Source organism: Porites lutea, chromosome 1 (genome assembly GCF_958299795.1).
Source record: "Porites lutea chromosome 1, jaPorLute2.1, whole genome shotgun sequence".
Taxonomy (NCBI): domain Eukaryota; kingdom Metazoa; phylum Cnidaria; class Anthozoa; order Scleractinia; family Poritidae; genus Porites; species Porites lutea.
Genome location: NC_133201.1, coordinates 53,146,377 through 53,207,876, shown reverse-complemented (window position 1 = coordinate 53,207,876; position 61,500 = coordinate 53,146,377). Strand labels below are relative to the sequence as shown.

General features: G+C 38.9%; 1 pseudogene; it reads right to left on the bottom strand.

The window, feature by feature from the left end:
* Window positions 1-7,614: 7,614 nt before the first annotated feature.
* Window positions 7,615-50,681, bottom strand: LOC140921592 (uncharacterized; annotated as a pseudogene).
* Window positions 50,682-61,500: the final 10,819 nt, after the last annotated feature.

Genomic DNA, 61,500 nt, shown 5'->3' with positions numbered 1-61,500 from the left:
TGTTATGTTTTGTTTTGTTCAAAAACACACGCATCCCAGGGATTAGAAGTACTTAAGCATACCTGTGCGCACGAAATTTACTGACGTCAAAGCATCATAAAACCACAAGTACTTTGGCAAATCAAAATTTGTGAAGAACATTAGATTTTTAAAGAAGCTTAATGTGGTTCACTTGCAAAAGAAAGTCACCCCGAACCCTGAAGATTAGACTACAAGTTTTAATTGCTTAAGGTTTACTTACGGTTCCAGATCCACTAAACGTTTGCGGAAATACTACGTTAGTGCAGCGTGGCAGTGTACAATGTTGTGGCGCCTCACATTCGCTGTTGCAATTCCATCCTTGACGTGTCTCTGATGCGTTTAGTTTTCCAACTTGATAGGAAGTACCTGTCAAGAGAGGCGAGGGGCGTGTCTCAGAACGGCTGTGTTTTATTTAAATGGTGAGAAGAGATGTGGAGCTTAATTCCTTGCGTAATATGATGTGAAAATGGAACTGATTGGTTCCTTTTTTTTTTTTTGTGAATTATAAGCCTTTTTTGTCATAAAAATTGCGCGGTAAAACGTAACTTGGCCTAGTTCTATTTAAATACAAAAAAACACAATAAACGAATCTACCGTCGCGTTGCACAGGACCGAAAGATGCGCTAAAAGAACGCTTTTCATTTGTATCATAGGATGTTTGATTGTCTTTATGTGAAGAAAATTGAGGAAGACGAATTTTACGACATACTTCAGATAGTTTACATTTAAATTACCCAAAATGCTCTTAATCATAAAATGGTAATGAATAAGATGGCGAATTGCATATCTGGCCAGCTCGATATAGACTCACGCTGAGACTTTTAGAGACAAAAAATTTTAGGAAAGTAATATCAAATTTAAAAAAAAATGCACACTTAGATACCATCCTAAGGTTGTCTTTGTTTTGCTTTGTTGTTGTCATCAAGCTTCAATGTTTCACTCTTGATTAATTAAGTCAATATCTATTCCGATGTCCAACCTACTGGAAAACTCAAATTGCTTGGCAAATCTCTTTAGAATTGCTTCAAGTCCCATTTCGATTCCTCTAGCTACTTTTTTGTTTATTTTCAGTTATTCCACTTGAAACTGCAAATCTAAATGTCTTCACTCTGGTCACCTTACACGCGCACAAACATTATCAGGTGATCTCGGTTCCTTGCACCTAAAGGGTAAGGGGCAATGACAGTTATCGTTGATTGGATTAAAACAGAACTCTACGAAGTAAGAAATCTGTAGATCGGTACCGAGAAGTACGGGAATCATGGGAATGATTGACTCGGAAAAATAAAAATCAAAAATATAAAACTTGTTTAAGGTTTTATGTTAAATGCGGGTCGCTGAACTGACAGAAATCATTACTATTCCTTCAAAAATTTGAAATATATTAAAACTTCCGCATTGCGTCAGAATGTGGGGGTGGAGTCTTAAGGGCAGGTTTTTCAAAGACCTCACCCCACTGGCAAAATCTTAAGTTTTGAAATCTTAAAACTGCCAAATCATCTGAGGATATGAAACATGGGATAAATATTTATGCCTTTTTTTCGTGTTTCTTCGATCCAAGTGGTAACCAGACTACAGACCTGACTGTTCTGTTTGTAGATATTTTGACAGAGTTGCGGCAAACAAATAAATGGACCGAGAGCTTTGAAATATAGTCATTTTCCTCATAACATTGCTTTTGCATGTAGAGGATTCGCAAATAACGAGATGATAAACACATCGAATCGATTTAACAATTCGTCAGCTCCGAGAGCACTGATTTAGTTACTTAAAAGCGAGATGGAGTGGCGGTTGTGTCCCCCACATTTGTGAACAAATCACTATGATGAATTCAAATGATCTAACATCCAGACCTTCTTGCTTTAGTTGAGATCTAAAACAAGTATATTCCCTAGAAAAATGTCAATGAAATAAAAAGTCTTCGACCGAGTTGAATTGGGTTTAAAGACATTGAAGTTTAAGAATTTAAAAACAATTGCTACTAAAAAAAGTAACATTTTTGTCAGGTATAAGAACCTACACATGTAGATTGCAAAGGCCAACGATGAAAAGAAGAGCTGTGTACCTTCTACAGTTGTAGCGAGAATCCCCAGGTTCAAGAGAAAGGCAAAAACGGTAAATTTCCTGAGGTCCATCCTGCTGCTGAATCTAGAGGTAATGGCCTGTCGACAGGTGGGAGTTTTTTTCTATGAGCTCAGTATTCTCTTCAAATCTTCTTACCAAGTAAAAGCAAGGTGACTGGGTTATAAAAGCGCAACATGACGCATATCACAATTATCACAATTTCATATGACAACAAGTAGGCGTCACGGTGTACTTTATAATATTTTTAGATTATAGCTAGCTTAGCATCGGTTGAATAAACAGGAAGAATAACAAAAGCATGACCAGTGACTTTTTTCACTACATGCAAACTAAATAAATCTACTGAAAATGATACCTTTTGCCTTTGTTTTTGCTTATTTCATAAACAATGTAACTTAAATAGAACAGGAGTCTCGCTTTGTCCTAATGTGCAGTGCGAAATTGACCTGTCTGTGAAAATAGTTCAGATTATCAAAATGTTTTTTAAGCGCAATTCTTTCAAATGAGCAGCTTCTTAGATATTCCACCAGAATTAATGTATTTGTATTGCAACGGCCACCATAGTTTACAGTCTGTTTCCTAAACTTTGTATTCCCTGTGTAGGGGCAGCTAGGCTGGCAAAACCTGGAATGTACCTGAGAGCTGAGTTTTCCTGAGATTTTTGCACGTGCGGTATGCCACTTCGAGCATTTTAAAAAGTGTTATTACTATGCTTTACAGCTTTCTAAAAAAACAACGAGAGACACTGCAAACTGTCACTAGATCGTCAACCATCTGCTGTTTTCTTTTTGGTCTTTCAAAGAAATTATTGCATGTGCATGTTGTTTCGTGATTTGACTTATCAAATAGTTAAGCATGTGTTTTTTTTTGTTGTTGTTGCTGTTGCTGTTTTTGTTTTTTTTCTTCTAGCAAACTGTACCTGTAGCCAAGTAAATGTTGAGGGTTTCTGGTGATAACCCGTACCATCTTGACGCGACAAGTGTGGACCAGAAAGCGGCCCCTAGTTGCATGCATTCTCTTTAATTGGACATTAAGGATTCTTTTTTCTGCGCCAGTTAAAAACTAGTCAGTAAAGGGTAAACTGGATTTCAGAAGAAAGTTCTAAAATGTTCATTAAGAAGTCTTAAATGAGCATTTAACTCACCTTTAAATCTTCCCCTCAATTTTGTTTTTCTTAAAGTGATATGTCGTCACATTTGCTTTGTGTCAGGTGCAAACCAATTTACACAATCCCAACCTTTTTTCAAACCATTTTTAAGTCGAAGGGCTTAATCAGAACTAACCCTCCTAAGAGAAGCCTGCGCGGCAGGCTCTAAAAGAGAAATGGACATTGGGACGCGGGCGAGCGGAAAATAAGGGGAAAAGGAAAAAATTTCCCCTCCTCCTTCCCCTGGCTTTTAACGCCTGCTGTTCAAGCTACCCCCGTAGTGAAACCTTGCTTTCTAATTCTAGTTTGGATTTCCGCAGATCAAATGAATAAACTGCACGCATTCAAGCTTAACATATATAGGTGTTGACGTCTTCTCACTGCTAGAACCTTGCGTACATTGGAAATCCAGTTTCAGACTTTTCAATCCAACAGGTACACGAAAATATAGTAAACAGCACAGGGCGCAGAGGAGTTATTTTTGATGGCAAGCGAAGCGAAAATTTTACAGCCGATCGCACGAGTCGCCTTTGTTTACTGTAGAATCAACCATGAACTTGACCTATCAAACCGTCATGCGATCGTGTTACAACCTGGTAAAATATTACTTAATTCTCGGTGGGAACGAATGTCGCCCGAAGGGCAACGCGTTTGGAAAGCGAAGGTTTCCGAGCGAGGCACGAAGTGCTGAGAAGAAAAAGAGACCAGAGATGAAACTAAATACCACGTGACTCATTCACTGTGGACCGCGGCTTACTGGTCCATGGTCACGGAAACTGACGTCAAGGTTAACTGTCGTGTCAAGCGCAAATGTTATCAGCTATTACTAATTTGAAAATTCAAACACCGGTAGACTGTTCACTGTCCCCTATTTTTTCGTGAGATCGTTGAGATATAGCGCGTCTTACTGTTAATGACGGCCATCTTGATTTTCAAATGCACCGAGGGGGCGCCTGGCGTTAGGGACTATAGCGCACAACTGAGAAAGTTAGGGTTATACTGCAGCATGAAGAGACCAAATTCCGTTACCCTGGTTCCAAAGGTTTTTCTTGAACTCAAAGCAAGACTAGCTGCTTAAAGTTTAGAAGGCTCCATGCACTTTACAATCTAACTGCTAGAGAGAAAAAAAAAGAAAATAACTCTGTTGTTCAAGCAAACTCCAAGGTCACGTGCGCTATAACGAGCTTATGAGTCCTGTTTAATCTCGCCTGTCAACACTTTATTTCCTACTATGTTTCCGTCCCCGTCCCTACTATGTTTCCGTCCCCTACGTGTTTCCGTCCCCGGTATCCTCCAGTCCACATCGTACGAAAGCACGCATCCAACGCTATAAAATCTGCCCCTAGGAAACTAGTTTTAGCAAAGTCGATGTTCAAATTTCAGATCATCCTCGGAGACCCAGGGGCGGTCAGTCGGGACGGGAGAAAAGGCGCGACGAAAGTTTTCAAGCACAGGCGGAAAAGCCCCTGGGTACCGACTCTCGTCGGACCATTTCCAAACGGTCAAGCGAATGCTGGCTCCTGATTGGGCACAAAAAATGCTTTGTGCGCGCCCAATCGGCGAACAGCATCTCTTGAGTTCTTTTGTGAGTTCGTACACGACGGCTATTGACTCGATCACGGCTTGTCTGGCTCATGCACCAAAGAAATGCACGCAGTCAGGAAACTTTCAGTTTGATATAAACTCTCCATTTTAAACTACTGTCTATCGGAAAACTGAAGACGCTTTTCCAAAAATACAAGCTTGAGCTAACAACAGGTATTCACGCCTGCATCGATCACACCTTAGTAAATATTAGGGAGTTTAAGATGCCAGACAGCCGACAGCCACGAATCGAAAACGTCGCATGAAAAGTGAATTCACATTTTTTCAGTCTTTATCGTGATTATTCCAACTCGCTTACTTTGTCAAATGCAAGCGAACTCTTCTGGAGCTGAATTTCTATCAACCATATCCAAGTTCATAAAGGGAAAGAACATTTTGTCATTCCTTGTTTACGTCCTTCACAAAACGTGAAATTAGGCATTTTCACATGGTAGTCGTGCAGTGACGGCAAAGAAATGTCCAAAAAGCGTAATGCACGTGCAAAATTGTTGTTTTGTCTTGTCAAGCTATTGCTTTTTTTTACTTTCTCGTCGCCGCTGCATGTTAAACTTTCTATTATTTACGACACATTGTGATCCGTCAGAAACAGAATTTTCTTACTGCAAATTGAATTGCTCCTGCTGACAGCATCCGAAACGTTTTTCGACTCATCAGTACTTTCTTCGTTTCTGGTTAGGAAAGCTTGGTGAACGAACCGGGCAACTATGGCGAGAAAATAGCCGTCGTGTACGGACTCACGGAAAGATCTCAGGAGAAACTGTTCGCCGATTGGGCACAATAATACAAAGCATTTTTTGTGCCCAATCAGGAACCAGCATTCGCTTGACCGTTTGGAAATGATCCGGTGAGAGTCGGTAACCAGGGGTTTTTCCCCCTGTGCTTGAAAACTTTCGTCGCGCCTCTACTCCCGACCCGACTGACTGCCCCTGGGTCTCCGAGGATGATTTCAGATCAGACTGAAAAAAGAATGTTGTTTGGTATCTGCTGAGGAAAACGGCGCCGATTTATCCACAGACTGACGAATTATGGAGGGCTGAAAATTGGCGCAAATTAGTTTTATCCCTTGTCTCTTTACTACATGTTAGTCGCTGTTATTGGTCCGCAGTCATTACCTTCAGCGGTTTTCCGGAGCATTAGATAATATATTACCAGGTTTATAAGTTGATCGAATGACGGTTTGCTCGATTTTACAGTATAAAAACAAAGATGATGCGTGGTATCAACCGTAAAGTTTAACTCGATCAACAATCAAGGTCACAAATAACTCCTCTGCGCCCTGTGTAAACAGTTAGAAACTCAGAAGATAATCGATCTTTTCATCAACCACTTGACAGTTTTTATTTCCGCTTGTCTTAAACCAGTTTTTGAATAAATAGTAAATAATGCGGCTTTCACAGACTGCTTGCCTTCTAAAACAGTGTGATTCCTTCACTAAAATCCATCAATCATTTTACGGTGCCTGGTGTGCAAAGAAAAATTACGTATTAAATAGTAAGCATTTTCTAGGTTGGACCGAAGGAATCAGGCACGCATCAGGCATCAGGCTTCAGTCAACTTTTTTTAAGAGGAACACCTTGGGACGCACACTGAGTGTTCGTCTAAGACCGATGTCCGTCTTATAAAAAGTCAAATAAAGGGATCATCAGAGAAAAGAAAGGACCGACTGTAGATGTTCTTTTACCAAGATACCCTTCTTATGGAAAATTCCGTTTAGAGAGAGTCGACTGTACCAGAGACAGAAGAAAGGCCACCTAAATTTAGAAAAGCCTTTACATGGTAACAAGAAAATCATCTGTCGTATCATGAGGACTCCACCCGGCGATCAGAGCCTCCTTTTACGGTCTTCTTAATCGAGCAGGAGAAAAGGAGGCTCTGCCTTAAACGCGTCAAGCCTTTGAGGTCGCCGCAGCCCTTTTTTATTTTACTGCCTTACAAGATATCGATAATCTTGAAACTTAACGGTAATACCTGAATAGACGGTTAATCTCGAGAATCTGAAATTTATAAGAAAATCCATCGAGCGGTTTCAAAATTATTCGCTTATTTTTTTTTAAAGAAGACCAAAATGTTTACAAAAGAGAGCGCCTCAGTACATACTAATCAAGTCCTTCTTTCTACTTCGGCCGAAGCTATCCCCATGATCTTTCAGGCACCTTTTTAAAGACAATTTAAATTTCTTTAATTTTAAAAGCGCTTCGTTTTCTACAGGTAAAAGCCGAACATGAACTATAAAACTGTTCATGATACGGCCATGTCATCAGTGTGCTTAATGGGAATATGAAGCACGCTCGCGTTATCGAATTTGATTAGGTGAATATTCTAGCTATGTTATAATTATTATGCCTTGTCAAACCGACTTTAGCTATTCTTTAGTAGGTATCGTCATCAGTCATCAACTGGTCATCAATAATGGGTACAAAGTTCTGTTTTTTTTTATTTCAGGCTGATTTAAATTCAGTGTATAGAGCTTTTCTTTTCTTGGCGTCACGGAGGACATATTGGTGTTCTAAAAAAATGAGATGGCAGCCTTGTTCGTGTACCAAGACAATCCTGTGGAAGTTAAACTTTTTTCTTGTGTAAACGCTTTTTTTGTGCCAATATAAAAGGTTTTACAAAAAAGCCTTGTAAATGGTTGTACAAAATCAAGAGAGGATAAAGGGGACAGAGAAGGCATCCCCCATACACACCCTATTCCATAGGTAATTCGTCTCGAGTTATTTTTAAGACCTCAGATCCCAAGGGGGATTAGGCAACAGCCAATTACATAGCGTGAATGTGTTCCGCGTGGATAATCCACGCTCAGAGCCACTCGTCCTTCACGAATTGAGCAGAACAAAATGGAGTAAGACGCGGAGAGTGATATTGCTATTCGTTTTGTCGACGAAAACGACTAAAGAGAGATTTCTGCTCAAGCTGTGTCAGCGAAACGGAAATTAAAAAAGAATCGCCCTTCCTCTCTTGTATAGAGCTAACCGTACAGCAGGGAATCCTTAACACACTAAATATTCTCTCAGGATCATTCAAAATTTACATCTTCACTGAATCCCCATTCGCTTGACTGATGAAACTACAAAGCCCAAATTATATTTTTAGGTTGTCTCGTAAAACGTTTCTACTTCGTCTGGAGTAAACTGATAAGTGCCTGCCAGAAAATGTCCGGGTGAAGGTGCTTCCATAGCTGTACCCGCTTGGTGCGCTGTAATCATGGCCAAGGTTGGTATAGGAACTGCTACTGGATGATGCGTAGCGGGCAATGTGAATGTCATGTCCACGTCCAAAAGTAGGCCCATAAAGATAAGAATAGCAATCGTATATGGAATTTCCGTGACTATACTTTCCTGTTTGAGGTAATTTCACAGGCGCCCATCCTGGCTTATTCACCAAAGAAAAAAGAAATGCCTCTGCATCATAACGGTAGCTATAACAATAACTGGTACCTGGTAAAAGAAGAAATAGTAAAGCTTAGTAATGTGTTGAATATGATACCTCTTCCAGCTAAGCCAAGTCAAGCGTATCCTCATAGATTTCATTAATGGATCGATTATTTGATAGACTTCGAGTACTCCCCGATTTTTCCTAAGGGATAGCAGAGCGAGCAAAACGCGTGCGCGAGTGAAAATCACCCCACACGAGAAAAAAATACTGCCGCGTCTTGCCTTTAGCGCGTGAGGTGATTTTCACGCGCGCTCGCGTTTCGTTCGCTCTGCCATCCCTGAGGAAAAATGGGGACTACTCGTAGTCCAATTATTTTGAAGTTAGAATGAAGCCATTAGTCGTTGCCGCAACCCGAGTTTCAAATTTAAATCTGCAGTCATGCGTGCGTAATGAGCAGTAATTTTTGGCTACAACTTCTGAGTATTCGGTCACATTTAAAAAATCTTTGAATAAATAGAATGGCTTTGGAGACATTAATAGCGGAGCCCCATACCCATAGATTATGGTCAACCTCTTTTCCTTTGGTTGTCACGTGATTGACCGAGCGTACGTACGTACGTACGTACGCGTCTACGGATTGTACGGGTAGGGTAGGGGAAACTATCAAAAGGAAGGGAGGGGTGTGTCAGGCGTGTCTTGCCAAGTCCACATCTTTTACATTGGACATTCACAATATGGTCAATTGACAGCTGTCAAAACAGGATAGCCACTGACCAGTATCCCATGACCATATCGCGGCCTCATGTGTCAACTCATTGAGGTGACGTGATTTATTTGGAAGCTGTCCGCTGACCAGTTAATTATTTTACTAGATCGCGATCAATGTTCAGTCTCATACTTTCTAGCTAGGATCAGAGCACAGGAAAACTGATACACGTCAATGTTGTGATCCATTGGCAGCTGTCAAAACAAGGTATCCGCTGACCAGTATCACTTGACTGTATCGCGGGCTCAGGTGTCGATCCATCGAGGTCAAGTGTTTTTTTGAAGTTATCCGCTGACAAGGTACTGGTTTTCAAAGGTTCCAGGCTCAATTTTAATTTTTTAAAAATTCATATGAAATATGTTGTGTTTATGTGCCGCACAATTAAAATTTTGATTTCAAACTGACCTCGGACGCGAAAATTCAGCCAGTTGCTACAGGCAGGGAAAACAGTTGCTTTTGACTTTTCTCGCCCTGTTCACGCGTTGGTCACGCTCTACGTCCAATTTTTATGCTCTGATTGGTCAAAATTTGACAGGTGAGTTCATGCGGAAAATTTATGCAGCATCTTGAATCTTGTTTACTTTGACAGCTGAAGCTGACAGAGTTTTGTGTCAACTTGTGATGTTTTTAACTTTCTTTTTTCACTGGATGTACAAAATGAAATTCAGCTGCTATCAGGAGTCTTCTGTTATTCATGGCTAGTTTGTTTATTGGGTTTTTGGTTGAGTCAAAGTCGGAAATCCGATTTCGGATGGCATCGTTTTCGTTTTCATCTTGCTTAATGCGTAAGAGGGTTGCAAATTCTGAAGTGATACTGGCCTTACTTGATACCTTTCAGGAGCTGCATCTCGAGTGGTAAGCCTAAGTAATTATTGTATTTGATGTTTGTTTTTTATTCCTAATTTAATGAAGTCGAGCGTAGTTTATGCGGCTTTTTTGTTTACGCACGTTTGTAAGATTTGAGACAATGATCTGACCGAGTATCAGGTTTGTTATAAGCTTACAGATCTTTAAAAAGCCTTTAGACATTTTCTCACCGCAAATAGAAAGAAAACGTTTCAAAGAATATTTAGTTATAATTCTGACTGTAAAAGAAAGGTTTGAGCGATTTTCTTGCCTCGAGTTCGTCTTTGAAAAAAGCAAACACCGGGAAGCCGGCTTAAAACATAAACTTCAGCTTTAAGCTCGAAGACTCAGGATTTTTAGAACACTTTAATACTTGTCTTCCTGAATGAAAATTGTCGTCTCTGTATAGGTTTCACCGAATTATATTTCTTTTATTGATTGTTAGTACTCTCTCTTGTAATTTTAATCGTTGTGCCGATTGTTTTCAGTCGTTCAGTAAACAACGCTTCCCGGAGTACTCAAAATGCCGCGCGTTAAACCGTTTTAAAATAAAAAATAAACATAATAAATTCTTTATTATGTTGGAGCGTAACTCTGTTAATGTTCATTCAAACACTCGCCACTGCTAGCACTGTAAAAGTCACAACCGGCTGGCCGTATAGATGATTTTGAAAATTTTTTCAACGGTTTACGGCTAAAGCCCACGCGTGCTTCGATCGTCCTGAATAGCAATTTGTATCGCAATATTGTGAAATACTGCGAGGTCTGTATGATAAAAACAGTGCCTCATAGTACTGTTTCACCTCAGATGTGTTGTATAAATGATATAAAAGGTTGGTTTACACGCACCCAGATTTGTTGGCAAGATTTTGTAAAATAAACTTGTTGAACGCAAAAAATTCGGCCGGAATTTTTTTTCCAGGCCTAATTAATCTACGGTGATCAAGAGCCATTATGGCTCTTAATAAATGTGATCGAAGATGATTGCCAGTTTTTGGGTGTACTTATGCACAGGAAAAAATAACGGATTCCCATTTTTGGATATTTTAGGGTATTTAAAGAATACCCACAAAAATCCCAGATTTGGAAGAGTGAGACAAGTCCCAAGCAGGGAACTTGGTTGGGAATTCCCTGGTCGGGACTTGTCTCACTTTGCCAAATTTGGGATTTTTATGGGTATTCTTTAAATACCCTAAAATATCCAAAAATGGGAATCTGATATTTTTTCCTGTGATGAGGCTATCAACTCGATGTGAGATTTGGTTTACTCTTGGGCTGTTTGCAAATTATTTTTTGTAAAATCACTTAGCCTTTCCCTGAAAAGTCACACGAATGTGCTCTAAAGTTAACTGAATTGTGGAATACAAGTTTCTTGTTTGATTTAAATTATAAATTTATTAATGGGAGCCTCGCTTTTAGCCCTGGCTAAATCTATATATTATCTAATTCATGAAAACTAAGGCGGCAGATCAGGGGATCAGAGATGGTGGTCATCGAATAATTGCAGTATTTTCCCAAAGTAAATATTTTAGAAGCGAGAAGCGAACAGGCAGAAAAAATAATTAAATAATTGGAAAATAGTGCCATGCCCCTTTGCTTTTCTCCCACCTCGTATGTACTGTGTTCCTTGGCAGTGAAATTGCAAAACGCAAGCGACAGTCACTGCAACCGTGTAAACTCTTGAACCGATAACAACGCGCGCTGGACTATGACGGCCATCGATCGAGTTCATAGGTCAACATCGTTTTGCAGGGCGAGGACATCTATGCAGAAGATTATAGGAGTTATGATAGTGATAAAAAGTAAATTACTGGAAAAAGTGTCAAATTTATCCGAAGCAAGTCTATTCTAGAGAGCTTCATAAAAATGATCCTACATAACTGAATAAACACTTAACAAAAGTGAACAGATTTCTCTCCGTTTACTACGTTCAGTCAACACCTGGAATTCAAAGTTAAAAGTCACAACGATCGTATCAAGATCCTAATGAACAAATGACAACTATTGGTAAAAGCTCTTTACCTTGAAGCGGCCTTAACTTTCCTTAGGTTTTAAGCCATTTTCTAAACGCTGCAGAGGAAAATCGTTTAAATAAAAAGCAAACCACCAGCTATGTCTGAAAAGCGACGGATAAAATCAATAAATTTGCGAATCACCAAAAATAAATAAATAGTGAGAAACAGTCCCGCCTTCGACCGCCATGTTTTTATTCCTTCCCAAAACCGTTGATCTTTGGTTTTTGGCGTAATGCGCATGACCAGTACACAAATCTGCTGGCAAGACCCTTGATGACCGCTTTGCAAGTTGTAAGAACATCGTTTGGATTTCATTTAAGAGAATGTAAGGGAAATAGCTTCTCTCCCACCCCCTGGGACAGCTATTTCAGAACTACCTCGCGTGTGAATTCACTACTCATTACGAATACAGGAATGCAGAGCTGAATGTAAAAACCTAAAACTACGAACAGAGTCAACCTTCAAATAACAAATTCATTAAAGGAATATTAGGAGGTACGCTTCACCTGCCTTGACTTTACTTAGAGCAAATACTGATTGCACATAAATGCATTCTTTGCAAAATTCTTCTTCAATTGTCTTTCTTTTATTTATTTATTTATTTATTTATTTATTTATTTATTTATGGATCAACCAAACTCGTCATTTAATCCAGAATGTAGGAAATTAAAGAGCACGAGTAACTCCGTGTAATCTCGCTTCCAAACTTCTCAATTTCTGGTTCGATTGGAAACTCTCTACTTCTGAGAATCAGGGTAAAAAGAGATAATCATAATCATAATCATAATAATAATAATAATAATAATAATAATAGCGGAGCTCCCGCGCGCGCGAAGCGCGCGCGCAGCGGAGCACCATGGGTAAGAAAATTTGGTAAACTATCCATCCCAGAAAATTTGGTTATGACGTACCGTACGCCCGTCCGTACACACACTTCATGTAAGCCGATGTCAAATGTCACAATAGATCTTGCACAACTTGACTAGCCTCTTAGTTATGTAAGCCATCCGTATGAGTACGATTAGATTGACAGCTGTCAAAATCAGACATTCGCTGACAATTATCACATGACCGTCTCGCGGGCTCAGATAAAAGACCAGTCGTTTTGCCCCTATATATAAGCTGATATAATATTTCACACTTACCAATTTAACATAAAAACGAAACTACGCCGGGCAAGGCTGTCAGTTGGCTGACAGTCGTTTAAAGTTACATTGGCAGGCCAAATTAAGGTCAATTGACAGCTGTCAAAATGGGACATGTGCAGACCGCTATCAGAAAACTAATAACGAGGGCTCAGGTTCGGTCAGGTACACGATCTGGCATTTTCCACTACATGCCGAACGGAAATGTCCTACTCACACTCGTAGTCTGTTAATTCGAATATTCGCCATTCTAATGAAGGTTAATTGACAGCTGTCAAACTAGAGTATACGCTGGCCATCATCACCTGAGTAGATCGCGGGCTCATTTTTCTATCTATTGAGGTCACGTAGTGTTTAAAGTTTTGCGCTGATATTTTATTTGATCACGGGCTCAATTCGAAGCCCCATAGCTTTATAGAAAATCTATCCATCCTAGAAAATTCGGCAATCACGTGACCGTACACCGACCACCCGACCTTCCGTCCGTCCGCACCACAGGCATACCAATGTTTAATCTCACACTTTCTAGCTAGTTTGGGAGCCTGCAACCTGATATTGTACATCCATGTTTTGATTAATTGACAGCTGTCAAAACAGTATTTCTGCTGACCAGTATCGCCTGACCGTATCGCGGGCTCAGGTATCGACCCTCTGAGTTCCAGTAATATTTTGAAGGTATTCGCTGACAACTTGCTACTTTTCAAATGATCGCAGGCTCAAGTTCAATTTTTTTAAAATGCATATGAAATAAGTCTTGTTTCATGAGCCGCACTTTTAAAATGTTGATTTCGAACTGATCTTTCGAACGGACACGAAAATTCAACCGGCTTTTACATTTACATGCAGGGAAGGCAATCGCTTTTGACTTTTCTCACTGTCACGCGTTGATCACGTTCTAGGTCCAATTTTTTTTGTTCTGATTGGTCAAAATTTGACAGGTGAGTTTACGCGGAAAATTTTTGCAGCGTCTGGAAACTTGCTTACTTTGAGAGAGTTTTGTGTCATCTTTGTGATGTTTTAAACTGTCTTTTTCTACTTGGTGTACAAAATGAAATACAGCTGCTATCAAGATTGTTCTTTAATTCGTGGCTGGTTTGTTTATTGCGCTTTTTGTTGACAAATGCACCGCTTGTCAAAGTCATTGGAAATCCGATTTCGGATGGCATCGTTTTCAAAAATGAGCTTACTCACTTGCCCTTGCTTGAGGCGTAAGAAGGTTGAAAAGTCTCAAGCGATTCTGGAACACTTGATGACCTTCAGAAGTAGCATCTCGACTGGTAAGCTTGAGCCATTATTGTTTTTTATGTTTTTTTTTTTTCGGTTTCCTGAAGTCGAGCGTATGGTTTATGCGGCTTAAGTTAAAACACGAGCAATGATCTAACCTACAATAGTATCAGGTTTAAAAAGCCTTTAGACATTTTTTGACCCGCAAATTCAAAGAAAAGGTTCCGAAGATTATTTAGTTATGATTTTGGCTGTAGACAGAAAGCTCTGAGCGATTTTCTTGCCTCGAGTTCATCTTGAAAAAGAGCGAACACCGGGAAGCCGGCTTAAAACATAAATAAGCTTATGCTTGCCTGACTCATGATTTTCTGAGGCACTTTACTCTCAATACTTCTCTTCGTGAATGAAAATTATTGCCTCTGTACATGTTTCACCGAATTAAACTTATGTTATTGATTGTTAGTAGTCCCTCTCGCAATTTTCATCGCTACACCGGTTGTTTCCAGTCGAACATAAACATCGCATGTAGGAATACTCCAAACGCCGCGCGTAAATATCACTCGCTTTTAAAGATTACACATAACAAAACCATAAACAGTTTTATAAATAAAGGGAAATAAAACCTACACATAACAAATTCTCTATCATGTTGAAGGGTAAATAGTAACTCTATTAATCGCACTGCAAATTTGGTGCCTGTCAAAAGTGAGAACCCGTCCGGCTGGCCGAAAAGTGATTTTGGGAATTTTTTTTATCGTTTTCATTAAAGGCCCATAATTATTACCCTGCATATCACATGGGACCAGATTTTTCTAACAGAAAACGTTTTATAATTCAATGCTATAACTTTTTTTGCAAAGGAAGGGCGTGCTTTGATCGTCGTGGATATTGAATGAGTGCAAATTCTCTTGCAAAATTGTGAAAAACTGCAGAATTATAGGTTTGAATAGGGGAGAAAAGAACAAATTCTGTCCGAGGTCTGTGTACAGTTGACCTGAGACGTGATGAGAAAAAGTATGTTTAAAAGGCTGGTTTACACGCCACCAGATTCGTCGCCAAGATTTACTAGTAAACTAAACTTGTCGAACACAAAAAATCTGGCCTGATTTTTATTTTGGCCTCTCTTTTAGACAGAGGAATGCAACGTGTAAATTGGCTGCTACCAAGGACTATCTTGGCGCATGTGTTTCTTAAAATTATATTTCGGGGTTGTCCAATTATCCATAGTCTCTCTAACGGAGCAATGTTGGAGAGACTGGTGAACACGAATAGGTCTATTTGTTTTCCAGGCCTAACCTACTGTGATCGAACATGATTGCTATTTTTGGGTGTACAAATAAGACTATTTAATAACTCGATGTAAAATTTGTTTCACTCTTGGACTGTCAAATTATTTTTCTCTAAAATCACTCAGCCTTTGCCTCAAAAGTCAAATGAAAGTGCCCTGATCTGTAGATTAAAAGTTTTAATATTGTTTGATTTGAATTATGAATTTATTAACGGGAGCTTCGCTTTTAGCCCTGGCTAAATCTATATATTATAAATAATGAATCACCACAACAACAAAGGTTGATCTTGAAGAATTGAGATGGTATTTGAAAGCTCGGAAAAAGAAGCAAAATTAATCTTCCCCAGGAGAAGATAAGATTACAAATAACTGGAAAAAGAGAATGAAAACATTAATTGCAGCAGAACTGATTGGGCATCTCGACACTCCATCTTGGTTTACGTCGGGGAGAAGTGTTATGGTTCGTGAAAAAGATAATCCTTTAGCCTGATCTGACTACACACCAACTATATCTCTGAACTGACTTTACAAACTGATTAAGTAAGTAATACACGGCTTTTTAGAATCACACGAGGAAAAGATCGCTTGATGTAGATCGATAAAGGAGGGTGTACTGCAGGAAAAAAACACGGGTTGTGTTGACAACTTGTTGATAGAGAAAATGGTACTAGAAGATGCATACCCTCAAAAGAAGAAATATCCTGCTGTTTGGTGGGCGCGAAGAAAGCGTTTGATTCGGTATCCCACCAATGAATATTAATAAGAACACTTGAATCTTATGGGTTGCATAATAGCGTAATACACCTCATTAACATGCCATAAAGGCATGAAAAATCACACTGGAGGTAGATACGAGCGAGGATAAAGGAAAGAATGGTCAAATCAAAGTCCAGAAGAAAGAGATTTTGCAAGGCAATTCCTTTAGAGTAAAATTAGTTACTATTGGACTGAATCCTATCGCATGGTACCTAGATAGGAGGCATAGACGGGCAAAAGTTTATCTCACGCTCCCAACCGAAAAGATTGCGCATCTGTTGTCTGTAGAAGGTCTTAAATTAGTCTGAACAAGAGGTGTGGCTCCAAAAACATAAAAATCAGTGAAAATAAGACCATGCCTGCCTACGATGATGTCAACATGGCTCTCATCGGGTGACAATGACCAGTATACGTTTCTATGTTTTTTTTTTAAACACTCAACGTCTAGAAGATAAGTAAAAATCACCGAGGAAGCCGACTAAAGAAACGAATGTGGTTTATCTGGACATCCCCGTTGTTAATTCCACTCACGGTCAAAGCACCTACTCGCTACCTACCCTACAGTATTATACGTGGACTACGCAACAGATTGGCAATTAAAAAGAAAATTCGACAGGCTAACAAGCCGAAAGATCATCAACAAATCTAGCTGGAAAAATGCTCAAGATACCGTGTTGAAAAACCTTACATAAGCGTCTTTGACAAAGTGAATAACGAATGTTTCATGATAAAAGGAACTATTTGCATGCCGGGTATATACAATACAAGGACAACGTTAAAAGAGGCAAATACAAGGACACAAAGTTAGCAGTACGAGTACAGAAGTTGTGTTGATTTCGTAGCTGTGTACTCTACTGATTTAGAGCAGGAGTTAGCTAAGATTTTTGCAAGATAAGAAAGTCGTAAACATAACGATGGAAAGGTAACAGAAATAGATAGTTTCTGAAAACTTTGAAATTGAAAAGAGGTTCACGTTGCAATGACGGTCGTTAGTTATGCATGAAAGACGAAACTTTAACCATAAAAATAAAGTCTTCCGATAACAATAATAATCCGTTAAGGTAGTCGAGAAACTCTCTAAGTATAAGGACGTAGAGTTTGAAATCGCCAGAATGTCGAAAATGGAAATGGAGACGGTATCAGTTGTTATTGGGGCGCTCGGGGTCATTAAGAAGGGACAGGAAAAATACGTTAACAGAATTCCAGGAACAACCAGTGTCAGCGAGCACCAAAAGAATCTCACTTCTGGGAATAGCCCACATCCTCAGAAAGGTTTTGTCAATCAAGTAATCTCTTTTGTACCTGAGGGCCATGGTTTGGACTCTGTGCTTTAGAGTCTAAACAAGCAAGCCAAGGATTACAATACAGTCGACTCCCGATAACTAGAACCTTCAAGGGAAATCGAAAAAAGTTCGAGTTATCGGGAGTTCGAGTCATCGGGAGCTCGAAGAAAATAGCCTAGACTAAGGTAAAAAACATTTTTTACTGCACAGTGAACATTTTAATCACCTTTAATTGTAGAAAGGTCAGGTGAAAATTAAAAGATACTTCTAGATTATAAACCAGAACGTAACGTAACAAAACATAGCCTAAATGGAGCATGCGTTTTACTGTTTTGAAAAGAAAAGCTGCTTCACGTTAGCCTGTGACAATCAACATCAGCCTCCATTGGCAAACCATACTCCTACAACACGTTAATAGGACATCCAAAATTCAATGTTTCGGAAGCCAGTAGACGGCTTTTTTCCTGACTTTTTGAGGGCTCAAAACATGGTTCGAGTTATCGAGGGTAAAATTATATAGAAAATGACCTGAGGGAAACGAAAATTGGTTCGAGTTAGCGGGAGCTCGAGTTACCGAGGGTAAAATTATAGTGAAAGTATGACAGAAATCCAGGGGAAATCGATTTTGGTTCGAGTTAGCGCGAGCTTCGAGTTAGCGAGGGTTCGAGTTAGCGGGAGTCGACTGTAATTATATAATAATAATAAACTGTGCCAGGTTATTGCTGGTACACTCGAGACTCAGTAAAAGGGAATGGACCAAAATCTAAGCAAGATCCCTTATTATTATTATTATTATCATTATTATTATTATTATTATTATTATTATTATTATGATTATTATCTCTTTTATCACACTCTTTGCTGGTGTTCTTTTTGTGTATCAGTGGGGGGGAAAACCATGCACCTAGAGCGTCAGTCACTCAAGTCAATCACTCTGTTCATACACTGAGCACCTTTCTGAGGATTCGCGCAGATCCCAGCGTGCAGATCTTTTGAATCTTTGTCATAGTAGCTCTCTGATAATTTCTTGATGTTTTCTATCATACCCTTCTTCACTGTACCAAGCGCATCAACAACCAAAAGGATCACTATGGTTTTCATATGCCACATTCTCTGTATTTCTATTTCTAGGTCTTTGTACTTGCTTTTTTTTCAGTTTCCTTCAGTGCGATATTATTATTATTTTTATAATTGTTATTAGTAGTTTTTTAGATAGTCATTTTACGACAATTCTCTTTCGTACACAAGAAGAATGTACATAGGGTATATATTTTAATATTCATATTCTTGAATCTGTAAATAGTCTATTTTTTTGAATCTATGAATAAAGTTATTTTATTATTATTATTATTATTATTATTATTATTATTATTATTATTATTACAAGTGATACCAGAAAAAGTAAATCATAATTATTTTACACTATATAAAGCTTCGAGTTTAAACCTTAAAATAATTTGATCAAAAAAAATGTTTAGCTTTTTCGTCTTTCTGCGGTGCGGCATATTATACGACGAAGTCACGGTTCGGCTCTTTTTGACATAAAAATCATGTCCAGTGACATGCAAATCATGTCAAAGGGATAGTAAAATCAACCATTACAGCTGATTCTTAAGTCGCGGCACAAGCGGATTAAAAAAATGGATTTACAAAGAGAGACACGAATTACTCTTTCTAAAAAGAAAACAACAACTTAATAACAGCCTGCAAACCACTGAGCTTAGATTTATGTCATGTTGGGCCAATTAAAAACGTGGAATTTCTTATGAGTGCCGAACACTTATTTTAGCCGATGAAAGTAATCAAATACGGCAGTTGATTCAGGAGGGTCTCAATGGGGTTAACCGATAGTCGTAAAACGGCCAAAAATTTAGTCGATAGCCGTAAAAATTGAAAAATTTTAACCTTTAGCCGTAAATAGGGTAAGAAATTGTTCCCTAGATTTGTTAGGTTTAAGAAAGGTGCTAAACTCACTTATGATTGCGGTTTTATTTCCCGGCTACTTTGACCGCTACGCACGTTAGGCCAAGCGCCTAGCTTTTAGGTGTTGACCTAGACCTAGGCTCCATTTCCGCCGCCGCTCTCTCGGGGAACTAATTTTTTCCATAGCGAAAATCTGGCTTCTTGCTGGGGATTAATATTTTAGATTTTCCGGAGGTCGTGCCCTTGAAATACTAGCAACACGCAAAGATGTCACTGTTTGTAAAACACGTCGCCGATAAACAACAATTCCATGTAACAATTCCCTGTTTTTCTCTGACGCTACGGCGTCTTCCCCCCGGGTCTTCCCACGCAATCTCGGTCAAGGCATTTCGGAATAATGAGCGCGGAATAATGAGGCCTACAGACAAGACAACGGCAGACAATCGTTCTGTACAGCCCTTCGCTATCATTAAAAACACTGGACACGGGAATTGTTTTACATTGGCCGTTTTCAAATTAGAGCTAGAAATGGATTAGCCTGTGTACAGTTACCCCCTCCCCCACAGACACTCTTTCTCCCCACCTCCTTTTGAGGGGAGGGGGCGGCTGTACACAGGCTATCTGAAATGGATAATCCATCTTCAATTAAATTGTCCGTCAAAATTGACCGAGAAAGCCAGGCCGATTTTTCTGATTCAAAATTAAAACCATTCCATTTTCAAATTAAGACGTATTACCTATCAGTGACGCGAATTATCAAACGGATACCCGTCTCACCCGAATAACCCGTCTCTAGTGTGTAAACGGCCATTTCTGTTATAAATGAACGTGGCGCCCTGGCCTTGAGTTGGGCGTTTGCCTGTCTGCTTTTGCTTTATCACAAAGATTATTTTTAAATTGAGTATTGACATTTGTATCGGTAAAATAATATTAGAAGTGGAACACTTTATAAAAAGTATGATCTGTCAAATGTTAAAATTTTTCAAAAGAATGGTTTATTTCATCCCGAGATGATCCTAAGACCTTTATTTTGCTTTAAAGATACAAAAAAATACAGGTTTATTAACATTTAACTCCTTGAAACAAAATAAATTAATTTTAACTTTGTTGTTAACCGTAACTGGAAAAAATTAACGGATAGCCGTAAAAGAGCCAAAATTTTAGCCGATAACCGTAAAAGCTACCACCCCATTGAGACCCTCATTCAGACGTCCGATATGATGGTGCCAAATTTTATCTCCGTTAGTTGCAAATTTTCCCAGTCTCTAGAAGAACTTTTTATCCAATATGGATAACAGTTTCTATAATTAATGCATTATATTCGGCACATGTGAAATGCGACTTCTAAACTCAATGTTGAACCTAAGTTGTCTTTAATTTGAAACTAGAGACCTTTAGATTCGAGGACGAGAACGACTACGAGTACAACATTTTACTTGAAGTTTCTTCGCGTCTCCTCAAAATATAGACTTCCCAGAAAGCGTCATTTTACTATTTTTCACTACACAAGTTAGCATTGCTATCTTTAGTAAAGGAGGTTACGCGCTCTCCCAATCGCAAAATGATAAAGCTTTTAACGTTTGCTGAGCGGAGCAACATGGATAAGAAAATGAAGTAAACTACCCATCCGAGAAAATTTGGTAATCACGTGACCTCACACCGACCGCCCTCCCGCCCGAGAAACCGTCCGTCGGCACCAAAGGGCAACCAATGTTCAATCTCACACTTTCTAGCTAGTTTGGGAGGAAGACTGATATTACTCACATATCGCACATCAATGTTGTGATCAATTGACAGCTGTCAAAACTATATATCTGCTGACCAGTATCACCTGACCGTATCGCGGGCTTAGGTGTCGACCCATTGAGGTCGAGTATCTTTTTGAAGTTATCCGCTGACAAGTTACTTGTTTTCAAATGATCGCAGGCTCAAGTTTAATTTTTTTAATTCATATGAAATATGTCGTGTTTTATATGTGCCGCAGAATTAAAATTTTGATTTCAAACTGACCTCGGAAGCTAAAATTCAGCCAGTGTTTACAGGCAGGGAAGACATGCCAGTTGCTCTTGACTTTTCTCACCAAGGGCACTCGTTGGTCACGCTCTACCTCCAATTTTTATGCTCTGATTGGTCAAGATTTGACAGGTGAGTTCATGCGAAAAATTTATGCAGCATGCATCTTGAAACTTGTTTACTTTGACAGCTGAAGCTGACAGAGTGTCAACTTGTTATGTTTTTAACTGTCTTTTTCCACTGAGTGTACAAAATATACGTCGCTTGTCAAAGTCGGAAATCCGATTTCGGAATGGCATCGTTTTCGTTTTTCACCTTGCCTGATGCGTAAGAGGGTCGAAAAGTCTGAAGCGATTCTGGCCTTATTTGATAGTTTTCAATGTATCTCAAATGGTAAGCTTGAGTAATTATTGTATTTGATATTCGTTTTTTATATCTAATTTAATGAAGTGGAGCGTAGTTTATGCGGCTATTTAGTTTATGCGCGTTTGTAAGATTTGAGACAATGATCTGACCGAGTATCAGGTTTCATTATAAGCTTATAGAACTTTAAAAAGCCTTTAGACATTTTCTCACCGCAAGTAGAAAGAAAACGTTCCAACGAAAATTAGTTATAATTCTGGCTGTAAAAGAAAGCTTTGAGTGATTTTCTTGCCTCGAGTCCGGGAAGCCGGCTTAAAACATAAACAAGGATTTTCAGAAACACTTCAATACTTGTCTTCCTGAATGAAAATTGTTGTCTCTGTATATGTTTCACCAATTTATTTTATTTTTATTGATTGCTATTAGTCTCTTTTGAAATTTTAATCGCTGTGCCGTTTGTTTTCAGTCGCTCATGAACATCGCTTGCAGGAGTAGTCAAAACGCCGCGCGTTTCAAACATTTTTGAAGATTACACATCGTTATAAAATTATTAAATTAAAAAATAATAATAAATTCTTTATTATGTTGAAGCGTATAACTCTGTTAATCTTAATTTAAACAGTCGACTTTGGCGCTTGTCAAAAGAGAGAACCGGCTAGCCGTATAGGTGATTTTGGACATTTCGAAATTGTGAAATACTGCATTCTGTACGAGGTCTGTATGATAAAAATAGCGCCTCATGGTACTGTTTCACCTCAGATGTGATGTATAAAAAGTATAAAAGGTTGGTTTACACGTCCCCAGACTTGTTGGCCAGATTTTGTAAAGTAAACTTGTCGAACGCCAAAAATTCGGCCTGATTTGTTTTCCAAGAATTTGTTTTCCAGGCCTAATCTACTGTGATCAAGAGCCATTGGCTATGCTATTTTTTGGGTGTGTGTATAAGGCTATCAACTCGATGTAACATTAAGCTCACTCTTAGCTTGGACTGTTTGCAAATTATTTTTCGCTAAAATCACTTAGCATTCAACTCAAAAGTCACATGAATGTGCTCTAAAGTTAACTGATTTGTGGAAGACAAGTTTATTGATTGATTTAAATTATATATTCGAGTTAATAGGAGCCTCGCTTTTAGCCCTGGCTAAATCTATATATAATCTTGTTTTCGCCACCACGACATTCGAGCGAAAAATCGTAGTACAATGACGACGGCTACCACGTTTTCCCGCCAAATCGACGCTAGCTCACGTGCGCGCACTACTTAGTATTGAGAAAATCTCGTACTCGTAGTCGCACTCGTGTTAGAATCTAAAGGTCTCTACTGTCGAATTTAGTTGACTCAGACGTCCCATCTCAAAGCAGTCACCTCTCGAATAAAATTAAGCACATGTGAGAATCGACGATTGAGCTGTGGGTAATGATAACAGTGTTTAGTATTACTAAAAATACCGGTAGATACGCCATGATAAATACCGCACATTTTATAGCGGAGCTCCACGCGCGCGCGAAGCGCGCGCGTGGACGGAGCACCATAGCTAAGGAAATGTGGTAATCTACCCATCCGAGAAAATTTGGTAATCACGTGACCGTACGACCGTCCGTCCGCACCACAGGGAAACCAATGTTTACTCTCACACTTTCGAGCTAGTTTGGCAGCGCAATAGAAAACTAATTGCACATCAATGTTGTGATCAAATGACAGCTGTCAAAACAGGATATCCGCTGACCAGTATCACCTGACCATCGAGGTCGAGTACTTTTTTGAAGTTATCCGCTGACAAATTACCAGTTTCAAATGATCGCAGGCTCAAGTGTATTTTTTCCAATGATTCATATGAAACATGTTGTGTTTATGTCACTATGGCCCTGCACTGCCAAGATTTTGATTTCAAACTGACCTCGGACGCGAAAATTCAGCCACTTTTTTAAAAATAAAGGCGGGGAAGACCTTTTCTTACCATGGTCACGCGTTGGTCACGCTCTGAGTCCAATTTTTGTACTCTGATTGGTCAAAATTTGACAGGTGAGTTCATGCGGAAAATATATGCAGCATCTTGAAAGTTGTTTATTTTGACAGCAAAAGCTTACAGAGTTTTGTGTCAACTTGTGATGTTTTTAACTGTCTTTTTCCACCGGATGTACAAAATGAAATACAGCTGCTATCAAGAGTCTTCTGTTATCCATGGCTGGTTTGTTTATTGGGTTTTTGGTTGAGAAATGCGTCGCTTGTCAAAATCGGGTGATCTGATTTCGGATGGCATCGTTTTCGTCTTTCACTTTGCTCAATGCGTAAGAGGGTTTAAAAGTCTCAAGCAACTATGGCCTTCCTTGATATCTTTCAGGAACTGAATCTCGAATGGTAAGCCTGAGTAATTATTGTATTTAATGTTTGTTTTTGTTATATCTAATTTCATGAAGTCGAGCACAGTTTATGCGGCAAGTTTTTGCACGTTTGTTGAGATTTGAGTCAATGATCTGATCTAGTATCAGGTTTGATATAAGCTTACAGAACTTGAAAAAGGCCTTCAGATATATTTTCTCACGGCAAATAGAAAAAAAAAACGTTCCGAAGAATATTTAGTTATAAATTTGGCTGTAGAAAGAAAACTTTGAGTGATTTTTTTGTTTCGAGGAGTTCATCTTTGAAAAAAAAACAAACAGCGGGAGGCCGGCTGAAAGTAAAACAAAATAAACTTAAGCTTAAGCTTTAAGCTTAAAGACTCAGGATTTTTAGAGACACTTTAATACTTGTCTTCGTGAATGAAAATTGTTGTCTCTGTAAATGTTTTACCGAATTATATTTCTTTTATTGATTGTTAGTAGTCTCTCTTGCAATTTTAATCGCTTGTCCTTGGTGTTTGTTTTCATCGTTCATGAACATCGCAGGAGTACTTAGAAATGTCGCGCGTATCATAAACGCTTTATAAGATTACACATCGTTATAACTGGAACCTGATAATAAATTCGTTATTATGTTGAAGCGTATCTCCATTAAAGTTTATTCAAACACTCGATCACACTGACAGTTCGCACTAAAAATGAGAACCGGCTGGCCGTATGGGTGATTTTAGAAATTTTTTGAACGGTTTCGCTAAAAGCCCACGATTGATCGTCCTGAATATTGAAAAATTGTGAAATGCCGTATTCCGTCCGAGGTCTGTTTGATAGAAAGTATTGTTTCACCTCAGATGTGATGTATAAAAAGTATAAAAAGCTGGTTTACACACCCTCAGATTTGTTGGCAAGAATTTGTAAAGTAAACCTGTCGAACGCAAAAAAATGCGGCCTGATTTGTTTTCCAAGAAATTTGTTTTCGAGGCCTAAAGTACTTTGATCAAGAGCCATTATGGCTCTTGAATGTGACAGAAGATGTTTGCTATTTTTTGGGTGTACATATATTTAGGCTATCAACTCGATGTAAGATGTTTCACTCCAAAATAACTTATCCTTTCCCTCAAAAGTCACATGAATGTGCCCTTAAGTTAACTGATTTGTGGATTACAAGTTTATTGTTTGATTTAAAATACAAATTTATTAATGGGAGCTTCGCTTTTAGCCCTGGCTAAATCTATATATTATTGCTGTAAACATTGCTTTCAATTTACACATTATGTTACTAGCTATATGCAACATACAGGTAAAAAAGAAAGTAAAAAAGAGATTTGAAAAAACCAAAAAAAATAAGAAGTACGAGAAATTTGCTCGAAGAGGATTCGAACCCGGACCCTCAGAATCAGTTAGAGCTAAGGGTTAACGCCTCGACTACCTCGGTAAATGCTGTCAATTCAAATTTAAAACAGGTGTATATTCCTTCTCTATGTTGATTGGAAGTTTTCAAGGATGACTTTCGGAATTTTTTCAATTTCCGTGTAGAATTAAATCTTTAACTGAACAAAGCTAGACGTAAAGTTCACAATAAACTCATCAACCCTCTTTCAGGCTTGGTCTATGCAGGGGAACGTTTAAGAAAATTGTGAACTATCGATCGCGCTACTACCAACTCTCCCTCGTACGGTGTCTTTTCATCGGTCGGGGAAAACATTAACACAACATTGTTCATCATTATTTCCATTGTTTTGGTTAGGGTAGCAAACCATTTGGCTTTTAGGTTTAGAAGATTAAAAATTATCAGGAAGAACATTACTTTCCTGCAAATTTCCTCTGCCGCGTGACGAAAAGTCAACTCTCTACAGCCCTCAGCCTAGTCTCCCGAATTTTTCGCTCATGTTCATTGCCCCCTTAAATTTTAAATGCCGGAGGTAAACTGGTTATTTTTGAATGCTGCACACAACACAAACCTCAAATATCAGTATTTTATTTTAACCCGGTAATGAAATCTTGTCACAGCAACAAAAAAACCCTTATTCAGCAATAGCCACGTGATTGATGACTCCATCACCCTACATGTGACAAGAGAAGGTATTTTATGGCAAATGTTATCTTGTTGTGGTCTGGCATTCTTCCACGTATGAAATTGTCAAAGTTATAAAGCTTTCAAAAAAATTGCGTCAAAGGATTCTGGGACAACTTGCACACACTTCAGTGTTTTAAATTAAGTCAAGACAAAAATTTTCTCGGTTTCTGATAAAAAAAAAATATGGTTAAAAGAATAATCCCTCTTATCCCTAAATGGCACCTTTTGCATTTTCAGCTCAATGTCCGCGTGCTTAATGTCACGTTGAGCTCTCTAATATTGTTTGCAGATTATTTTCCCATAAAATCAACAAAACTTAACATTATTATTTTTCCCTAAAATCACTGAGCCCCTCCCTAAAAATTCATATGGTTCACGCCATTTCCGAGGAGACTAGAGAAGGGTAGAGTTGGTTTCACTTCAAAGAACAGTCTTGCTGGGATCAGCGATAATCCTCCGAGGAGTCCTTGAAGTCTAAGGTTGCTGATTGCCACCCGATTAATGGATTAAAATTTCTGAATAATAATAATAATAATAATAATAACCATTATTGTCTATAATTACTTTCCCTCCAAAAACTTTTGTTATGCTCAGAATTTAGTACTTACTCCATGATAGGCTGGTATATCCTCCAAATATGTACGTTCCACCGACTCTTATTATTGTAACAGTTGGTCCTTTGTTGTCACATCGACTGTGAAAAGCACTTGCAGCCCAGCCGTCAACAGACGCACGCCAACATCGCTTCCATTGTGAAGACTTGCTCTGAGCAACTGGTTTGAGCCACGTGCTTAAGTATTTTAAGTAGTTAACATCACTTCCCACAATAGAGGAATGTTTTAGTCCCTCTAAAAAGTAAAAGAATCCAGGCAGCAAAGTTTTTACCTCACTTGAGAATTTTTCTCTTCCCTTACAAAGTTAGTTGGTCCCATAATTTAGCTAAAGTTAGATGGAATTCCATAACATTTTCTGGAACTTATCCCTGATCAATCCAGTTTGATATCTGCACATTATATTGGACAACATTGTAAAATTCAACTCGAATATAAAGAATACGCATCTTTCCAGACTCGTACGATTTGCATGCACAAACACTTAAAAGTGACAATTTTTTAAAATAATATCCTTCAGTTGCATCTTCTATCTCTTTTTACGTTACCAGTTAGAACGTCGCGAATAAAATATGAGCCATCCCTTTTTTTCAAATTTGCTGATCTAATCGGCTAAAATTAATTGTCAAAAACAATTAAACTAGAAAACTGTAATATAAACAAACAATAAAACTGTTTTATAAATATCATACTTGCATAGTTGAGCTCGCACTCAAAGCCGTCTCCAAAGTAGCCTTGGTCGCAAGTGCAGGTGAACGAACCACGATAATTTTTACAGCTGGCGACCTGATGGCAGTAATACTTGTCCCTACTGCATTCATTCAGATCTGTGCAAAATTGAAGAGGGCTATTAATTGAGAAACTTACAACAATACAAATGATATTCAAGAAAACGACGACAGGAGCCACATATTCAATGAAAGTTTGTAATGTTTAAAACACGTGGGTAAAGGTGGCTCGACCCAGTATTTGTGTAGGCATACCTTCCACCTTTGGACCTCTTATACGTAAACAGCTTGGTCTTTACTGTAAATACTGAACTTTATAATGATAGAATTTTTTCGCGATCGGAATGAAAATCACGTGACAATACGTCACAATGGTCTTAAATCGTAATCGAATTACTGCCCTTATTCGCGAAGTATCTGATACATCTTGAAATATAGTCTGAAATGTCATTGCCTTGTCCTGTAACGTCACCTAGTAATTTATGCATTTGTGCATAAATTTCAATTTCTTAACAAGTTGGCAGCCGTAAGTCACGGAACCGTGGACAGCAGCATGCATGTGGTCGATATGAAGTGTTCTATGTTTTGAGTGTCGTGAGGCTTGACGATAAATCCTCCAGGAAAAAAAACGGGGGGTGGGGTCGTGAAACCCGACTCATAAGCTCGTGATAGTGTGAAACGTGACCTTGGACTTGGAGTTAGCTTGAACTACACAGGTTCCTTTTTCATTCTCTCGCTTAGGTTATACAGTATACGGAGTATTTTAAACTCCGACTGAGCAAATCTTACTTTTGCCGCTCTGAGTCTAACATTTAAGGCCTATACACTCGAGGGGTTTTGCTCCCGGAGCATGCTCCAGGCTCATTTTGCGCGTGTCAGTACACACAAGGAAGCGTTTTCAAGTTTGCTCAATTTGCCCCGGGAGCTTGCTCCAAAACATTTAACCTGTTGAGTATCGTGGAGCATTTTGCGGGGTGGAAATTCTGCTCCCGGGGATGAAGTATACCCATTAAATCGTTGGTACACACGGAGGAGATTTGCTCCCGGAGTGTGCGCCTGGAGCACGCTCCGATAGCAAATTTCGGCCTTTAGGAGTCATAGAACTGGTCTGTTTCATGCATATTGAGTAATCATTTCCTGTGGTCTGGAGCGCGATGTCCTACACTTCCTCCGTTGGCAATTACTTTTGTTTTAGCTTGATAGTCTATGAAACGGCTTGGAAACTAAAATTTCGAGGACGTTTTTGGACTTTTCACATTTAGGGCATGAATTTTTCGTCATTTCAGGCCATGGAACCTAAAAATGAGCCTGGTTAGCTGTAAAAAGGGGCAATACGGAGGCAATACGTCCTAGCCGGCATGACCACATGCTGTTTACGGAAAATTCCCTCATCCATGTCAGGAAATTCTGTATATTAAAGCCTCCCCTAGGGCATGACTCAGCAATTGAGGGCATTTCTGCTACGTTTTCAATGTTGGTTAGCATGCAAGGATTTTTCCCATGCCTATCGTCAATGATTTGCTCACTGGTAATAGAGGGGGTGGCCCCAGAGTGGTTTTGCATTGAAATTGGCATGCAACAGAATTTCGCATGCCCTGTAAGCATAATTTTAGGTTCCGTGACCTTCTCACCCAGGCCGCGAGAAGCCTAGGTTTTAGTAATAAGTAATTCATACCCAGCAAAATCTCGGGCATGCCGGGCATGCCAAATTTTCTGGCATGCCCGGCATGCCAAATTCTCTGGCATGCCGGTCGTGCCATAATCTGGGTCATGCCGGGCATGCCAAAATCGGTCTCTGGCATGCTCTCAACGCACAGGTTATAATTCCTTGAATCTACAGATATTTTAAGCCTGGCTTAAAAAAAAAAAAAAAACTAAACAGATCACAGTGCTTATCTTTTGATGTACGGTTACACATGACGTCATCATAGATTTGGTTGTCCCAGCGAAGTTTAAATAACAAAAGCTCTAATTTTCACAAGAAAGTAAAACCCTGAGGGATTCTGCCGTAGTAATAAAACAGCGTCATCGTGGAGATGCCCTGTTGGGGGATTGTAAAAACTCCTCACCCCTTTTAATGAGTCTTTAATAGGATTCCCAGTTCACATTGCGAATAAAATGGAATTGACTGAAATCAGTAAAAAGAGAGACAGAGACTATTTTCATTGTATAATAAAATGTATCTATGTTCCATGAAAGCTTTTAAAAATACAAGGCTATAGAATATCTTTAAAAGTTCATTACAAACTGAGCTAAGCCCCAAAATCACCATTCATTATTCAGTAAATTATGATGTTTGACAATGCAATGTGCTTGAATATAACGTTGCAATTACAAATCTCTCTAACGCAATTTTCCCTACGTTAGAAAAGCTGTTTTTATCTTGTTTCACATTTTGATAAAGAGTCTGAGTTCCTCTTTCTTGTTTTGTAGGCTTGCCAGGGATTAATGTTTTTGTGTCATTACCAGTGTCTGTGTTCTTTGTTTTTAACTCAAAGTAAGTCAGTAATAACTGACAGTTTCAAAGAATTGTTCTCTAGAAAAGTAATTATCTCCTCGTCATGTATGGAAGTTACCTGTAACAAAAAAGAAATGGAATGTTAACACATGCAAGGGCAATATGAAAAAATGAAATAGAACATGTAGAGCTCAGCTTTTCTTAATATATTTTCATACTGGCTTGTTGAGTCTGTTAAAGGTCGCAACTAATTGTCTGAGGCTAATTTCACAAGAGTGTGCAATTGAGATAAATGCATGGTAAATAAAGTGAAAGAAACGTGGTTTCACATTAGCCAATTTACATTGCGTTGTTCGAAAATGTTTACACGCTCTTCTACTGCGAAATAAACCTTTGCATTTGGATTTGCAAGTCAAGATTATACCGAGTTTGACTGACACTTAATTGAACAACAGTTTCATTTTTAAGCAGGTAAGGTGTAGACCCATATAAAGCCGGAATATGTAAAGAAAACTCAGCGAAAACTTTTTCGCATCTTTTTGTGGCGATATTCTCTCACAGCCCGTGAACTGATTAGGGGTTGCGAAGAAAAAATAAATTAGGACCAAAGGTTAAAGCCTGTCCGTTACATCATTTCGTATGTTACCTAGAGTTCTAATAAATAGGTCATAAAATAGGATTTAACGAGAGCGAATTTGTTTCTCAATCGGCGTATAAAAAAGTAAAGCTATCAAATGAGAAGTTTATAGAGTATCAAAATTATTGAATTAAAAGCTCATATAATGAGGAAAATTCCTATACGAAAACAATGCTAGTGACGTTAAATTGATCAGATAAAATTCTTAGAAAATATGTCGAATAAAAGCCTCAATGTTTGCTTTTGTTTTTGCGTAACGGTAAATTTTTCGGCCCACAAAGCAAAGTTGAAAAAGCGACTAAATCTTAGTTTTTTACATTGAACATGTTTATTAGCTTAGTTTTCGTCCGTTTTAAAAGCTTTATAACCCAATCATAATTCTCGGGTTAAAATAGTACAAAATCATTTCAAAAACCATGTTCATTTAAAGTAGAGCCGGCAAACGTGAACATTTTGTAATTCAAAAGTCGGACCCATCCAGGTTGTTTAAGCTTAGAATTATTTGCATTTTAGCGTCCTATAAATTTACCAGAATCGCCTCTCAGAGGCTTACTGTAGCAAAGCATTTTGTATTACACTCGTAAACAAGCAATGTAAGCCTTAAGCCTTTGCTTGGATGAGATGTCCAAAAGAAAAATTAGTTTTGTGGACCTAAACGCATATTCACAGACTGCTTATATTGAGTTGTTTACAACTTTGCATTGACACCTGCAGCATGTTCATTTTTTTAAAGCGAAATCCAAATCTGATTTTGGCATTTGATTTACGGATATTTTATTTTGTCTCCAAAAGTGATTGTAATATCTGTTTGATTGTCTTTCAAACAACAATCAAACTATGCAGCAAAAATAAGTAACTTTGCTAGTACAGTGACAAAATATGACCGTAGGTGCCAAAAATAATTATACTTGAGCTATAAAATTAGGTGATTTTTTTACGCTTTGGTTTCTATCTTTTTGAAGTTTTCTCTAGTCTTCTTAGCAGCAGAAGAAGATTACAAGACAAACAAACAGAAGCAATCCGAAGTGAACGAGTTGACAACCACTTATGCCGGAGTTCTTAGGCATGCTCAACAGCAAGATAAACTGAATGCCAAAAGGCTAATTCACGGGATTTGTTCGATATTAAGGCTTTTTCTTTACCAAATTAATACTAAATTTGTACTTACAGTCTCTCGCAGAATCCATCTCTTGTCCAGCATTCACCAACATCTCAACCATGCACCGCAGAAAAAAAAAGACAAACAAGTGCGAAGAGACATGACGACATCGTGACGCCACAACTGCCACGCTACAACAAACTAGATTCATCGTCATCCGAAAACAGTAAAAACACTTCTGCGGAAATTCGGCCGATTTCGTGCGTGCTCGGGGTATCTTCGGATGACGCAGATGACGTTGCTCAAAGGACTATCGTCAGCAAGGAATAAAACAGTTTGCGAGATTCGCATAGCCGACAAGAAGCGCACTGAAAAACTAAGCAAAATCTCTCTGAGAAGGCCGTCCAAATTCACCAAATCAGAACGTCTTTGCAGTATTAACGTCGTACTCTCGTACTGACTTGAACGACCTGGTAAGCTTAACTTTCACCAGTCTTTTAATGCTGTTGACCGGGAAACATTCCGACGCGATAAAACTTAAGCATGGATAAGTTTATACTGAGAAGATTTGTTTTTGTTTAAGACGCTTTTCCGCGATCAAATTTAAATCTGGACCCAGAAATGTCAGTATCGGTTTGAAATAAAAGGATTAATATTTGATTGCAAGTTAAGTATTCTATTTTATGCATGAATAATATTGTTTTGTTGTGCTTTTTATTTATAAATCCAGGCTTCTGTCTTCACTTTTGCCAGTCGATCCCGTGACACACATTGTGACAAACGTGACTTTTTTTGTTATAATCTGCATTTATTGCCAGGCATGAGACCTGTAACTTTAAGCTCCCTAAGATATATTTGGCGATTATTTGTGATTCTCAAGATATGATGCTGAAGCGAACATCAAAATCAGTCTCGCTGGGCATGCCAATTTCTTGCCTGGCATGCCGGGCATGCCAAACCAACTGGCTTCACCATCGGCATGCCCGGCATGCCAAACCAGAGGAGCAAAAACTGGGAATGAATTATCAACCCGGCGAGAGATCTGGGACCTAAGTTTAGCTGGGTCAATTTTGGGCTGCGAGGGCATGAACCCATTTTTTCCATGCCTATGAGATGTTATTTCCAAGTACCAATGTTCCCTTGAATTTTGTCATGCCTAAATATATAAAAATTTCCCTCTCTCATTAATCCTCAGACTGGATGCGATTTTTACGCTCGCTAGGCATGTTCAACTGAAAATCATGCCGATACCATTATTCAAAACAAAATGCTATCAAATTTTAGTTTCCAAGCCGTTTATGAGACTGTACTGGTGGTGAATTTTTTTTAACAACTGCCTAAAGCGAGACGGCAGTTTCGAAATTAAAAGGTTCCTCGATAGTTGCTACTGTAATATACATGAAAGTGTTCACTCTAAGGTCATGTTTCACACAGCAATTATTGCTGTCGTTTAGCCTGTCAGCACTATTTCAAACCGGATGTATTCCTTAGCGCATTCAGCCAATAATAAAATGTTTTCTATTGATATTTCGGAAAGGTAATAGCCAATCAGGAAATACCTACCATATTCGCAAAAGTAGGTGACGCACCGGACGGCATTATAACGCTCGGAATTCAGACGTTTCCCTTCCCCGTGCCCCTCACGGGTTAGGGGGCCGGGAGACGTATGACATTTCAGACTAATTGAAATATTAAACAATTATTGAATTCGGCCTTATTTCGTTTCATCTGGAGAATTATGGAGATCGCGGACGGTGTAATCCGCACTGTACTTGCTATTTTTTTAGCCAATAGTTCAACTAATTTTTGCTGCTCTTTAAGCTTGTGCTACTAATAAAAATTGTTCAAAAGCGAACTGCTTTAGTGTTTACCGATAGTTGATCACGTAATCAACCCATGCAAAGGGCGTATTTGCTCGATCGATAGCGGACTAATCAGACTGTGCGAAACACCAAGATCACTGTCTGTGTTGATACACTAAAAAAATAATCCTAAATAGCATTCTATTATTTCAGTAACTTAACACCGTATGCGTATTTCCCCTTCTGAAGCTGAATCGAAATCTCCTCAGTTTGAAACTCAGCTTTTAGTAGATCTGAAGGTCCCAGCAAATGAATAATTCCGTGCATTCAACTGGACGATTAATCTTTACTGAATATTTATTATTTTTCTGAAGATTTTTTGAAATAATTTTAATTAAATATGCTTTTAACCTCATCAAAGGTTTTTTGCTTGAGAAAAGTCCGATCCCTTGCTAATCCTCTTCCCACATCCCAAATAATATATAGATTTAGCCAGGGCTAAAAGCGAAGCTCTCGTTAATAAATTCATAATTTAAATCAAACAATAAACTTGTAATCCACAGATTAGGGCTCATTAATGTGACTTTTGAGGCAACGGCTGAGTGAAAAATAATATGACAGTCCGAGAGTGAAACAAATTTTTCATAGAGTTAATAGTCTTATTTGTACACCCAAAGATAGCAATCATGTTTTATCACAGTAGACTAGGCCTCGAAAACAAATAGACCTATTCGTGAATTGTATTTGCATTATAATGTGGAAACTCCTAAAGCAAAACGTTTTACTCCCAAGGGGTTTGAATTGGGTACAACCAGAAACTCATAAGGGGTTGAAAGGTGTAACTCTTAGATGTTTGCTTTGTCCGATGCTCGTGATTATTCATTTTTTCGAAAGTACCATATTTGGAACGAGAAGAAGAGATAACTGACAGTCAAACTTCGTAAAAGACGTGACGTAATTTTACTTCAGGTTCCCGCGCCCGCTTAAAAAAATGGCCGACAAACGGGAGAAAAACTCCCTAAAGCCGAGAAAGCTTTCAAAGGTTGAAACCAGGAATCGTACCGAAACACTGAGCAGGATATTATTGCCTTACAACCCGGGCCAAACGTAACATTATGAAAGCCATCGATGTCCTCGCAACTACTTGAAGTTGTCACTTCAAAACACAATGACGCGTTGACCCTCTGCACAGTAAACTTATGCTGCAAATAGGCTTTTAAAATTCTTATATTAAAAGTCTAGAATAAACAGTAAAAAATATTTTCAATAAAATTCATTAGCTGCGTATCGAAAAGTGTCCAAAACCTGAGCCTGACATCTTCGCAAAAAGGTGATGGGTGTAATGAATCTGAGAATTAAATTCAGCTTGGATGTTGTAGTCACGATCGTGTTTTGAGCTAATTTTATGAATGAACAAACTCAAAACAATAGACAGAGAAGCTGTTTCTTGAAAATTTTGATTCAAAGTCCAAAAAGTTAGTCCTTTAAAGCAATTCGGAAAACACTATCTGGATCATGGATCCGTTCACGCAGGCGAAAGCGGCTGAGCACATGGCAAAATTCAACACAAAATCCATCTCAAATCGGGCTCATTTTGTAATTTTTCTCTTAAGCGCCGAAGAGAAAAATTTATAAAGCGTCTATGAAAATTTAAAAATACATAAATTCCCTTTCAAAAACGCAATTTTCTTGGCCATAGAGTGCAAATGTACCTGAAAAACTTCACTGCCTTGGTTGCATTTCAAAACAGACCATGCGCTCCGTCGAGAAGAAAACAAGGTTGAATTCCTCGAAGGACGATTTCTTGATGAAGAGCTTCCCTTCCTCCACAAAAAGAAAGCTGAACTTTCTCTTTCCATTTTTTGTCTTTTAACGGTGTATTTTTAACCTTGAAATGCAGAACTCTTGTCTTAAGACATCTGCATGGTGATCGCGCGGCAGCCATTTGTTGAAAATTGATATCGGTCACTAAGGTTTCCAAATATGGTAAAAGTGAATATTCACGAGCATTGAACGCGAGTTACACGTTTCAACCCTTATGAGTGTCTGGTACAACACTGAGTTAACCGAATTGGTCTATTCCCAAAGAAAATAACCCAGTAGCCCATTACCTTAATTTTTTAAGTTTAATTCACAGTCTCTCCAACAACTCCGTTTGAGAAACTATAAATAATTGGACAGCTCCGAAATATAATTTTACGAAACACACGATAGTCCTCGGTGGCAGCCAATTTACGCATTCCATTCCTCTGTCTTAAAGGGAGGCCATGATAAAAAATCAGCCCGGATTTTTTGTGTTCGACAAGTTTACTTTACAAGTAAGACCCAAGTGAATCTTGACGACAAATCTCGCGGCGTGTAAACCAGCCTTTTAAACATACTTTTTTTTTTATCACGTCTGAGGTAAACAGTACTATGAGGCGCTTTTTTTTATCATTCAGACCACGGACAGAATTTGTTCTTTTTTTGCCCTATTTAAACCTGTAATTCTGCAGTTTTCACAATTTTGCAAGACAAACAGTGCACTCATTCAATATATAGAGCGATCGAAGCACACGCCTCCTTTGCAAGACAATTTATAGAATTGACCACATTATAAAAAAAATAACGTTTTCATGAAGAGAATTCCATAATGCCGGGACTTTTCAGTTAGAGAAATCTGGTCCTATGTGATATGCAGGGTAATAATTATGGGCTTTTGGTGAAAACGATTAAAAAAATTCCCAAAATCACCTTTTCGGTCAGCCGAACGGGTTCTCACTTTTGACAAGCACCAAATTTGCATCACTTTTGACAAGCACCAAATTTGCAGTGCGATTAATAGAGTAACCATTTACGCCTCAACATGATAGAGAATTTGTTATGTTTAGGTTTTATTTCCCTTTATCTATAAAATTGTTTATGGTTTGTTATGTGTAATCTTTAAAAGGGAGTGATATTTACGCGCGTCGTTTTGAGTATTCCTGCATGCGATGTTTATGTACGACTGAAAACAACCGGTGCAGCGATAAAAACTGCGGGAGGGACTACTAACAACACAGGTAGCCCAAGCTCAAAATATGAGCATCGGCGAGCATCGGCATTGTTTCGTAACATTCAAAATATAAGGATTTGTATGGGGAAAAAAAACCTATCGTTTCTGTAACCTACGAAAATGAAAGGATTTCAATAAAAAAAAACAGCTTACCTTACTTAAAATGTGTGTTACATCCCTCCTGTGTGGTCCACGGGTCGATTTATGGCCGTTTTATGGGTTTTTATGTAAGCGGTTTTCTCTCTATATAAAGGTTTACCTTTAAACCTCATACTATTGTAGGTTATAAACTACTCGTGTATTAAAACTTAAGCCGCATAAACTACTATCGACCTCAGGAAACCGAAAAAAAAACATCAAAGACACTAATTGCTCAAGCATACCAGTCAAGATGCTGCTCCTGAAGGTCATCAAATCAGGCCAGAATCGCTTGAGACTGTTCAATCCTCTTTGTATGCCTCAAGCAAGGGCAAATGAGTAAGCTTATTTTTGAAAACGATGCCATCCGAAATCGGATTTCCAATAACTTTGACAAGCGGTGCATTTCTCAACCAAAAGCGCAATAAACAAACCAGCCATGAATTACACAGAACAATCTTGTTAGCAGCTCTGTTTCACCAAGTAGAAAAAGACAGTTTAAAACATCACAAGATGACGCAAAACCCTGTCAGCTTCAGCTATCAATAAGAAAGTTTTCAGACGCTGCATAAATTTTCCGCATAAACTCACCTGTCAAATTTTGACCAATCAGAGCATGAAAATTGGACGTAGAGCGTGATAAACGCGTGACTATTGTGAGAAAAGCCGGTTGAATTTTCGCGTCCGAGATCAGTTTGAAATCAAAATTTTAAAAGTGCGGCTCATGAAAACGACTTATTGCATATGCATTTCAAAAAAATTGAACTTGAGCCTGCGATCATTTGAAAAGTAGCAACTTGTCAGCGGATAACTTCATAAAAAACACTTGAACCCAGGGGGTCGAAACCTGAGCCCGCAATACGGTCAGGCGATACTGGTCAGCAGATACACTATTTTGACAGCTGTCAATTAAACAAAACATGGATGTACAATATCAGGTTGCAGGCTCCCAAACTAGCTAGAAAGTGTGAGATTAAACATTGGTAAGCCTGTGGTGCGGACCGAGGGAAGGTCGGGTGGTCGGTGTACGGTCACGTGATTATCAAATTTTCTAGGATGGATAGATTTTCTAAGCTATGGGGCTTCGAATAGAGCCCGTGATCAAACAAAATATCAGCGGAAACTTAAAAAAATACGCGACATTAATGGGTAGAAAAATGAGCCCGCGATACAGTCAGGTGATGATGGTCAGCGGATACTCTAGTTTGGCAGCTGTCAATAAACCTTCATTAGAATCGCGAAGATTCGAATTAACAGACTACACGTGTGAGTAAGACATATCCATCCGGCTTGTAGTGGAAAATGCCAGATCGTGTACCTGAGCGGACCTGAACCCACGTTATTAGCTTTCTGATAGTGGTCTGCACATGCTGTCAATTGACCTTAATTTGGCTTGCGCATATAACTTTAAACTACTGTCAGCCGACTGACAGCCCTGCCCGGCGTAGTTTCGTTTTTATTTTTTTATGTTGAATTGGTAAGTGTAACATATTATGTCAGCTTATATGTAAGGGGCAAAACGACTGGTTCTTCATCTGAGCCCGCGAGATGGTCATGTGATAATTGTCAGCGGATGTCTGGTTTTGACAGCTGTTAATCTAATCATACTTGTATGGATGGCTTACATAACTGAAAGGCTAGTCAAGTTGTGCAAGATCGTGCAAGATCTATTGTGACATTTGACATCAGCTTACATTGAGTGTGTGTACGGACGGGCGGGCAGGTGTACGCTACGTCTTAACCAAATTTTCTCGGATGGATAGTTTACCAAATTTTGTTACCCATGGTGCTCTGCTGCGCGCGCTTCGCGCGCGCGACAGCTTCGCTAATACCAATTTAAAGGAAAATCGTTATTATTCACTGGTTTACGCGTCATCCACATATGCTTTACGGTGACCAATTTAATTCATTCATTTGTTCTCTCTTTCATTCACTCATTGCTTGTACTTCATTCCAATTTGTTTCACTTTCACATCTTACCTTTCTTACAGGTATAATGATGACAATCACTGCATTTTACGTCATTCCATTCATATTTATATTCAACACCAAGTGTATGCACACAGTCCTCATCCCGAAAATTGTTTGGTTGGCTTTTGGCCCAAGCGGTAAAGTTTCCAGTACCACGATCTGCCCAAGTAAAGGAACCCTCAGTAAAAATGCTGTAAAAACACATTTTCTTCATTGTTTTGGACATCAACAAGAACTGAGTATTCTTGGCGGCATTTATCCATTGATGTGGTCCAGTTATGACAAGCCTTACTTGTCAAGTAACAAAATCCGTTGAAATAGTTCCAGCCAGGTTCACAGATATCTGCAAAATACAAAATCTAGCCTGAAAACAGCCGTCATTTCGCGACGCCACCACTGTCTTCTCAGCGAAATGACGTCTCAGTGACGAGCAAAGAAATTCCCTACTGATGACGTGTCACTATCTAGATATGGATAGCGTTTCTGAGTAGCTGAAGCAAATTTCCCACGCGACAAGACCAATCAGAAGCACCTACCAGATCTGGGTTAAGTGACACATCATCAGTATGAAACTTCTGCGCGCGTTTCTTAGACGTCATTCCGCGGGGAAAACAGTGTTGGCGTCGCAAAATGTCGGCTGTTCTCTCAGGCTAAACGTAACCTGTCGCTTTATATACTTCATAAATGAACTCAGTTTTTATATGTATACACACCTGTCAATACGGCATAACTGATGGACAACGGATCATATCTGGTTTCGTATAATTCCTTGACGCAGGCTCTGAATCCAGAGGTGTTCATGTTCTGAAAACAAAATAGTTACCAATTAACGTTGAATTGTCGCCATAAACAAAAGGATTTACCCTGAGTGAATGTCAGAGTAGTTTTAAAAACTTTCTCCGACTTCTATAGCGTTCTCCGATTATGTAATAAATACTGATTAATGCGGACAGAATCGGTAAAATCAGTTAATAAGTTAACGTTTTAAAGGGTTTTATCGTGGAGGAGTAGAAGTGCGCTAGAGAAGTAAAGAAAACTTTAGAAATAAAAAATTATTCACGTTAAACGAATAGTGTGTTAAAAAAAAGTTTGAAATAATATTCAAAATCTCATTCAATATCTTTTCTAATATGTACAGTTTTAACTTTTGTCAATTTTTGGTTTGAAATTGAATTTGTTTGCCAGGATAGTCATCCCTACAAAACGACCCAAATGAAGGCGAATTTTACCTCGATCCAAGTTGTAATTCCGTTGTGAATCGGTGCTGAATTCCCAGATACTGTCGTGCTGTGATTGGCTGTGACAAGCACTGCCGGGGTCGAGTTATAGGCTCTCGTGAAGAAAACGAACTGCCATATAACAGAAAAATACAACTTTTATTACACTGCGGTTTCCTAATCTTAATAAAATCGTTTTTTCCAGTCATTTTATGAGCGATTTTTATCTCTACTGCGTACAATATATGTGACTACAAGTGTTTCAAAAATATTCAGTGACGTAAGTAAGCGATATATTTGTCTAGAGAGAATATTGTGAATAGCATGCTATTGCTTTGCAAAGAGACAAACTTAAATCAGGGGGCACACATTCACCACCCCACGGCCTGGACACTACCTTACGCAAGTACCCGCAAAGCCATTTCAACTGTGCAGTGGCAGCCATGGACAGCTGTTTCGCCCTTATTGGAACTCGTCAGTATGGCATAGTCGTCAGGCCTTTTGAAGGGACAAAACAGTGTTTCAAAAGTCTTTTACTGCCGTGGCGAGTTTACAGCACTCTCAACACAACACATGTGGGGGCTCTTAGCTGGGAACCCCACGTCAGTTTTCCCATGGCATTTACACTGATTTGTGTGCCAGTATATTCAATAAGACAAATAATTATTTTCGCACCTTGCAATAAGCATTGTTCATTTTATCCAAAGGGGGGTTCGTATTTGGAAAACTTATGAAGCCATGTTCCGTGAAAAGAGGCTTGTGCAGTTTGGAGAATGCAAACCAGTTCTGCAAAAGAGGACAAAAAATAATGATACCACTCATATTTAAGCGGTAAAAATGGCATCAAGCCCACAGAAAATTTTGAAAAACGCAATATTTTTCTAGCCACGTTTGAGGCTTAGCATTTTGAATTACATGGGGTGGAAACAAAAGAAAGGGAGCAAAGCGTCATGGGAAGGAATCAAATCGACAATTTCCGAAGAGATTAGGCACACGTGCAAAAGCATGGAGAAAAGCATGGGGACAAGGCAGGCCAATAGTGTGCTATTTAAAATTCACTTCCTGCATTGCAAAATTATTTTTTTAGTATTGTTTCTGCTGCTTTCCACGTTTTTATTTTGTTTTTCTGTAACTCCCTCCTCCCTCTTTCATTTATCTCAATGATTTTTATCATAACCCTGTTATCACCAGAATTTCTCACGAATTGTGCAAGCAATGGCGTTCTAGTTTTTTGAAACACAAAGAACGTACCACGGTGATATCTTGATGTTTACCGTCAAAGTTTTTCATTTCACGAAGACAAACTTTAACTGAGTCCTTAGTTACGTCTTCAATCCAAATGAGAGCAGCATCATACTCTTTACCAGTCCTCAGGTGCTCTGACGTCACAAGGACTATTGGCGCCTCAACAAACTTGCCCTGAACAAACAAAACCGCAATAACAATAATCGATATAGCTCTTTACAGAAAGTGGAGTCATGTCATGATTGATATTGCTGCAATAATTACCCGAAACTAACTACTAAGCAATTTCCTTCAATGTATTCTTACCAAGAGAGGATAAAGGGGACAGAGAAGGCATCCCCCATACACACCCTATTCCATAGGTAATTCGTCTCGAGTTATTTTTAGAATCGGGATAAAGTTACCTCGCACGCTGCGTGGATGTTTCGTGGAGGTTTCGCATGACTAAACGCCGTGCAAAACATGTCGGGCGAAAGGCAATGAAAGCGCAAAGAGATCGAGAGCATTCCTGAACTTTGACGCGAAATGAGTCGGCGCTCACCCGGGAAAAGGGAATCGCTAGACTCTTTGGCAACCCGTGAAATCAGTTTAACTCGAGGTTGTCGTAACCTTTAATACAATGATAAATTTCGCCGGTCTATTGAAACCGGTCGTTTGTACAATAAAGCAAGTAGGGCGCCAAGTGTTATTTTTGTTGAATAATAAAAGACTAATAAAAGAATAAATATCAAACCAGAAATTGCTCTCTTCAAACTGTAAATTTTGAATGATCCTGAGAGAATATTCAGTGTGTTAAGGATTTCCCTGCTGTACGGTTAGCTCTATACAAGAGAGGAAGGGCGATTTTTTTTTTTAAATTTCCGTTACGCTGACACAACTTTAGCAGAAATCTCTCTGTAGTCGTTTTCGTCGACAAAACGAATAGCAATATCGCTCTCCGCGTCTTCCGCCATTTTGTTCTGCGTCAATTCGTGAAGGACGCGTGGCTCTGAGCGTGGATTATCGACGCGGAACACATTCGCGCTATGTAATTGGCTGTTGCCTAATCTCCCTTGGGGTCTGTGGTCTTAAAAATAACTCGAGACGAATTACCTATGGAATAGGGTGTGTATGGAGGATGCCTTCTCTGTCCCTTTTATCCTCTCTTGATTCTTACTTGTTACGCAATGGTAGCTAATGGTATCTGACCAACTAAGACAATAAGACTGTGCTACAATTTTCTTTTTTCTTTTTCTTGCCAAGTTTGCTCGTATGGTCAGTATTTTTGTTAGCCTTGCATTTCATGGTTATAGTTCAACTGAGATCTTTAACTTTGATGTGAATTCCTATCTTTTGACATTCAGTTACTTTAAAATTGTTTCAAAACGTGGATTCAAGCTGTCAAGCAAATGAAATATCCGTCAAGGAGACTTAAATGAGACTTGCATCAATTAGTTAATTTAAAAACTGTAAAAATATTTCCGTCTTACCGTAGGAAAGGTTACATCTGCACAGTTGGTACCAGACCACCATTTCTGCAACTCAACCGTTCCCGTCAATCCTTCAGGTGGTGCTCCTTGATAAGCCACCCAATCAATGGTTGCAAATGGATTCGCACCTTCTTCTTTCCTCCCGGTTTGCATAACACAGACGGTGAAGTTTTTTGTGCTGATACTTTCTGTCCATGAAGTAACAGCAGCGCGGACTGTCACAGAGTCATTCAGCTTCATGTGATTAACCGTTATTTGAACATGAACTTGTTTATCAGGATAAAACCGGTATGGAGGAAATGTGACTGTCTGACAGTTTGAATCTGACCATTTTGGAATGTGCGGCAGATCTACAAGGCCCCGAACAACTGGAAAACCTGTTTTATAATAAAGTACTTCATAAGGAAGCATCACTGTACTCTTTAAGCATTATTCACTACCTTGCATTCTAGTCCAATCTTTTAGCATTGTCTAAGTGGTGATGGTTGGTGATAGAAAATAGCGTGCAAATGGAACTAAAGCTAGGCTATAACTTGCAACGCCGGCTCCTTTTCAACAACATAATGTATAGTGGCTGCTTATTATTGCATGCTGGTTTTAGCTTGCCCATGATAAACATACGCCAGTATAATATTGGAGGAGGCCAAAAAAACAAAATATAAATCAAAATTGAACCATGACAAACAAGCGTGCCCGCGTGCGCCACTGCACGAAAAATTTCATTTAAATCAAATTTACTCAGTGCAAAATATGGTGCAAAAAAGTGCAAACTACGGTTAAATTAAAGACAAAGATGGTAATACTGCATTTGCCCTCAAATTCACAACTCCATGTAAACTGGTATGTAAATGCGATATTTACCATCTTTTTTCCTCTTCCTTGTTTGCACTTTTTTCACTACATTTGCTCGGAACAAATTTGTGTCAGTCTAGTTTTTCGCCAAAAAAAAACTAGATTGCAAGATAAAAGAGAATAAAAGATCTTACACGGATCAGACATCGCCATTAGTCTGGGCTCTTATATGTTTGATTGCTTAGAGACGACGTAACTTGTTACAGCCGCCTATTACTGCTCGACAAACGATATGAAAATGAGCTAAAAGCGAACTTAAATGTAGCGAAAAGTTATAAACATCCTAGCTAGAAGCCAATACAATTTTCAGCCAGCAACTATGATTCCGAAGCGAGAGCTTAACTGCCAGACTATTTTCAATGGAATATACAGCCAATCATTGAAGTTATTTATTGTTACCTTCACGGCTTCCTGGGTGATAGACCAGATTGTTTTCAAGTCCTCTGCAATAGCTTAACTTATGCCAGCATCTGTTATCGTAAGTTGTTCCGTTCGAAGTGCACACTGGGTCTTTATATGAGGGGCATTGATCATCGCACTCACAACGAGCATCATGTGCACTGTAGGTTCTGCAGACTCCAAACCGAGGGCAATGCACATTAAGGCAAGGATTAAGATCTGTACCAAGGAAAAAAACATAATATTGAGTTGTTATCCATTCGGAAAAAAAAAACATACATGTCTAATATATTTTTCATATTTGAATTAAAACTAAATAGTAGTAACATGTTTGCATACAGGCAACTCAACTAATTATTTTTATCTTCACTGTAAACCTTTTTCAAGAGGACTGATGGAATAAATTCAAGCAATGGTATGTGGTTTCTCATGGGGCAAATAAGAGATAAAAACTGCAAATACAAAAATGCAGTCGAGCTCTTTTTAAGAAGTTTCAACCTTAAAAACGAAAATCGCAAAATATGGGTGGCAGTGATTTTGAACGCAGTACGCGACAGTACTGCCCAAAGTCTTCACAGCAGGGAATTATGACGTAAAACTTGTTGAACTTTACATTTTGCATTTTTTATAACTAAAATAGACGTCTTATTTTGAGGGAATAAACAAACCCGACCGCGATTACTCGATTACTCTTATTGGCAACTTTTATTACTTGTCTGCCCTTTAATTGCTCTTTTCCCATCAATCCTAAAGTGCGTGCAAAGATAGAGTGTAACATGAATAAGGTATATCAGTGTTTGTACTCCAGTGTTTCTTTTATTATATCATGAAATGTATTCCTACATATAAGAACTTCTAAAAGATATCAATAAAAGTAATAGTTATAATCATAATAAAAAATAACAGTAATTCTAGAAATAGTGATTATTACAATAGGAAAATTAATAAACAACCTCCAGTAACAGCGTAGCTGACAATCAAGGGATCATGACTCGATCCTAATCCACTGAGGTCTTTAACGCATATCTTCATAGATTCTTATCCAACTTCCTACAGCAAAATGTGGTAGCACTCATCAGTTACTAGAAAATTCATAGTTTCTTCTTAATTTCTACGACGACAATACAAATCATGAAATTTACAGATCAGATCCAAATTATTTTTTCTTATGGCTCTTTCAAAGTCCTTTTATCAATTTACTAGAATAAACGGATTACTTCTCTTTACTGATTGAACAAGGCTTATGGGTGGTGAGAGTTGAAGCAAACAAATGAATAGAATAATGTAACAAAGCACTGAAAAAAAATCCATGTTTATGATCAGTAAGCACGCGTGACCATCAACGATATTATTCAGTGAGGAAACCCGCTTCGCGGCGCAATTGATTACTGGTTTTCCCTTGAAAAGAAGTCTGTGCAACGAGTGAAGAAATTCCATACTGATGACGTAGCACTTCTCAGATCAAGATACTGCTCCTGATTGGTCGTACCGCAAGGGAAATTTTCTTTAACCAATCGGAAGCACTTGGTGCCCAGATCTGAGTAGTGACAAATCATCAGTATGCAATTTCTGCGCTCGTCCATCCGACGTCATTTTGTGGAAAAAAATAGTAGGGGCGTCGCGAAACAGTGTCTGCTGTTTTCTCACTTTAGAATCCAAATTAAAACCTACCTCTACCCAGGCAGATATTATATTATTTTCTGGAAGACGACTTCCCTTGCACTTAAGATTATACTCATGATTTACGGAAAGAATCACAATTGGCGATTTGTAAAAGGTCGTATTGAAAGGCACTTCCTGTAAACAGGTAAAAAAGTCATGTAAGTTAGTAAATGGATGTAAACCTGCTCACTTCTCCCTCTATTTCTGCCCATCGTCTGTAAAGTCCCCACTTCTGATCGCTCACTCAACAACGCGAAATTGAAATGATTCGAAATATAAAATTCTCGCGAAGTCTCGAAATTTAAAAGTCCCGAAATATGCGCACATCATAATCGCGAAATAAGCATGTCGCCCTCATCTGGGAATTGCTATTTTGGATACAGTGTCGATTAACATGGCCTGGTAAATTTGGGTTCGCCATGGTAAACTTGGGTTTACTATATTAGGTTTTCTATAGTGTGAACTCAACCATTAAAAAGGCATGTTCTGTGGCTTGCGAAATGTTCTTGTTAGAAAAAAAGTTTTCACCTGACAGAAGCCGTAGTTGTTTTTAGCTGATGGATTTCCACTGTTTGGAAAGATTTCTTCTCCAGTTATTGTGAAATTAAGTTGACTCCCATTTCCAGTGAATGCGAACCAGTCCTGCGGACAAGAAAATAATGCTTAATTTTCTACTCTTTTCTTCACAAGACGAGTTGCGCCAGGCTTTGAACGACATTTCCTTTTTCCTACACGTGAGACGGTACACTGACCTTAATTGCGTAAAAAACGTTCTGGGCAATTGGGTGTTCGGGCTGCCGAAGTGTGGCAAGGTCAAGTTTTTTTGTTTTTTTTTTTTCCTCACGAATACTATAGTTTACTCGAGCATTTTTTATCACTTACCACAACTGCATCTTGGTGTTTTCCATCAAAGGGCAAGAATTCCCTTAAGCACACTTCAAATCCTCCAGAATTGACCTTTTCTAACCATAAGTACATAGCGTCATTTGGCTTTGTACTGCGAGTATACTTAACAGAGACAAATGCATGAGGTTTGGAAGAAAAGCTCTGCAAAAAAATGTTAGGTATATGAAAAAAAAAATTGACTGAAAAATAGACAAGCTTCTCGAGAGATCAATATGATCAGTATCAATTAAGTACTCAGCCGCACTTAAATGAGATTAAGGATTTATCAAAGGCCAAGGGAAGCGAGGATTATTTAAATGTACTTATCTTTCACCTCTTTTTACGAAGTGTTGAAAAGGTTGGCGAATTCATCTTATTTGGCCCACTACTTAAACAAGGTTACCCACAACAATGTTTCTTTTCGGCTAACTTTGTCAAGTCCCCCAAAATTTAATATCATTAAATAAATAGACTTCTATTTTCCTAGTCCCTACATTCGAAATGGACAAGCATTGCCTAACCACTCCCTCTAAAGTAAAACGGAAAATGGCTTATCTAAAGGCGATGGAAGCGACATTTTGAAACTGAACCCGAGAGGGCATTGTACTTTCTTATGCCTGATTTTCCAATAACAACAAATTTCTGATATTGAGCTAGTGATAATCTGTTTTAGAACTATTTTATAGTACTATTTCTTTTGTTTCTACCATTCGAATATGCATCAGTCAATTCCAGCTGGACCCAACCATCGCTTCAGGGCTGGCCTCTTAATATTAGCACTTTTTCTGCCTTGAATCGCAAATTTCCAGGGCGAGGACTCTTGAGTTGTCAAATTCCTTTGGGTGAGGACGAAAAAATTAGGCAAATGCCCCGTCCTCCGTCAACACAGCAACATTACCCCAGAGCATTTTTCATTGATCGCGCAGTCCAGTAATGCCATTATATAGCACTTTAGTGTGCTACCAGTTTTTTTTTTTTCTTTTTTTGTCAATAACATTTATTCAACGCTCCTTTTTAATATTCGAGCTATTCAAAAGAACGCCGCGACAACACTATTTTATGGTTTTAGTATTGTTATATAATTATTGACATTAAAATTAATCGTGTGCTGTTATCTGTATTTAATAGTTTTATAAATATGAAGGGATCCATTGTTTTTCAAATCAAAAATATCAACAGAAATTTGATTTAATAAACAAAAACACGTTGATTTACCTCCGATAGCACCCGATTTCGCTATCATGTAATTCAGCTGGCTTGAAAGGCATAAAGAAATGCATGCATCAAATCAACCACATGCCTTTACAACCCTCTTCAATTGTTTCCCGTCCTTGACAGATGGGCCAATCTGCTTGTTTTTCCAGTAAAATTCCCTTTATATTTATATTCTGATACGAAACCGCGTGCGTGTCAAAAGCTCGGGTTGGCCCCGGGTTTGGCAAAAGCCAGGCCCCCGTGCAGCGCAAAATTTGCAAATGTCCCAACCCCGGGACTGACAAGCCGGGCAAATGCCCTGCAGTACCCGGGGGGACTGGGCGCAGCTGGAACCTACTGGTACTTTACGTATTACGCCTTTTTAACGAAATTATATACTTGTTTTCAGTTATTGTTGTCTAACCTGAGAAAAGGCCACCTTCTCACACTTTGTTTCTGTTGTCCATATTCCACTAAAAGTAACGCTTCCATGCGTTAACATAGGTTTGTCCTGAAACGCTACCCAGTTGATAATTCCAGTGTCATTTGTAGAACCTGTTGCACGCGAGCATGACTGGAATCCAGCTGTACTAATGGACTCTGCCCACACGGCGGAAGGTGAATGAACTGCATCCGATGACTGATCTTCGTTGCTTAATGATACAAAGACTCGAACCTTAAATGTGTCAGGCAGAAATAGTTATGCATCAATGAGAATTTAGAGGCGAACATGCCCCACTTTTTTTTTTTTTTTTTTTTTTTTTTTTGCAGTCGTTGTTGTTGTTGTTGCTCTGTTTTGTTGATGTTTAAAAACACACGAATGCTAAGGATTATGGAGCACTTAAGCATATGCGCACCAAATTCGCGGAGGTCATAACAGCATAAAGTCCGCAATGGTGGCAAATTAAAATTTGTTAGGAACATTTAGTTTCTTAAGTGGCTTATTGTGACCCACTAACAACAGAAAGTTGCAAAGGCCAGTTCCCCAGGTTTTACTTACTGTTCCTGATCCACTAAACGTTTGCGGAAATGCCACGTTGGTGTAGCGTGGTAGTGTACAATGTTGTGGCGCCTCGCATCCGCCGTTGCAATTCCATCCTTGACGTGTCTCTGATGCGTTTAGTTTGCCAACTTGATACGAAGTGCCTATAACAATATCAATAAAATGATGTTACATTGTATTTAAGTGTAAAATGGGCAAAAACATAACAGAGCTCGACGGTGAGGGGTTGTGATGTGCAAGGGGCGTGAATACACAGAGAGACGGGAGAGTGACTGTATAAGAATTGAAAGGACACAAAATCGAGAAAATATTACGTAGTGTTTTTGCAGGTCTCTCCGAGGCACAGACAAAAGCGTCGGAAATTTCAAATTCTTGCATCACTCACTGTTACTGGGTAAATCCTTGTTTAAGTTTCTCACGTTTTTTCCGCTTATTATATAGTGTGCTTAAATTCAGCGGCTAGCCTTGCCCGATCTTAGGCCTAGTCAAGTTATTAGTTATAAATAGCTAGTCCTCTTCTTTCCTATTAGTCGAATACCGTTCTGTTATCGCTTAAAGTGCGAACGTGTTTTTTTTTTCCTTAAACCCTCAGGTCAGTTATACGGCTTTTAAAACTGAGATTAAAATAAATTTCCACGAAATAAATTGATCTGCCTTAACGTCGTTCTTATGATCTATTTTGGGATATTTTTAATTTTGGGGGCAAAAGAAAAGGCCTCCTGTTGACAGCGATTTTTTTTTTTTTTTTTCTCGCCAACCTTTAGTTCTTGTTTCTGGGAAGCTTTGAACTAGACCAGATTGTAACTAAAACACATCAGCGTTTCAAAATTAAATAAAGCGGGCTTATGCAGAAAAAAAATAATAATAAAAGCTCAGTTTAACAAATTGGTGCCAGTTTTTTATGTGTCTGTCCTCTCAGTTGATGTTAAAATGACGTTATATCTTTGTCAAAGTATCAATTGCATCAGAAAGTAATCTTGCTATTTTTTTTTTTTTTTAGTAGACAGAGGGTGAATCTTCAAAGAAACTAAACTAAAGAAAAACATCGAAGTTTGGCATTCGTTCGTCAAATCACCGCGTCTTGCAGAAATAAAAATTTTATGTGTCTGTCCTCTGATTGATCATAAAAATTAGCCAATCAGTGTGCGAGAAATAATTTAGTGTAAAAATTATGTTTTCTGAAAATTAAACTAAAGGAAGTTCAATCCAGTTGTCATTGCTTTTTTCTTTTCCTTCAGACCCAGCGTGACAAGGACATGAGTAATAAATTTGTGGTTATTTAGCTGACAGAGCTGTTATCACCACTCGAGAACGTCGCAATGCGGCTTAGCATATTTTCAATATAATTTTGCAACGCACAATTTTGAGTTGGAGGTATTGTTGACTGAACGGAACGTATTAGATGAGGCTGCAGATTCTCATCTCGTAAAGGGGTAAGTTGCTGAACGCCTTCTCGTCTTAGCTAGTCGCGAACTAACTAAAAAAAGGAAAAGACAGAGAAAAGGAGAAAAAAAGAACATTTCAGTGGAAAAGACGGACCTTCTATGTTTGCTCGAGTTGGTAAAACAAGCTCACTCACTCTGGTAAAATGGAGAACACCTGAGCTTCCGCTAGCCTCGGTACAATTAATCACTAAAAATATTTCTTTACAAAATAATACAGATTTAAAATGTTTGAATACGTCTTGTATAGTTTTCACTAACGGAAGATATTTTTAAACAAAATATAAGTCAGGATACCCACCCATAACAAAAATAAAAGGAGAAGAGCTAAAATTGGACACAATGTCGTTGACTTTCATGGGGCTCAATTAAATGCTAGAAACCTTGCATATTAGTTGTTTCAAACTACAGAAAAAAGCTACAGACGTAGAGTAACATGAGCTTAAAGAAATGTCACATTATTGTACCTTTTACAGTTGGAACGAAAATCCCCAGACGAAGGAGAAATAAGAAGGCTACAAATTTTGTGAGCACCATTATATCTGCTGGAAACAAAAGTTGCAAGATGATCGAGACACCTTATAAACTTTGGGCCTTCAAAACATTCATTTTATAGTTGAACGTGTGGTTAGCTCATTAGACCTATCGTGTTACTCAATAAACAAGACCGCTTTTCAGCTAGGTATGCAATATCCTCTTGCTAAAAACGCTGATTGGATAATAAGAGTAAAGCACCTCAAAACAAAGAACTCAGTTACTATAAGGTCAGAACACAACAGTGCGGTATTGTGGCTGATAAGCTAATTTGCCCAGATCTGGTAAGTATATGTATATTTTATCTTGGCAAAAAATAAAACAGGGCTCCTTTGCATGCGCATCACCACGAACGTCCCCCCCCCCCCCCCTTCCCCACCCCCGGGTACTCCCTATAATGGACTATATTTTATAGGCTCCAGGTATACGAAGTTGGTTAGGGATTTCACTCATGAGTATATATATAAAGGGTAGGGAAATCTGTCATTTCGGTCTCCATAAAAACCTTAAAGGGCTACAGAAGGATTTTGTGGCTGTGAAAAGTCGAGAAAATGTTCTGGTTTAGCGATTAATCCATACTTAAAAGACAGTGACTCTACAGCAGTTAAAGGGATGCAAAGTTTTAAACTTGGTATACGCCTAATTTTCGGCCAGGAATGGTATTTAAAAGGGTAAGTAGTTGGACCCCCTGACTCTGAACGCATTAAAATCACTGTAATATATATTTAATATCATCCGTAGCATAGTAACCCGAGCTAAATAAAATGAATGTTTCTGGCCAATAGGCAACAGAATCCTCTCTTCGTTTTAATTTTGTGCAGGACGAAACCTTATACTATATACGTAACGTCTAAGAAGGGAAAATGGTTGACAAGTTCGTTGTTTCAGCGCATTATCGATTTCTGTCTGCATCTAATTAAATGAGGGATAAAAGGTAACTGCTGCTTCCTTCAAAATCGTGCGGGTGTGGAATAGTTCGGTGATTGTTTGCAGTTTTTTTTTTTCTCTTATCTTACATTCCCACATTTCGTTTTGCTGTAAAAACGTAATTTCGCCCTCAAATGTCATCGCGGCTATAGTAACAATGGATCGATCGAAAGTACAGTGAAATCGCTATTAAGCGGACACCTTCGGACCTTCTCAAGTGTCCGCTTTGTAAAAATTGCGCAATGTTTGTTAACGATTAACATTCAATGGTTACTCTGTACTGTGATTAAGTTCCATGCTGTTGAGGTGCCAGAGACTATTCTAGCGCGGTTTCCGGTTTCTAAAAAGTCTCTGGCACTCAAGGTAGTATAGCACAATTCTTGTGAAATTTGATATTCATTTTCTTGGACTTCCATGAGAAATTTTCTTTGGTGTTACTACAGATGATTTATTACATCTTTAGCCCTTGAAAAATGTAAAAAAGAATGCAATATTCTTTAAATTATTCTGCTACAAGGTTTTTTCCCACTGAAAATTAAAATTACTCAGTTTCCTGGTGGATTCCGTCTTAATAGCCTAGCTGCTAACTAAATGTAAATTGCTCGCCATTTTCGGCTTTCTAACGGGAACCTTAGTGGTATTGCGTATCCTCATCTCTTGTATGTAAGAGAGTAAGTTATCGCTATCATTCCTTGTGGTGACTGCTTTCGCTTTTTAGCTAGTGGTGAGTAACTCTTAGAAAAGCAAAAAAGAGCCATTTTTTTCAAATGAAAAAGACGAACATGTGGGCTGACGTGAGGTTTGCGAGCCAATCTCATGCTGATAAAATGGAAATCTGAGCTCCACCTACTATCCCATCGGCATTACACTTTATCACTGGAAATAATCCTTTAGCTTCTACACTAAATGAAGCAATTTTAAAATGTTTGACGACGTCTTTTTAGTTTTCAATGAATATGCTTATCAATTTGAACGAGACTTACGTATTACCAGCTCAAGAAAAACAAGGCTATTATTGCACAGAATGCAGGGTTTACATAATCGTGTATTTTTGAAATGTTTAAAGATGTAACATGATTTATCAGATGAACTTGACCGATCAGACCGTCAGGTGATCCTGTTACATACCTGCTAAAATATTATACAGAGCTCCGGAAAACCGCAAAAGGTAATTTTACGTATAATAATTTAAGAGACTTTTTTTCTCAGCACTTTGTAGCCCGCTCAACCACTCACTGGACGGCATTAGCGACCAGTGCTTTCAGAAGTCTATCTGGGAGGTTGCCACTCGAGGAGACGGCTGAGATTCAGCCGTGCACACGTTGAGAGGTCATGAAACTGGCCTGTTTTAATGATCAATTATTTTCTGTGGTTTTTGTTTTTGACAGGAATTTGTCTCTGACGAGATGCTGTTTAACCTATTATTATTTCTAGTTCTACTTCTAGTCCGAGATCTTATTCCGATCCGATTTAGAAAAAATGGGACCCGGTTTCCTAGAGTCCTATAAACGATCAATATTACTGTTAATCAATGCTTATGAAGAGTAATTAATTAGGATATGCATAAACGTAAAATTCGAAGAGAATATTTTTCTGCTAAACCTTAACAATTACGTCCACAGATATATCGCTTTCCAATTAACCATTCCTTTCTTCTTTAGATTATTTAAGGAGTTAGCGTGGCCGAGTGGTCAGCGCTTCGGTCTCGCAATCCGGCGGTCCCGGGTTTCAGTCACGCTCTGGCCACTTGCTGGATTTGTTCAAATCCTCGGCCACGCTTGTAAATAGCCAACTGGTTGCCTCCTGCCAGTTAGGGTTTTAAATCCTGTTATGTTGTATTTGAATTATTGGTTTTGTAAGTATTTACTGATTGTAAAGCGCTTTAGATCACTAAGAGAAAAGCGCTATATAAGTGTATATTATTATTATTAGTTATTATTATTATTATTATTATTATTATTATTATTATTATTATTATTTACGTATCCAAAGCCTTCTCAAAGCTGGTTCTGCAAGGAAAATTGACAGCTGCAATAAAACTCCTAGATAACGAGAGCTCGTCCGGTCTGCTCGACCTATCGCCAGATGTCCTGCAAGGGCTACAGGACAAGCTGTTACGCCGCAAATTGTAACAATTGACGCAAAATGTAACATTAACGCGAAATATAACAACTTTTGACGCGAAATGTAACATTAACCCGAAATGAAACAACTTTTGACGCAAAATGTAACAACTTTTTAACGCGAAATGTAACAACTTTTTGACGCAGAATGAAACAATATTTTTAACGCGAAATGTAACAAGCAAAATGTTACAGCCTTGAAATAACTGAGAGACTTGTAGTCCATCACCTGAGGGGGCTCTAATACTCATCTCAGGAGAATAAACGAGACTGATCCCAAATGAAAGATTATCTATTTACCTTTCCAAAAATGTCTTGCCGGACATTCTGAGTGGTAGCTTTCCGATTAGACTTTGAAGATACGCTATTGGAAGCCGCCAACGGCCGCCATTTTGTTTCTTAGCCGGTAACTCCAAGAAAATGAAAACATACAAATAAACTACTTCGAAGACCTTTAAAAGCCAAAATATATTTTCAAAGTAGATTCAAGTTTATTTGTTTAGAGTGAATTGTAATATTAAATGTAATTTGGAAGGTTTTTGGTGGATTTTGGACAGAATTTAGACTCGAAATTTAGCTGTAACGAAAGCTCTGTGGAAAGTTACATTCAAAGTGTTATTTGTAGAGGTCATTACAAATTACATCAGAAATTATATTTGTTTATCCGTATTTATCTGTATCTTTTAAATATTCTTTATGATTTCCCTTGCCCTTAACTCCATAATATACACACTCCGTCCTGAGTTTAGTCTTCAGAACTTGACTTAGTGTTTTGAAATTTTAATATTTTAGCGACACAACTTGTAATATCTAAGCAACTATCATTTTTATTTAGGTGCTTTAACTAAAGACTGGCTTGCACGCATGATTAGAAAAAGGTTAATTCATTGATTTATTGTTTATCATAATAATGCATAATATATGGGTAATAACTGAGTAAACATTATTTTACATCAGCGGTGAAATTTGGCTGCAGCTAGAACCAAACATGGTAATGCATTTCGGGATGCTGCACTTATGAAAGAATTCGAGAACCAATGCGCCTATCCCCACAGTACTCGGGAATGTCCTTTTTTATTACACCTGGTCACTAATTAGGTGACAAGGCATTTGGCCATTCCATCATCGACTCCTAGAGAGTCTCAGTCATGTTGCTTTCCTACCTTGACGCGATGGAGCAAGCTATTCTCAAGCGACAACTACAACGTCCCGTCTCGCTATCCATTCTTACTTTTCCCTCCATGATCGAGGATAGTCGCTCTTTTGATGTTAATAATGGAGCTTTCACTTAGCCAGCGACCGTTCCAAGAGGTGACATCGGGTAGCTCGGTACCATCATCTGGTCGTAATGGTGAAGGTCGAGCTCCGGAATTTATTGACTATCCACATCCCCCACTCAGGAGTCACAGATCATATAAGACTTAAGAACGAGGCGCTCAGTCCTAGTGCCCGTATAGCCGCAGCTGATCTAGCTGCCAGAAGCCGGCCCTCTCCAATTCAACGCCAGGGCCTCAAAGGAAATACTCCTAGGCTCGTAGCATGATTAGGCCCACTGTCGTAGGCTGGTTGATCGTACTAGGGAGTCATAGTTACTCCCCCGTTTACCCTCGCTTGGTTGAATAAAAACGCTAACGCCTCCGTTTAAGCCGGAGGGTGTTCAGGTGATTCTCCGCTGTTTCCAAGGTTCTCTTCCGTCATCCCTCTTCGTGTCTTGCTTCGGGAAAAGGATCAAATTCACCCGGCCCCGCTGAATGTGCATTCTACTTCCATGAGTGCCACGGGTGGATTGTTGGGTTGATTACATTCGTCTGGGATAAGCACGCGATTTAAAGTTTGCTCATTGATTACTTTCAGCCCAAATTCTGTCTTGATCTCCTTAAACAGGTTATAACTGATCCCATGGCCGCACTCAGTTGTCTATCAGTCTAACCTCTGGAAACTGCGGGCAAAAGTTTATTTCTGGGTCAGACCTACTCTTGTCCCTTTCCGCATAGGAATGTTGCAAAAGGCCTTCAAAGGTACGTACCTAGTAATTTCGGGAGTCAGCCACTTGTAGCAGAGATTCTTCTCCTCGGATGGCCATGGCAGGTCAATGGAACGAGTTTTTTATTTTCTTATTGAGAAGTTTCGCTAGATTTAAAACAGATTTGTCTCATCAGTTCAAAAACGTTTGGTTGGCCGCGTTTTTTTTGTGACGTTTAAACTCAAAGTTATCTACAAGGTGGATGAATATACAAGGATATTATTTCGCTGATAATTAAAAAATACCAATTCTGTTAGGGCCTGTTTACAAGAAGGAAGGGTAACCCAAACAGCAAGAGGGTTAAACTAGCGCTCGCATATTTCTACTTATTATTTTTACGCGACGTGATTACAAAGCATCCAGATAGGGTTGCCCTAGCAACAGGGTTACCCTAAATGTACCTGCCTTGTAAACGCTCTGCTGAGGGATAACTCATGACCAGTAACTCATGAAAATTTGAATAAGTTAACCAAGTTTTCTTGCTAGATTTTAAACATCTGAACAATATTATGTATTTACTTTATGCGATGATAATACCTGACCCTTTTTCCGTATAACGTGTTTAAAATGGAAAATTCGAGATTTCGTCCAAATCTTAGACGTTACAAGGCATGTTAGTTTAGTCTTCACATGACGTAACACATCAGTTATTCGTTTGACTCGTGTCGGCTTCCTGGGAAATTTTGCTTTTAACCAGAGTACCTTGAACCCTCTTGCTAGGATAACCCTAGGACCAGGGTTACCCTCTCTCTTAGATACCATTCTCAACAAGTTTTTGTATTGGAATTTTGTTACATCCACGCCCATTCTCCGCCTCTGCCTCGTCTCTGCCAGTACATTTACGGTTCCTTATTTCTTTAATTATAAATTCTAAGACCCTGAGCCGTTTGATATTAAGGTGTCGCTGAAAGAATACACAGCGTTAGTAAACCTTCTCTGTCCCTTAATTGTTTCCGGAAGTTTCGGTCCAGCTCTCGGTGGTTGCATCACTACTATGCGCAAAATGCGTTATTGAAAGAACGATATCTTGCTTCACTGCCTATCAAATCCTTAGCACAGATGCCAGAAATCTCAGCAGCAATAGAACTCATGTTAGTGTTCACTTTCAGGTGCAACGAAGCGCTTTTTGTTTCCCTTCATCTGCTCTAAATGCTTCGACGCTTCGCAACTTCTTCGGTGTTCTAGCTTGGTACTACACAGGTGATTGAGGGAAATCCTGTTCTCCTGTTGATAGATCTAGAATTTGACGGTGTTGCTTGATCAGCCCAACACGATAGAACCTCGCCCACGACTCTGCGTCTTTACATTGCATCAGACGCCCATCGCTCTCGCTACAGATCACACAACATTCTCGCTACAGATCACACAAATTTCCTAGCTCAGTTCTTGTGGAAGAATAAGACTGATCACAAAGATAACCCATGCATATGCACAACAGAATGGACTGCACTTTCTATGGAATGATCCAGATCAGGATCGGTGATCCCAGATCACTCGGACCATGGTAGATCAAGTGGACCGATAAATCCTTGTAGAGAGTGGATTAATCGGTTTGAATGGTCTAACATGATCCGAGTGATCTGGGATCACTAATCCTGATCCGAATCATCTCAAAAGAACGCACCCTATTTAGCTGTAAGTACAAGTTTGGTTACCAAGCAAGTATTGGCAAGAGCAACATCTGCATAAGTTTCTTTATCATGACTCGTCGTATCTGGGAAAATGTATTGTACCAACATTATTAATATATCTACCTAATTTCCGTACATTAACATCAAATTAGATGTTAACATTACCGTAGTTAGTATCGTGCAATCAGATTTTTTAAGTTGTACTTTGTATTAGGATATAATCTTTGGCAAATGATGTAAAGCGTTCACGATTACTGTTGCTGCATTAAAAAATATACCTACAATTAATGATTTACTTTAATGCCGGGCGTTTATTTTCTTTACTCGGATCCATAGCATATCTGGTATTTTCATTTAACGCTCAACTTAATATTCTACAGTATAAGGTCTATAAGTAGTCAGGCCCGTAACCAGGATTTTACATGGGGGGGTGCTAACGAGACCAAAGTGGACCAAACTACCGAAATGTATATTTTATTGTTTGATCCGTTTATTTAGGAAAGTAGCAATACATGAGAAATTGTAATGGCAAAGTACACGGTAGGAACTGAATATTACATTTGTCGAATACAACTGTTTGAATAAAGTTATAAAGGAGTAATTTTAACGCTGTCGAATGATACATCAAAATACTGCGGAACTAATCCCTCAGAATAATTCCGAGCTCCAGCCTCCGTGGGTGTTTGGTGGCAAACAGATTTATCACCTCATCCAAAACAATTTTACAGTCAAACCAAGTCAAGCGTACCCCCCAAGATTCTATTAATGAATTGATTATTTGAAAAATGAATCCGTTTGTCGTTCCCGTAACTGGTGTCAAATTCAAAGCGGCATTTCTGCATTGCGTAATGAGCAGTGAATATTTTACGAGAACTTCTCTGTATTTGGTCAGATTGGAAATCTTTGAATGGATTAAGCTTCTTTGAAGACATTTACATCAATTTCAGGAAAATGGAGCTGGTAGAAATTTCATAACTGCCTCGCGTGTCAATTCACGGCTCATTACACATGCAAGAATGCAGAGATCAATCTGAAATCTACAACTAGCAACGGATTCAACTTTTGAATAATAAATTCATTAATGTACTCTTGGGGGGTACGCTTGATCTTGTTTGACTGTAACTTGATAATGTAAGTGCATTAGTGCGAGGGATGACAGCCTTTCCTAGCCCATGCATGCCCTGTTATATGTATGCAGCCGCCTTAAAGAACTCGCACTTCTTTCACATTCACAGCTCATTGCAGGGATAGATATGCCACCAAATTGCCTTGACCGAGATTGCGTGGGAAGACGCCGTACAGGGACTAGGCATGGCAATGTCTACCGTAGCATCAGAGAAAAACAGGGAATTGTTGTTTATCGACAACATGTTTTACAAACAGTGACATCTCTGCGTGTTGTTTCACTAGTATTTCGAGGGCATGACCTCCTGAAAATCACAAATAGTAATCGCCAGCAAGAAGCCAGATTTTTGCTATGGAAAAAAACTTGATTATTTGAGAGAGCGGCGGAAATGGAGCCTAGGTCTAGGTCAACACCTAAAAGGCGCTTGGCCTAACGTGCGTACGGAGTCAAAGGTAGCCGGGAAATAAAAAAAACAACCATAAGCGAGTTTAGCACCTTCCTTAAAATAAACAAATCTAGGAAACAATTTCTTTTACGGTTAACTCTTTTTTACCCTATTTACGGCTAACGGTTAAAATTTTTCAATTTTTACGGCTATCGACTAAATTTTTGGCCGCTTTACGCCTCTCCCTCTTCTAGACCCTCTTTGGAAAGAGATCATCATCGCACTCCTTAAGAGCTTTGGCTGCTGTATTTGGCCTGTGCAAAAGTGTGCGCACGTTAATTTCATCTTTCATATAGATACGCTGGGACATCTGTGCGCTCATTGAAATGTTCTGAATGGCTCGGGCTACTAGAGTGCAGCTGGTTTTATTTTCCCAGTGAATACACTACTGCTTTTTCCATTCCTTGATTTTGTTTAAATATCACTGTTAAGTTTGAAACTTCAGTTTAACCGACTGCACTCCTTAAACTGGATATTGAGTATCAAAATGAGGACCTTTGAGGCCTGTGGGGGGGTGCGAATGCACCCCGTGCACCCCCCCTGGTTACGGGCCTGAGTAGTGGCGTGAATTTAACGCATTCTGCAATATTTCTATTTTTGCAGCTTGTCTTATGATGCTCTGCAGTGACATCTTTTCTCGTTAATTTTGAAAGAAGAATTTAAAAACTTTGAAAACCTGCTTCACAATGGCAAATCTTACACAGTCAATGTGATCGTTGCGTGACTTCAGTTTTGTTGAATGCAGTACGTATACGTGGAGCGAAATCAAATTAATAGACGACGGCTTGTTGTTATTGCTTTACTAAACTCATTACAAATAAGCACCCACACTAGAAATTTAGCGCAATGCAAAAACACACGTGTTTCTAGTCAAATTCTTCATCATTATATGAGCTCTATTTTCGGATTCACATATCATCATCGCAAAGTTTCGACTAAACGCAGAATTTGAATTTGACAATGACGCTTAGACTGACAGCCGAAGTTGAGACGGGATTGATACCTGAAATATTTTCGATAAAAATCACAGAAAAAATTTCCAATGTATCAGAAGATAGTATAAGACACACATTTACCATTTATTAAGGATAAGACAACTTTCAAACAACTTTGCATGTGTTTTGGTTCATGTTATTAAGAGTTCGCCTTCCTATCGAGAGCCGGGATTTGGTAAAATGGCGTCACGATCATTCGGTAGCTTCCAGTGAAGTCTCTTCAAAGTCGAATTTCTACAGGAAAGCTACCACTCTGAATGTCCGGCAAGACATTTTTGGAAAGCTGAATAGATAAACTTTCATGTTGGACAGGTTTCGCTTATTCTCCTGAGATGAGTATTGGACCCAAATTTTTGGGTCCTAGGTGATGGAATATTGGACGTGAGCCTTGTAGATAAAGTGTCAATTGTCTGGTGGTTACAAAAACAGTTTATTTATTAAGTTTTCTTATAATGTCAAATAAACTAAACTTACTTGTGAATGGGACAAAGAGCTGGCTTATTGTGAAGTCTAGGGAACTCGCGGAGGAAGCAAAGAGGGTGTTTGGAGAGGAAGTCAACATAACGACTGAAGGTCAGCGCCATCTGGGAGCAGTTATTGCGTCGCAAGAATACAAAGATCAGTATTGTGAGGAGAAGGTTCGTGCATGGAAAGAGGAAATCGAACGTCTCTCTGAAATAGCGAAGAGCCAGCCCCATGCGGCGTATATTGCTTTCACAAAAGGCTACAAGTCGAAGTTCACCTACTTCATGCGCACGATTGAATCGTTTGAAGTTTATGTCGATCCAATCCAGGAAGTGATTGAAGATTTACTACTCCCAACTTTGTTCGGTCAATCAGAGCCTCTCCCTAACGAGTTGCGCAGACTTGCTACCTTAGCAATGGGTCAAGGGGGTCTAGGCATTCCTGATCTGAAATCCGAGGCACCGCAGCAGTTTGCTGCCTCGAGACTAATAACCACCGCGCACGTAGATTCTATTACTTCAAAGAGTTCCATCATGGTGCCAGGAGAAAGATCTACGGAGGAGCTAAAGAGGCATCAACAATCACTTAAGAGAGCAAGTGCCTAAGAGAAAATGGATAGCATTGATTCAAGCCTCTCCCCAGGCCTGCTGCGTCTGGTTAATCAATCGAGGGACAACGGCGCAAGTTCTTGGCTGAATGCGATGCCCCTCGCAGACAAAGGTTTAGCCCTCAACAAGTAAGAGTTCAGAGACTCGCTACGCTTGTGTTATGACTTGCCCTTAGTCGATTTACCAAGTCATTGCATATGTGGGGATAAATTCACCGTTAGTCACACCCTCTCCTGTAAAAAGGGTGGGTTTGTAGCGCAGAGACATGACGGTGTACGGAACTTGTTAACGACATTCATTGACAAGATCTGCAATAATGTCGAAATCGAACCACGCCTTCCACCCCTGGACAACGAGCGATTTCATTTGAGGAGCGCTGTTACAAGTTCCGAGGCAAGGTTGGACATCAAAGCGGGAGGTTTCTGGGCAAGAGGAGTTACGGCATTTTTTGATGTTAGAGTTACGCACGTCAACTCCAAGTGTTACCAGAGCAAGCCAACATCAGAAG